The sequence below is a fragment of the Rana temporaria genome, unplaced genomic scaffold (genome assembly GCF_905171775.1).
Source record: "Rana temporaria unplaced genomic scaffold, aRanTem1.1, whole genome shotgun sequence".
Classification (NCBI taxonomy): domain Eukaryota; kingdom Metazoa; phylum Chordata; class Amphibia; order Anura; family Ranidae; genus Rana; species Rana temporaria.
Window position 1 is genome coordinate 1 of NW_024404616.1, and position 56,144 is coordinate 56,144.

The 56,144-nt window shown below is 51.3% G+C and overlaps 1 protein-coding gene across 1 annotated transcript; it reads right to left on the minus strand.

Annotated features, from left to right (window-relative positions):
• Positions 1–10,450: 10,450 nt before the first annotated feature.
• LOC120922737 (amiloride-sensitive sodium channel subunit alpha-like) lies at positions 10,451–32,447 on the minus strand (the record flags this gene model as incomplete). Its single annotated transcript, XM_040334778.1, has 5 exons — positions 32,095–32,447; positions 18,216–18,483; positions 14,308–14,498; positions 12,910–13,016; positions 10,451–10,713 (listed from the first exon to the last, which is right to left on the minus strand). Coding segments are annotated over exons 1-5 (1,137 nt in total), but the record flags the coding sequence as incomplete, so codon positions are not given.
• Positions 32,448–56,144: the final 23,697 nt, after the last annotated feature.

The following is a 56,144-nucleotide window of genomic DNA, read 5'->3' on the forward strand; positions in this document are numbered from 1 at the left end:
GAGAGAAAGAGAGAGAGAGAAAGAGAGAGAGAGAGAGAGAAAGAGAGAGATAGAGAGAGAGAGAGAGAGAAAGAGAGAGAAAGAGAGAGAAAGAGAAAGAGAGAGAAGAGAGGGAGAGAGACAGCGAGAGAGACAAGGAGAGAGAGAGAGAGACAGAGAGAGAGAGAGAGAGACAGAGAGAGACAGAGAGAGAGACAGAGAGAGAGAGAGAGAGAGAGACAGAGAGAGGGAGAGAGAGAGAGAGAGAGACAGAGAGAGAGAGAGAGAGGGAGAAGAGAAGAGGGAGAAGAGAAGAGAGAGAGGGAGGGGGAGAGAGACAGAGAGAGAGACAGAGAGAGAGAGACAGAGAGAGAGAGAGAGAGACAGAGAGAGAGAGACAGAGAGAGAGAGACAGAGAGAGAGAGCCGCATTCTCACCGGCGCCCTTTATTGGTAAAAAGATAAAAATCTGAGAATTTCCTCATCTCTCAGGGATGTGGTTTCTGTGGGGAGTCTTCTATCTATTGAAGAGAATCTCCTTCTGTATGTCTCATCATATGAAACCACATCGCCGATCACACAGCGCCAATCACACAGCGCCAATCACACAGCGCCAGTCACACATTACCGATCACACATTACCAATCACACATTACCAATCACACATTACCAATCACACATTACCAATCACACAGCGCCGATCACACAGCGCCAATCACACAGCGCCAATCACACAGCGCCAATCACACAGCGCCAATCACACAGCGCCAATCACACATTACCGATCACACATTACCAATCACACATTACCAATCACACATTACCAATCACACATTACCGATCACACATTACCGATCACACAGCGCCGATCACACAGCGCCGATCACACAGCGCCGATCACACAGCGCCAATCACACAGCGCCAATCACACATTACCGATCACACATTACCAATCACACATTACCAATCACACATTACCAATCACACAGCGCCGATCACACAGCGCCGATCACACAGCGCCAATCACACAGCGCCAATCACACAGCGCCGATCACACAGCGCCGATCACACAGCGCCGATCACACAGCGCCGATCACACAGCGCCAATCACACAGCGCCGATCACACAGCGCCAATCACACAGCGCCGATCACACATTACCGATCACACATTGCCGATCACACAGCGCCGATCACACTGCGCCGATCACACAGCGCCAATCACACAGCGCCAATCACACAGCGCCAATCACACAGCGCCAATCACACATTACCGATCACACATCGCCAATCACACATCGCCAATCACACATCGCCAATCACACATCACCGATCACACATCACCGATCACACATCACACAATCTGACTTCAGAGATCGTCTCATCACTTCCAATCACAAATATAACAAACAAGGATTAGAATATATAAAAATAGTGGGTGGAGCTATGCAAATCTTCCCATAGATACCATAAAATACGTATTGTAATATAAGAATGTGATCTCTTCCATTGAAGGGAAGATGGGCCATGGTGGGGGGAGGGGAGCGGGGGAGGGGGGGGGGTAAGAGAAGAGACCCGCTGTCTTGTTTGGTGCACTTCAGTGGTGGATCCTTTTCACTTTCCACGAATGCCCTTCAGGCCGACCTCCTGAACATACGTAACCCCCACCAGGGGACCCCCAGCGGGTAAGGAGGGACCCCTCCCCACATTCAGGGATGCCAGGAAAGCCGCACTGCTATTTGGTTGTAGTTTATGGTTCTCTAATAAGGAATGAGAATTCTGGCGCAGACTGTGAAGCCTGAGTGTTAGAGGGCCGCTCTGTGACGAGTGTTAGAGGGCCGCTCTGTGATGAGTGTTAGAGGGCCGCTCTGTGATGAGTGTTAGAGGGACGCTCTGTGAGGAGTGTTAGAGGGACGCTCTGTGAGGAGTGTTTGAGGGACGCTCTGTGATGAGTGTTAGAGGGACGCTCTGTGATGAGTGTTAGAGGGACGCTCTGTGATGAGTGTTAGAGGGACGCTCTGTGATGAGTGTTAGAGGGCCGCTCTGTGATGAGTGTTAGAGGGACGCTCTGTGATGAGTGTTAGAGGGCCGCTCTGTGATGAGTGTTAGAGGGACGCTCTGTGATGAGTGTTAGAGGGACGCTCTGTGATGAGTGTTAGAGGGACGCTCTGTGATGAGTGTTAGAGGGCCGCTCTGTGATGAGTGTTAGAGGGCCGCTCTGTGATGAGTGTTAGAGGGCCGCTCTGTGATGAGTGTTAGAGGGCCGCTCTGTGATGAGTGTTAGAGGGCCGCTCTGTGATGAGTGTTAGAGGGCCGCTCTGTGATGAGTGTTAGAGGGACGCTCTGTGATGAGTGTTAGAGGGACGCTCTGTGATGAGTGTTAGAGGGCCGCTCTGTGATGAGTGTTAGAGGGCCGCTCTGTGATGAGTGTTAGAGGGACGCTCTGTGATGAGTGTTAGAGGGACGCTCTGTGAGGAGTGTTAGAGGGCCGCTCTGTGATGAGAGTTAGAGGGCCGCTCTGTGATGAGTGTTAGAGGGCCGCTCTGTGATGAGTGTTAGAGGGCCGCTCTGTGATGAGTGTTAGAGGGCCGCTCTGTGATGAGTGTTAGAGGGCCGCTCTGTGATGAGTGTTAGAGGGACGCTCTGTGATGAGTGTTAGAGGGATGCTCTGTGATGAGTGTTAGAGGGACGCTCTGTGATGAGTGTTAGAGGGACGCTCTGTGATGAGTGTTAGAGGGCCGCTCTGTGATGAGTGTTAGAGGGACGCTCTGTGATGAGTGTTAGAGGGATGCTCTGTGATGAGTGTTAGAGGGACGCTCTGTGATGAGTGTTAGAGGGACGCTCTGTGATGAGTGTTAGAGGGACGCTCTGTGATGAGTGTTAGAGGGACGCTCTGTGACGAGTGTTAGAGGGCCGCTCTGTGAGGAGTGTTAGAGGGCCGCTCTGTGAGGAGTGTTAGAGGGCCGCTCTGTGATGAGTGTTAGAGGGACGCTCTGTGATGAGGGTTAGAGGGACGCTCTGTGATGAGTGTTAGAGGGACGCTCTGTGATGAGTGTTAGAGGGACGCTCTGTGATGAGTGTTAGAGGGCCGCTCTGTGATGAGTGTTAGAGGGACGCTCTGTGATGAGGGTTAGAGGGACGCTCTGTGATGAGTGTTAGAGGGACGCTCTGTGATGAGTGTTAGAGGGACGCTCTGTGATGAGTGTTAGAGGGACGCTCTGTGATGAGTGTTAGAGGGCCGCTCTGTGATGAGTGTTAGAGGGCCGCTCTGTGATGAGTGTTAGAGGGACGCTCTGTGATGAGTGTTAGAGGGCCGCTCTGTGATGAGTGTTAGAGGGACGCTCTGTGATGAGTGTTAGAGGGACGCTCTGTGATGAGTGTTAGAGGGCCGCTCTGTGATGAGTGTTAGAGGGACGCTCTGTGATGAGTGTTAGAGGGACGCTCTGTGATGAGTGTTAGAGGGACGCTCTGTGATGAGTGTTAGAGGGACGCTCTGTGATGAGTGTTAGAGGGCCGCTCTGTGATGAGTGTTAGAGGGACGCTCTGTGATGAGTGTTAGAGGGACGCTCTGTGAGGAGTGTTAGAGGGCCGCTCTGTGATGAGTGTTAGAGGGCCGCTCTGTGATGAGTGTTAGAGGGACGCTCTGTGATGAGTGTTAGAGGGACGCTCTGTGATGAGTGTTAGAGGGCCGCTCTGTGATGAGTGTTAGAGGGCCGCTCTGTGATGAGTGTTAGAGGGATGCTCTGTGATGAGTGTTAGAGGGCCGCTCTGTGATGAGTGTTAGAGGGCCGCTCTGTGATGAGTGTTAGAGGGACGCTCTGTGATGAGTGTTAGAGGGCTGCTCTGTGATGAGTGTTAGAGGGACGCTCTGTGATGAGTGTTAGAGAGTCGCTCTGTGAGGAGTGTTAGAGGGTCGCTCTGTGAGGAGTGTTAGAGGGACGCTCTGTGATGAGTGTTAGAGGGACGCTCTGTGATGAGTGTTAGAGGGCCGCTCTGTGATGAGTGTTAGAGGGCCGCTCTGGGATGAGTGTTAGAGGGACGCTCTGTGATGAGTGTTAGAGGGCCGCTCTGTGATGAGTGTTAGAGGGCCGCTCTGTGATGAGTGTTAGAGGGACGCTCTGTGATGAGGGTTAGAGGGACGCTCTGTGATGAGTGTTAGAGGGACGCTCTGTGATGAGGGTTAGAGGGACACTCTGTGATGAGTGTTAGAGGGCCGCTCTGTGATGAGTGTTAGAGGGACGCTCTGTGATGAGTGTTAGAGGGACGCTCTGTGACGAGTGTTAGAGGGCCGCTCTGTGATGAGTGTTAGAGGGCCGCTCTGTGATGAGTGTTAGAGGGACGCTCTGTGATGAGTGTTAGAGGGCCGCTCTGTGATGAGTGTTAGAGGGACGCTCTGTGATGAGTGTTAGAGGGCCGCTCTGTGATGAGTGTTAGAGGGTCGCTCTGTGAGGAGTGTTAGAGGGACGCTCTGTGATGAGTGTTAGAGGGACGCTCTGTGATGAGTGTTAGAGGGACGCTCTGTGATGAGTGTTAGAGGGACGCTCTGTGATGAGTGTTAGAGGGCCGCTCTGTGATGAGTGTTAGAGGGACGCTCTGTGAGGAGTGTTAGAGGGCCGCTCTGTGATGAGTGTTAGAGGGACGCTCTGTGATGAGTGTTAGAGGGACGCTCTGTGATGAGTGTTAGAGGGCCGCTCTGTGACGAGTGTTAGAGGGCCGCTCTGTGATGAGTGTTAGAGGGACGCTCTGTGATGAGTGTTAGAGGGACGCTCTGTGATGAGGGTTAGAGGGACGCTCTGTGATGAGTGTTAGAGGGCCGCTCTGTGATGAGTGTTAGAGGGCCGCTCTGTGATGAGTGTTAGAGGGCCGCTCTGTGATGAGTGTTAGAGGGACGCTCTGTGATGAGTGTTAGAGGGCCGCTCTGTGATGAGTGTTAGAGGGCCGCTCTGTGACGAGTGTTAGAGGGCCGCTCTGTGAGGAGTGTTAGAGGGACGCTCTGTGATGAGTGTTAGAGGGACGCTCTGTGATGAGTGTTAGAGGGCCGCTCTGTGATGAGTGTTAGAGGGACGCTCTGTGATGAGGGTTAGAGGGACGCTCTGTGATGAGTGTTAGAGGGACGCTCTGTGATGAGTGTTAGAGGGACGCTCTGTGATGAGTGTTAGAGGGCCGCTCTGTGATGAGTGTTAGAGGGACGCTCTGTGATGAGTGTTAGAGGGCCGCTCTGTGATGAGTGTTAGAGGGCCGCTCTGTGATGAGTGTTAGAGGGACGCTCTGTGATGAGTGTTAGAGGGCCGCTCTGTGATGAGTGTTAGAGGGACGCTCTGTGATGAGTGTTAGAGGGCCGCTCTGTGATGAGTGTTAGAGGGCCGCTCTGTGATGAGTGTTAGAGGGACGCTCTGTGATGAGTGTTAGAGGGACGCTCTGTGATGAGTGTTAGAGGGCCGCTCTGTGATGAGTGTTAGAGGGACGCTCTGTGATGAGTGTTAGAGGGACGCTCTGTGATGAGTGTTAGAGGGCCGCTCTGTGACGAGTGTTAGAGGGCCGCTCTGTGATGAGTGTTAGAGGGACGCTCTGTGAGGAGTGTTAGAGGGCCGCTCTGTGACGAGTGTTAGAGGGCCGCTCTGTGAGGAGTGTTAGAGGGCCGCTCTGTGAGGAGTGTTAGAGGGCCGCTCTGTGATGAGTGTTAGAGGGCCGCTCTGTGACGAGTGTTAGAGGGACGCTCTGTGATGAGTGTTAGAGGGCCGCTCTGTGATGAGCGTTAGAGGGCCGCTCTGTGATGAGTGTTAGAGGGCCGCTCTGTGATGAGTGTTAGAGGGCCGCTCTGTGATGAGTGTTAGAGGGACGCTCTGTGAGGAGTGTTAGAGGGCCGCTCTGTGATGAGTGTTAGAGGGCCGCTCTGTGATGAGTGTTAGAGGGCCGCTCTGTGATGAGTGTTAGAGGGCCGCTCTGTGATGAGTGTTAGAGGGACGCTCTGTGAGGAGTGTTAGAGGGCCGCTCTGTGATGAGTGTTAGAGGGCCGCTCTGTGATGAGTGTTAGAGGGCCGCTCTGTGATGAGTGTTAGAGGGACGCTCTGTGATGAGTGTTAGAGGGACGCTCTGTGATGAGTGTTAGAGGGCCGCTCTGTGATGAGTGTTAGAGGGACGCTCTGTGATGAGTGTTAGAGGGACGCTCTGTGATGAGTGTTAGAGGGACGCTCTGTGATGAGTGTTAGAGGGACGCTCTGTGATGAGTGTTAGAGGGACACTCTGTGATGAGTGTTAGAGGGACGCTCTGTGATGAGTGTTAGAGGGACGCTCTGTGATGAGTGTTAGAGGGACGCTCTGTGATGAGTGTTAGAGGGCCGCTCTGTGATGAGTGTTAGAGGGACGCTCTGTGATGAGTGTTAGAGGGACGCTCTGTGATGAGTGTTAGAGGGCCGCTCTGTGATGAGTGTTAGAGGGACGCTCTGTGATGAGTGTTAGAGGGCCGCTCTGTGATGAGTGTTAGAGGGACGCTCTGTGATGAGTGTTAGAGGGCCGCTCTGTGATGAGTGTTAGAGGGCCGCTCTGTGACGAGTGTTAGAGGGCCGCTCTGTGATGAGTGTTAGAGGGCCGCTCTGTGATGAGTGTTAGAGGGACGCTCTGTGAGGAGTGTTAGAGGGTCGCTCTGTGATGAGTGTTAGAGGGCCGCTCTGTGATGAGTGTTAGAGGGACGCTCTGTGATGAGTGTTAGAGGGCCGCTCTGTGATGAGTGTTAGAGGGCCGCTCTGTGATGAGTGTTAGAGGGCCGCTCTGTGAGGAGTGTTAGAGGGTCGCTCTGTGATGAGTGTTAGAGGGACGCTCTGTGAGGAGTGTTAGAGGGCCGCTCTGTGACGAGTGTTAGAGGGCCGCTCTGTGAGGAGTGTTAGAGGGCCGCTCTGTGAGGAGTGTTAGAGGGCCGCTCTGTGATGAGTGTTAGAGGGCCGCTCTGTGACGAGTGTTAGAGGGACGCTCTGTGATGAGTGTTAGAGGGCCGCTCTGTGATGAGTGTTAGAGGGCCGCTCTGTGATGAGTGTTAGAGGGCCGCTCTGTGATGAGTGTTAGAGGGCCGCTCTGTGATGAGTGTTAGAGGGTCGCTCTGTGATGAGTGTTAGAGGGCCGCTCTGTGATGAGTGTTAGAGGGCCGCTCTGTGATGAGTGTTAGAGGGACGCTCTGTGATGAGTGTTAGAGGGACGCTCTGTGATGAGTGTTAGAGGGCCGCTCTGTGATGAGTGTTAGAGGGCCGCTCTGTGATGAGTGTTAGAGGGCCGCTCTGTGATGAGTGTTAGAGGGCCGCTCTGTGATGAGTGTTAGAGGGACGCTCTGTGATGAGTGTTAGAGGGTCGCTCTGTGATGAGTGTTAGAGGGCCGCTCTGTGATGAGTGTTAGAGGGACGCTCTGTGATGAGTGTTAGAGGGACGCTCTGTGATGAGTGTTAGAGGGACGCTCTGTGATGAGTGTTAGAGGGCCGCTCTGTGATGAGTGTTAGAGGGCCGCTCTGTGATGAGTGTTAGAGGGACGCTCTGTGATGAGTGTTAGAGGGCCGCTCTGTGATGAGTGTTAGAGGGCCGCTCTGTGATGAGTGTTAGAGGGACGCTCTGTGATGAGTGTTAGAGGGACGCTCTGTGATGAGTGTTAGAGAGCCGCTCTGTGATGAGTGTTAGAGGGCCGCTCTGTGATGAGTGTTAGAGAGCCGCTCTGTGATGAGTGTTAGAGGGACGCTCTGTGATGAGTGTTAGAGGGCCGCTCTGTGATGAGTGTTAGAGGGCCGCTCTGTGATGAGTGTTAGAGAGTCGCTCTGTGATGAGTGTTAGAGGGCCGCTCTGTGATGAGTGTTAGAGGGCCGCTCTGTGAGGAGTGTTAGAGGGACGCTCTGTGATGAGTGTTAGAGAGCCGCTCTGTGATGAGTGTTAGAGAGCCGCTCTGTGATGAGTGTTAGAGGGACGCTCTGTGATGAGAGTTAGAGGGCCGCTCTGTGATGAGTGTTAGAGGGCCGCTCTGTGATGAGTGTTAGAGGGACGCTCTGTGATGAGTGTTAGAGGGCCGCTCTGTGATGAGTGTTAGAGGGACGCTCTGTGATGAGTGTTAGAGGGACGCTCTGTGATGAGTGTTAGAGGGACGCTCTGTGATGAGTGTTAGAGGGACGCTCTGTGATGAGTGTTAGAGGGACGCTCTGTGATGAGTGTTAGAGGGACGCTCTGTGATGAGTGTTAGAGGGACGCTCTGTGATGAGTGTTAGAGGGACGCTCTGTGATGAGTGTTAGAGGGACGCTCTGTGATGAGTGTTAGAGGGACGCTCTGTGATGAGTGTTAGAGGGCCGCTCTGTGATGAGTGTTAGAGGGACGCTCTGTGATGAGTGTTAGAGGGACGCTCTGTGATGAGTGTTAGAGGGCCGCTCTGTGATGAGTGTTAGAGGGCCGCTCTGTGATGAGTGTTAGAGGGCCGCTCTGTGATGAGTGTTAGAGGGCCGCTCTGTGATGAGTGTTAGAGAGCCGCTCTGTGATGAGTGTTAGAGGGACGCTCTGTGATGAGTGTTAGAGGGACGCTCTGTGATGAGTGTTAGAGGGACGCTCTGTGATGAGTGTTAGAGGGACGCTCTGTGATGAGTGTTAGAGGGCCGCTCTGTGATGAGTGTTAGAGGGCCGCTCTGTGATGAGTGTTAGAGGGACGCTCTGTGATGAGTGTTAGAGGGCCGCTCTGTGATGAGTGTTAGAGGGCCGCTCTGTGATGAGAGTTAGAGGGACGCTCTGTGATGAGTGTTAGAGGGCCGCTCTGTGATGAGTGTTAGAGAGCCGCTCTGTGATGAGTGTTAGAGGGTCGCTCTGTGATGAGTGTTAGAGGGACGCTCTGTGATGAGTGTTAGAGGGACGCTCTGTGATGAGTGTTAGAGGGCCGCTCTGTGATGAGTGTTAGAGAGCCGCTCTGTGATGAGTGTTAGAGGGCCGCTCTGTGATGAGTGTTAGAGGGACGCTCTGTGAGGAGTGTTAGAGGGACGCTCTGTGATGAGGGTTAGAGGGACACTCTGTGACGAGTGTTAGAGGGACGCTCTGTGATGAGTGTTAGAGGGCCGCTCTGTGATGAGTGTTAGAGGGACGCTCTGTGATGAGTGTTAGAGGGACGCTCTGTGATGAGAGTTAGAGGGACGCTCTGTGATGAGTGTTAGAGGGTCGCTCTGTGATGAGTGTTAGAGGGACGCTCTGTGATGAGTGTTAGAGGGACGCTCTGTGATGAGTGTTAGAGGGACGCTCTGTGATGAGTGTTAGAGGGACGCTCTGTGATGAGTGTTAGAGGGACGCTCTGTGATGAGTGTTAGAGGGACGCTCTGTGATGAGTGTTAGAGGGACGCTCTGTGATGAGTGTTAGAGGGCCGCTCTGTGATGAGTGTTAGAGGGACGCTCTGTGATGAGTGTTAGAGGGACGCTCTGTGATGAGTGTTAGAGGGACGCTCTGTGATGAGTGTTAGAGGGACGCTCTGTGATGAGTGTTAGAGGGACGCTCTGTGATGAGTGTTAGAGAGCCGCTCTGTGATGAGTGTTAGAGGGACGCTCTGTGATGAGTGTTAGAGGGACGCTCTGTGATGAGTGTTAGAGGGACGCTCTGTGATGAGTGTTAGAGGGACGCTCTGTGATGAGTGTTAGAGGGACGCTCTGTGATGAGTGTTAGAGGGACGCTCTGTGATGAGTGTTAGAGGGACGCTCTGTGAGGAGTGTTAGAGGGACGCTCTGTGAGGAGTGTTAGAGGGACGCTCTGTGATGAGTGTTAGAGGGACGCTCTGTGATGAGTGTTAGAGGGCCGCTCTGTGATGAGTGTTAGAGGGACGCTCTGTGATGAGTGTTAGAGGGCCGCTCTGTGATGGGTGTTAGAGGGACGCTCTGTGATGAGTGTTAGAGGGACGCTCTGTGATGAGTGTTAGAGGGCCGCTCTGTGAGGAGTGTTAGAGGGACGCTCTGTGATGAGTGTTAGAGGGCCGCTCTGTGATGAGTGTTAGAGGGCCGCTCTGTGATGAGTGTTAGAGGGCCGCTCTGTGATGAGTGTTAGAGGGACGCTCTGTGATGAGTGTTAGAGGGCCGCTCTGTGATGAGTGTTAGAGGGCCGCTCTGTGATGAGTGTTAGAGGGCCGCTCTGTGATTGGACGTTGTGGGGACTCCAGATGACGGACAATCCTGAGACCTCCCTGTAACAGGACAAGTCTGATGACTCTGGTGGGCCGGGAAGGAGAAGGGAGGCCAATGGGGGACACTTCCTGGATTGGATGAAGAGGTTGTCAGCGACACCCTTGTAGCTCTCTGAGCCAATAGCATTGTATGTGGATGTGGACCGGCCCATTATTAGATGGGGGAGGGGCCATCGGCAAACCTCTGATTTCTCTTACAGACCCAACTTCACAAATCAGAACCATGGAATCCATACCCAGAATGCTGACCAGGGGTCTCCAAACTACGGCCCTCCAGCTGCTGCAGAACTACACATCCCATGAGGTTCACAGGGATGATGGGAATTGTAGTTCCTGAACAACTGGAGGGCCGGAGACCATCAAAGCTTGACAATCGCACATTGCATTCTGATTGGTTCTCTACCTTTCTCATGCCAATGGAGGTCTCCACCCCGGGCTGGATGTTAAAGCCACTATCGTCCATGAAGGGCGGCTCGTTGTGCCCATGAACCAGGACCCGCGCCCCGGCAACGGAGGACAGGAGCGGGATGTAGTCGTGCTGCTCGGTGCGCAGGACGAGCGTCAAACCTACAAAGATAAAAGATTTATTGTGCGACCAATCAGAACGTCATAAACACAAAGTCTGCAAAATACATTGTTCATGAAAGGACAACATTGTTATACGGCCTTTCCGGACCCCCCGAGGATTTGGGGGCTGCCCTTCCCCCCTGGGGGCCCGGCACACACTTCTTATTGTTCGTTACGCATCGAAATTCGGATGAACTTTTCATAAGACCCCTTTCACACTGGAGCGGTTTCCAGGCGTCATTACGCCTGCAAAGCGACCCTAAACAGCCGTCTCTCCGATGTGGGGCCCCCCGAGGATCTCACACTGGAGCGTGCGCTAGCAGGACGGGAAAAAAAGTCCTGCCAGCCGCATCTTTGGAGCGGCGTGTTTACCCCTCCTCCACATTGAAATCAATGGGACACCGCGGCTATACCGTCAGCAAAGCGCCTCTGCAGGGGCCCCAGTGTGAAAGGGGCCTCAAGTATCCGAATTTACAAATCACAATAGTAACGAATCTCAACAAAAACAAAATAAAATTCAACAAACCAAATGATTCAAATTAAAAGGGAATTTAAAATTTGAACTGGAAACAAATAAATACAATAAGGAGAAAATGTGAAATGAGATGATAAAGGCTCAAGATAGAAAAAACCTTGCAGGGGTTCTAACACTACTCTGTCTATTCGGAGGGGACGCCATCCAGGGGTAGAAATATTCTGGTGATGTGTGGAGTTGGGCTTTACAATGGATGGCACAGGTAACCAATCAGAGAGGACGGCTCCACCTGTAATGCTGCCGTCTAAAAAAACAAGCTACCTTTTTTGTGAATGCTCCCCCTCCCCCAATGCTCTATACAGTACAGCCAGTGGAGGATGGTCCCATACAGGACTGTGTGGGAGGAGCACCCCCCCCCTCCCCCATCCAAACCATACCAGGCCATATGCCCTTAACATGGAGGGGTGCTTTGGGGCAGGGGGGCTCTATTACCACCCCAAAGCACCTCGTCTCCATGTTGATGGGGAAAAGGGCCTCTTCCCCACAACCCTGGCCAGTGGTTGTGGGGGTCTGTGAACCAAAAAAATAAAATTCTACTCGTGCTGAAGGCTCCTGCCATCTGACAGCTCCGTTGTCTGACAGTTTATAAATAACTTAACAGCGGGGTCACTCGGGCATGTCCCCAGGTGACCCCACCCCCTTGTGACCTCACTAGCCCAGCATGTCCCTTAGTTTTGTAAGATGGCGGGAGCCTTCAAGCACAAGCGGGTCTTTCTTTTTTTCGTGCCAGTGGTGTGGTGGGCGTGGTGATTGACAATGGATCTACATCGGGGACTTGTCAAAAACTTTTTTATGGTCAATGAGTACTAGGTACCCCATACTCATTTATATAGGGGGTGGGATCTGGGGGCCCCCTTGTTGAAGGGGGCTTCCAGTTCCGATAAGTCCCCCACCGGCCAGGGTTGTGGAGAAGAGGCCCCTGTCCCCATCAACATAGGGCAAAAGGTGCTTTGGGGCGGGGGCATGTGGCCTGGTATGGTTCAGGAGGGGGGCACTCGCTCGTCCTCTCCCTTTCCTGACCTGCCGGGTTGCTTGCATGGATAAGGGTCTGGTGTGGATTTTGGGGGCACCCACGCCATTTTGATTTAAATTAAATCCATACCAGACTGGAAGGGCCCGATATGTATTGGGGGGGGGGACCCCACAACGTTTTATTTCTAAATATTTTATTGCCGGAATTTTTTTATTTTTCGCTCAGCGGGGAGCGGAGGACTCGTCTGTGAAGGACGCGGGCGGCCGCTCACTTTTTTGTGCCCATTTATTATTGTTAATAAATACGCTGACTAGCGCCAGGCGTTAAATGTTTTCTGTACTAAAATACCGCAAGACTTCGTAAAATACTCACGCGGTATTTTAGTAGCTTTTTTTTTTTTGCTATAAAACATTTTGAAAAACTCATGGGCGGTATTTTATAGCTTTGTGAACGGAGCCCCCATCTCCACATGGACCGGTCACCCCGGGGGGGGGGGGGGGGGGGATGCAATTCCAGCATTGATAGTCCTCTGCAGGAAATCGCATTTATTGGAGAAGCTGCGCGGATCACCAGGAAGGAGATCAATGAGATTTATTGATTTTCCTGGAGATCCTCATTATCATCAGGAGATTGTCTTCAGGAGAAGTCGCTCACAATGTTACTTTGTTGCTCTAGAAAGGGAACTGACCGTTCTTTATCCCCGGCATGGAGGAGATCCACGTGCTGCTCTCGGAATGGTTGTGGTTGAAGGTGTAGCAGTTTCCGTAGATGGGATGGTGGAAATGTGTGTAGTTTCTGCATTCAGAGAAAGAAAAAGATTAATTTCCGGGTAGAAAAGCTCATAGAATACAAAACGTTCCCCGATTCCCGGAGGGGGCTAAAGCTGAGACGTACGGATCTCACAGGTGGAGGAGGGGAACATCCAGAGTGGGGAATTCTTTATGGAAAATCTATGCCGCACCTGCAAGGTTATCCCATTGGCCGCACCTGCAAGGTTATCCCATTGGCTGCACCTGCAAGGTTATCCCATTGGCCGCACCTGCAAGGTTATCCCATTGGCCGCACCTGCAAGGTTATCCCATTGGCCGCCCCTGGAAGGTTATCCCATTGGCCGCACCTGCAAGGTTTTCCTATTGGCCGGACCTGCAAGGTTATCCCATTGGCCGGACCTGCAAGGTTATCCCATTGGCCGCACCTGGAAGGTTATCCCATTGGCCGGACCTGGAAGGTTTTCCTATTGGCCAGACCTGGAAGGTTTTCCTATTGGCCAGACCTGGAAGGTTTTTCCATTGGCCAGACCTGGAAGGTTTTCCCATTGGCCAGACCTGGAAGGTTTTCCCATTGGCCAGACCTGGAAGGTTTTCCTATTGGCCGCACCTGCAAGGTTATCCCATTGGCCGGACCTGGAAGGTTGTCCTATTGGCCGGACCTGGAAGGTTTTTTCCTATTGGCCTTGCAATCTTATCTTCCGGTATTGATGTGGATGGAGGTGATCGGGTTCCGGAGGCCAAACCAGCCGTGGACAAGACTTGTGCTTCTATCGCACCCATGGAAAGTCCAGTTCACCTCCAACCCATTCACATTGTCAGTCTCATGCCCTGATGAAGTGGGAAGTTCTCTAGAAACATGTTGGCTGCTCCTTCGATTGTCCCCCTGACCTTTACCCTTTGTTATGTAGAGACGCAGGCACGGAATGCCATTACCCTTCTCTGTGTTACCGGTTGGCTTGCCCATCTGCAAAGATACCAGACCCAATACGGACATTTTCTCCTCACACTAAAGCTGAAGTATTTCTATTACTATCAGTCCCATATTAGAATGTGTAATGTTATCCGTTTCAGTGTGCTGCCATTAGCCCCACCCCTTACTCCGCATGGGCGGGGCTCAGTTTGGCATGGTTGCCCTGGGCACTGGATGCCCCGCCTCTTGCTCTGTATATCAGTATATTATGGATGTTGGCGGCTCATATCGGGCTGCGGTCGCGCGGCTCTTTAGTGGAATGCTGGGAGGCGAAGCTGCGACATTTTTACGTGATCTGAAATCGCAGTTTTCTAATAATTAATAATAATAATTCCGTCATACGCACCCGGTCTGCATGCAATGCTCCTCATTGAACCGACAAGCGAGGATAAAGTTTTCCAGCTGCTCAGTGGTGACATCGGCATCCTTGGGAACGCGGGCGAGGATATTTATATACTGGAAGCGATACCATTCCTGGACGGCGTCCACCCCCGAGCTGTACGTCTGGTAGAAGCAATCCCCTCCGGTCTTATTACACTGCGGGGAGGAGAAACAGAGAATCAGAATGTGCGATAATGGGGCCCCCGGGGGCCCCCAGGGACTCCCTCTCACCTTGCCACCCCTCTGAAATGTAATCCATAGTGAAAGGCTTTTCAGAGGGTGTTTGTCAGGTGGTGAGAAGGTGAAGCAAGTAGCGACCCGCCGCCCCCATCGCACGCATTTCCAAGGTGACTGCGGCACCATTCACTGAAATGGTCGTGTTTGGCAGGGGGGCGCCCCCTGAGACGCGGATTTCATTTTTGCCTCGGATGTGAAGCAAATGATTAAAGTAGAATTAATGGCAAAACCTTTTAGCATTGGATGGAGGGGGGGGGGGGGGATGAGGTGTAAAGGGGAACTCTGATGTAAGGGGGACACTGATGTAAGGGGTGCTCTGAGAACCCCGATTTACCTTAGTGTACTCACTCAGAGGCAGAAAAAGGGGGAGACTTAGTCCAGTCTGAATAATATGTCCGGGTCTCAGACAGTCTGAAATCCGGACGCATAAATCCAAACCTGAACTGTCCGGGTGAATGCCGAATAGGTGGCAACCCTCCCCCTAACCCCTAAAATTACCCCCTAACTCCTAACCTAACAAAAGAAAAAAAAAAGAAAAATAATAATAATAATAATAATAATAATAATAATAATAATAATAATACAAATAATAATAAAACAAGGATTGCCGCTCCAGCCTTTCATATCTGTTCCGGGAGCCCCGCCCTAATGGAGCCCCCAGGCGCCGCCCCCTGCACAAGCCTGAGGAAAGGAAAAGATCGGACGGCCGCACTCCATAGAAGGCGTCTTTATCGATATGAAGAAATAAAATCCAAATGCAGTCACTTCATGTAAAAGGAGGAACAGGGAGAACACCCAACGCGTTTCGCGCCCTGTTGTGTCGCTTAGTCACGGCTGAATAACTCAAGTTTGATCGTGGGTATTTACAGCAAAACTTCAACGTTTTAGTAACCAATCAGAAGTGGTCTCAGAGAGACCCGCCCACACAATCAAACTTGAGGGAAAACCCCAAAGATCGGAGACACCGGGGATAGGAAGTTGGAATTACAATGATAAATATGAAGGTCACCAAACCAAAGAGGATTATCGAATAAATATATATTAGACATGTTTATTTTTATTGTTTATCTCCTCCCACCGTGTACATCCATAATAAATAATGAAATATTAAAGTGGATGTCACAATGTAGAGAATACGATTTCCTATCATCTGTGCCCAGTCTTGCCATAAAGGGTTAATCCAGCTCTGAGCAATCCTCTTTATTGTTCAGTGAAATAAAACAGACTTCCAGATAAAGACCAAAGTCCTTGCTTGAGTGACAGGTTATTTACATATCTCGTGCACTAGCTTGCAGACATGCACCGCTTCCTTTCTATGTATATTCTGATGGCTGTTTACACTGAACTGTGGATCACCCCATATTTTGAAAACATTTAATCAAAACACAGGAAAGACAGCCAATCCTGCGAGAGCTGGAGAGGAGGAGGGGGGAGGGGGATGTGAATTGTGCACTTTACAGAAGCTGTGCATGTCTCCAAGCTAGTGCACGAGATATGTAAATAACCCGTCACTCAAGCAAGGACTTTGTTCTTTATCGGGAAGTCGGTTTTATTTCACTGAACAATAAAAAGAGGTTTACGTCCACTTTAAATCAAAATAAAGAGATCTTCTAATTGGACTTTAAAGGCCCAGAATTCTTTTTACCAAGTTTTGAAAAAAATATATATGAAATTTATTATAAATACGATATTTTATTATGCGCTTGTCTTGTATATTTATAATAAATTTCAGATATATATTTTCTCAAAACTTGGTAAAAAATTCTGTGCCTTAAAGTCCAATCAGAAGAGATCTCTTTCTTTTGACTCGAAATGTATGGATGCGGCACAGAGAACGAGACGTTTCCTTGTCTAGAATGAAATATTAACAACAATAATTTTCCAATTCCAAGGAATAGAGAATGAATAGTGGAAGATCGAATGTAAGGTGTAGAAAATGGTGACATAAAAGTTTTATTATTTCCTTACATTCGATCTTTCATGTACATTTCCCAATATCAATAAAGATTCTTCTATGGAGTGCGGCCGTCCAGGAGATTTTTCTTTCCATAAATAATGATAAGTAAATAAATAATAAATACATAAAATAAATGAATTGGCCCCAAAACAAAAATAAATAAAAGTGAATGAAAAAGCTGAAGAACAGCAACACATGAGATTTCTCTCTATTGGCTGATAAATAAAAAAAAGCTGCCAAAGCTCAAAAATGCTTTAGGCCCCTTTCAGACGTCCGCTCCGTTTACGGACTTGTAATGGTTCCCTATGGGATTGCGTCCGTTAGCGGATGGAGCATCCGCTTACGTCCGCAACCATCCGCGTCCGTCGGGATCCGCTTTTGCGAACGATTCCCCATAGGGGAGAGCGGAGGAGAGACAGGGCGGTCTCTGAACAGTGTGCGGGGACTGCCCTATCCGCCGACAGATCAGCGGGGGATGACGGATGATCCCGCTGAGCTTTGGCGGACACACGGAGCGGACACAAAAAACGGTCCGCTCCGTGTGAAAGGACCCTTAAAGAGGAAATAAAAAAAAAAACTCTGCAAGACAAAGGCATAATGAGCTAGTATGCAAATATGTACATTCTGTCCGGAGTTCCTCCTGAAGATGAGCAGTGCAGCTTCTGGAATGTGGGGGGGCCGGGTACCCCATGAGATCCAATGCATTGCTTCCTCTGCTGGTCTTAAAGGTTCATCTTTTATTTTTTAAATCGTTTCCTTTAATCTCGTGCATTGTGGGTTCACTTACTTTTTCCTTCCATTTCCCTTCTAAATGTTTTTTTTTCTTTGTCTGAATCTCTCACTTCACGTTTCTCCTCAGTAAGCTTCCCCCCCATCATCCGAACGGTGGAAAGTCATTTAGAACAGCTTACTGAGGAGGAAGGGGAAGTCAGAAATTCAGACAAGGAAAAAAAACCTTTAGAAGGGAAATGGAAGGAAAAAGTAAGTGAACCCACAATGCACAAGCTTAAAGGAAACGATTCAGAAAATAAAAAAATGAACCTTTACAGCCTCTTTATGAGGTTTGGTGATGTCACTTCTGTGCTGCTCACTCTTCTCATAGTTAGAGTTAGGTTAAAAAAAAAGACACAAGTCCATCAAGTTCAACCACAAAAACACAGTACAATCCCATATACACAATTCTATAGTCACAGCTGATCCAGAGGAAGGCAAAAAACCCCAGCAGAGCATGAGATCCAAATTTGCTACAGCAGGGAAAAATTCCTTCCTGATCCCCCGAGAGGCGATCGGATTTTCCCCGGGTCCCCCAGTTCTATTCTCTACATTCAGGAAAGACTCCGGACCTTTCTTATAGAAATCTTCTGATCTGATCCACCTTTGGAGGGAGTCTGTTCCACATTCACACCTCTTACTGTGAAGAATCCGTTCCGTATTTGGAGATGAAATCTCTTTTCCTCTAGACGTAAAGAGTGCCCCCTTGCTGGAGGCACCGACATAAGAAAACCAAAGCTCTGCCTCTACCAAGATGGCCGCCCCACACAGAGAACATGGTAAGTCAGTAATGGGGATAGACCGCGGACAATCCTGGTGACCGGTCCCCTTTTATCTCAGCTTTCCTCCTTACATTTCATTATTTTATCAGTGACTATTATTGATTATTGATGTACAAAGTCACTTACCAGTTTGAAGCCGATGTTCCAGTTCTGACGGTTGACTGGCATGGTGTCCCCCTCGGGCCCGGAATCTACACTTCGTGGCGCCCTGTGGGAACGTTCCTCAGCTGGGATCTTCTCCAGAGGGAATGGAAGCGGATCCTTGGCTTCCCGCCTCCTCCGGTTTGTGGGAACGCGGCCTTGGACCCCGGTCACATTGTACTGATAGAGGCTGAAGAGGAGCTGCTGGGTGTCTCTGTCCAGCTGGTCCAAGTCACTCAGGATAGAATGGTACCTGGGGGGAGGGGGGGCGAGAGATCGAAGTCAGGAAGATCGTATATTATAAGAAGAAAGCAACAAATTCAATCATAAAAATCAAATACTAAAGTCATTTGAATATTTTATAAAACCGTTTCCAATAGTGGGACTCCAGACACAAAGTCACATGACAAGACACATGACAAGACACGTGACAAGACACATGACATGACAAGACACAAGACAAGACACAAGACACATGACAAGACACGTGACAAGACACATGACACAAGACAAGACACAAGACACATGACAAGACACAAGACAAGACACAAGACACATGACAAGACACATGACATGACAAGACACAAGACAAGACACAAGACACATGACAAGACACAAGACAAGACACAAGACACATGACAAGACACATGACAAGACACAAGACACAAGACAAGACACATGACAAGACACAAGACAAGACACAAGACAAGACACATGACAAGACACATGACAAGACACATGACAAGACACAAGACACATGACAAGACACAAGACACATGACAAGACACATGACAAGACACATGACATGACAAGACACAAGACAAGACACATGACAAGACACATGACAAGACACATGACAAGACACAAGACACATGACAAGACACAAGACAAGACACAAGACAAGACACAAGACACAAGACAAGACACATGACAAGACAAGACACAAGACAAGACACATGACAAGACACATGACATGACAAGACACAAGACACAAGACACATGACACATGACAAGACAAGACACAAGACACATGACACATGACAAGACAAGACACAAGACAAGACACAAGACATGACACGACACAAGACAAGACACAAGACAAGACACAAGACAAGACACATGACAAGACACAAGACAAGACACATGACAAGACACAAGACACATGACACATGACATGACAAGACACAAGACAAGACACATGACATGACACGACACAAGACAAGACACAAGACAAGACACAAGACAAGACACATGACAAGACACATGACAAGACACAAGACAAGACACATGACACAAGACAAGACACATGACAAGACACATGACAAGACACATGACAAGACACATGACAAGACACATGACAAGACACATGACAAGAGACAAGACACAAGACAAGACACAAGACACAAGACAAGACACAAGACAAGACACAAGACAAGACACATGACAAGACACATGACAAGACACATGACAAGAGACAAGACACAAGACAAGACACAAGACACAAGACAAGACACATGACAAGACACAAGACAAGACACATGACAAGACACATGACAAGACACATGACAAGACACATGACAAGACACATGACAAGAGACAAGACACAAGACAAGACACAAGACACAAGACAAGACACAAGACAAGACACAAGACAAGACACAAGACACAAGACAAGACACATGACAAGACACATGACAAGACACATGACAAGACACATGACAAGACACAAGACAAGACACAAGACACAAGACAAGACACAAGACAAGTCACAAGACACAAGACAAGACACACGACAAGACACAAGACACATGACAAGACACAAGACAAGACACAAGACAAGTCACAAGACACATGACAAGACACACGACACGACACAAGACACATGACAAGTCACATGACAAGTCACATCCTTTGGATTTCAGTGGCCCCCGTTCCCTCTATGCGGAGAGGTGGCGGCACCACTGTCAGTCGCAGGACTTTGGGGGTCGCATTGGTGGAAAGGAACCTGTGTGGAATGTTTGCCCCTCAGTGTTGTAAGAACAGAGAATTCCGGTGAAGTTTTGGAAAATCGAAGGCATTGCGGTTATCACCAGAATGGAGGATGAAAGGAAATCTTCCCATGGTCACATGTTCTTATGACAACCAATGAGGGAAACTTTCCTACTTTGGGGAGATTTCCTCTCATTTCTTTTTATGTCTTCATGATAGGAAATTTGCCTCAATGGAACCCAAACAACAAACATCCCCAATCCCTGAATCCCCAATCCCTAAATCTCCGAATCTCCGAATCCCTAAATCTCCGAATCACAACACAAAAAAGGTTTGGACTTTACATACATTTTAAGGCTTTAAATATATCTTCATATAAATCACTGGGCAAAAGTTAACTTCTAGGTAGACTTGCACACAGGTGGTGAAAAAAAAGAAGCATGAAGGTGGTTCTATGGCAGGTAGGTGGTTCTATGGCGGGTAGGTGGTTCTATGGCACACACCTCCCTGATGGTATAGCATAATGAGGTATCTGCCTGGATTTCTCACTATTGAGGACACCATTCATCCTGACCAAATCTCCATTTGCAGAAATACAGCCCCAAACCTGCAAGGATCATCCACCATGCTTCACAGTTGGCTGCAGACACTCATTATTGTACCACTTTCCATCCTTTCCTCAACAAACTGCCTCCTGCTACAAATATTTCACATTGTGACTCCTCAGTCCAGATCACCTGCTGCCATTTTCTGCCCCCCAATTCCTGTATAGTTGAGTGGCCAAGTCTCTTTCCACGTAGGAGGCTTTTTGGCCGCAATTCTTCCATAAAGACCACTTCTGGCCACACTTCTCCAGACAGTAGATGGGGTACCTGGATCCCAATGGTTTCCTCCAGACAGTAGATGGGGGTACCTGGGTCCCACTGGTTTCCTCCAGACAGTAGATGGGGTACCTGGATCCCACTGGTTTCCTCCAGACAGTAGATGGGGGTACCTGGGTCTCACTGGTTTCCTCCAGGCAGTAGATGGGGTACCTGGATCCCACTGGTTTCCTCCAGACTTCTCTGGACAGTAGATGGGGGTACCTGGATCCCACTGGTTTCCTCCAGACAGTAGATGGGGGTACCTGGGTCTCACTGGTTTCCTCCAGACAGTAGATGGGTGTACCTGGGTCCCACTGGTTTCCTCCAGACTTCTCTGGACAGTAGATGGGGGTACCTAGGTCCCACTGGTTTCCTCCAGACTTCTCTGGACAGTAGATGGGGGTACCTGGGTCCCACTGGTTTCCTCCAGACAGTAGATGGGGGTACCTGGGTCCCACTGGTTTCCTCCAGACTTCTCCAGACAGTAGATGGGTGTACCTGGGTCCCACTGGTTTCCTCCAGACTTCTCTGGACAGTAGATGGGTGTACCTGGGTCCCACTGGTTTCCTCCAGACTTCTCTGGACAGTAGATGGGGGTACCTATGTCCCACTGGTTTCCTCCAGACTTCTCTGGACAGTAGATGGGGGTACCTGGATCCCACTGGTTTCCTCCAGACAGTAGATGGGGGTACCTGGGTCTCACTGGTTTCCTCCAGACAGTAGATGGGGTACCTGGGTCCCACTGGTTTCCTCCAGACAGTAGATGGGGTACCTGGGTCCCACTGGTTTCCTTCAGACAGTAGATGGGGTACCTGGGTCCCACTGGTTTCCTCCAGACAGTAGATGGGGTACCTGGGTCCCACTGGTTTCCTCCAGACAGTAGATGGGGTACCTGGGTCCCACTGGTTTCCTCCAGACAGTAGATGGGGGTACCTGGGTCCCACTGGTTTCCTCCAGACAGTAGATGGGGGTACCTGGGTCCCACTGGTTTCCTCCAGACAGTAGATGGGGGTACCTGGGTCCCACTGGTTTCCTCCAGACAGTAGATGGGGGTACCTGGGTCCCACTGGTTTCCTCCAGACAGTAGATGGGGGTACCTGGGTCCCACTGGTTTCCTCCAGACAGTAGATGGGGGTACCTGGGTCCCACTGGTTTCCTCCAGACAGTAGATGGGGGTACCTGGGTCCCACTGGTTTCCTCCAGACAGTAGATGGGGGTACCTGGGTCCCACTGGTTTCCTCCAGACAGTAGATGGGGGTACCTGGGTCTCACTGGTTTCCTCCAGACAGTAGATGGGGTACCTGGGTCCCACTGGTTTCCTCCAGACAGTAGATGGGGGTACCTGGGTCCCACTGGTTTCCTCCAGACAGTAGATGGGGGTACCTGGGTCCCACTGGTTTCCTCCAGACAGTAGATGGGGGTACCTGGGTCCCACTGGTTTCCTCCAGACAGTAGATGGGGTACCTGGATCCCACTGGTTTCCTCCAGGCAGTAGATGGGGGTACCTGGGTCTCACTGGTTTCCTCCAGGCAGTAGATGGGGTACCTGGATCCCACTGGTTTCCTCCAGACTTCTCTGGACAGTAGATGGGGTACCTGGGTCCCACTGGTTTCCTCCAGACTTCTCCAGACAGTAGATGGGGGTACCTGGGTCCCACTGGTTTCCTCCAGACTTCTCTGGACAGTAGATGGGGGTACTTGGATCCCACTGGTTTCCTCCAGACAGTAGATGGGGGTACCTGGGTCTCACTGGTTTCCTCCAGACAGTAGATGGGGTACCTGGGTCCCACTGGTTTCCTCCAGACAGTAGATGGGGGTACCTGGGTCCCACTGGTTTCCTCCAGACAGTAGATGGGGGTACCTGGGTCCCACTGGTTTCCTCCAGACAGTAGATGGGGGTACCTGGGTCCCACTGGTTTCCTCCAGACAGTAGATGGGGTACCTGGGTCCCACTGGTTTCCTCCAGACAGTAGATGGGGGTACCTGGGTCTCACTGGTTTCCTCCAGGCAGTAGATGGGGTACCTGGATCCCACTGGTTTCCTCCAGACTTCTCTGGACAGTAGATGGGGGTACCTGGATCCCACTGGTTTCCTCCAGACAGTAGATGGGGGTACCTGGGTCTCACTGGTTTCCTCCAGACAGTAGATGGGTGTACCTGAGTCTCACTGGTTTCCTCCAGACAGTAGATGGGTGTACCTGGGTCCCACTGGTTTCCTCCAGACTTCTCTGGACAGTAGATGGGGTACCTGGGTCCCACTGGTTTCCTCCAGACTTCTCCAGACAGTAGATGGGGGTACCTGGGTCCAACTGGTTTCCTCCAGACTTCTCTGGACAGTAGATGGGGGTACCTGGGTCCCACTGGTTTCCTCCAGACTTCTCTGGACAGTAGATGGGGGTACCTGGGTCCCACTGGTTTCCTCCAGACTTCTCTGGACAGTAGATGGGGGTACCTGGATCCCACTGGTTTCCTCCAGACAGTAGATGGGGGTACCTGGGTCCCACTGGTTTCCTCCAGACAGTAGATGGGGGTACCTGGGTCCCACTGGTTTCCTCCAGACAGTAGATGGGGGTACCTGGGTCCCACTGGTTTCCTCCAGACAGTAGATGGGGGTACCTGGGTCCCACTGGTTTCCTCCAGACAGTAGATGGGGGTACCTGGGTCCCACTGGTTTCCTCCAGACAGTAGATGGGGGTACCTGGGTCCCACTGGTTTCCTCCAGACAGTAGATGGGGGTACCTGGGTCCCACTGGTTTCCTCCAGACAGTAGATGGGGTACCTGGGTCCCATCAGACTTCTCCAGGCAGTAGATGGGGGTACCTGGGTCCCACTGGTTTACTCCAGGCAGTAGATGGGGTACCTGGGTCCCATCAGACTTCTCCAGGCAGTAGATGGGGGTACCTGGGTCCCATCAGACTTCTCCAGGCAGTAGATGGGGTACCTGGGTCCCACTGGTTTCCTCCAGACAGTAGATGGGGGTACCTGGGTCCCACTGGTTTCCTCCAGACAGTAGATGGGGGTACCTGGGTCCCACTGGTTTCCTCCAGACAGTAGATGGGGGTACCTGGGTCCCACTGGTTTCCTCCAGACAGTAGATGGGGTACCTGGATCCCACTGGTTTCCTCCAGGCAGTAGATGGGGGTACCTGGGTCTCACTGGTTTCCTCCAGGCAGTAGATGGGGTACCTGGATCCCACTGGTTTCCTCCAGACTTCTCTGGACAGTAGATGGGGGTACCTGGATCCCACTGGTTTCCTCCAGACAGTAGATGGGGGTACCTGGGTCTCACTGGTTTCCTCCAGACAGTAGATGGGTGTACCTGGGTCCCACTGGTTTCCTCCAGACTTCTCTGGACAGTAGATGGGGTACCTGGGTCCCACTGGTTTCCTCCAGACTTCTCCAGACAGTAGATGGGGGTACCTGGGTCCCACTGGTTTCCTCCAGACTTCTCTGGACAGTAGATGGGGGTACTTGGATCCCACTGGTTTCCTCCAGACAGTAGATGGGGGTACCTGGGTCTCACTGGTTTCCTCCAGACTTCTCTGGACAGTAGATGGGGGTACCTGGATCCCACTGGTTTCCTCCAGACAGTAGATGGGGGTACCTGGGTCCCACTGGTTTCCTCCAGACAGTAGATGGGGGTACCTGGGTCCCACTGATTTCCTCCAGAGAGTAGATGGGGGTACCTGGGTCCCACTGATTTCCTCCAGACAGTAGATGGGGGTACCTGGGTCCCACTGGTTTCCTCCAGACAGTAGATGGGGGTACCTGGGTCCCACTGGTTTCCTCCAGACAGTAGATGGGGGTACCTGGGTCCCACTGGTTTCCTCCAGACAGTAGATGGGGGTACCTGGGTCCCACTGGTTTCCTCCAGACAGTAGATGGGGTACCTGGGTCCCACTGGTTTCCTCCAGACAGTAGATGGGGGTACCTGGGTCTCACTGGTTTCCTCCAGGCAGTAGATGGGGTACCTGGATCCCACTGGTTTCCTCCAGACTTCTCTGGACAGTAGATGGGGGTACCTGGGTCTCACTGGTTTCCTCCAGACAGTAGATGGGTGTACCTGGGTCTCACTGGTTTCCTCCAGACAGTAGATGGGTGTACCTGGGTCCCACTGGTTTCCTCCAGACTTCTCTGCACAGTAGATGGGGGTACCTGGGTCCAACTGGTTTCCTCCAGACTTCTCTGGACAGTAGATGGGGGTACCTGGGTCCCACTGGTTTCCTCCAGACTTCTCTGGACAGTAGATGGGGGTACCTGGGTCCCACTGGTTTCCTCCAGACTTCTCTGGACAGTAGATGGGGGTACCTGGATCCCACTGGTTTCCTCCAGACAGTAGATGGGGGTACCTGGGTCCCACTGGTTTCCTCCAGACAGTAGATGGGGGTACCTGGGTCCCACTGGTTTCCTCCAGACAGTAGATGGGGGTACCTGGGTCCCACTGGTTTCCTCCAGACAGTAGATGGGGGTACCTGGGTCCCACTGGTTTCCTCCAGACAGTAGATGGGGTACCTGGGTCCCACTGGTTTCCTCCAGACAGTAGATGGGGGTACCTGGGTCCCATCAGACAGTAGATGGGGGTACCTGGGTCCCATCAGACTTCTCCAGGCAGTAGATGGGGGTACCTGGGTCCCACTGGTTTACTCCAGGCAGTAGATGGGGTACCTGGGTCCCATCAGACTTCTCCAGGCAGTAGATGGGGGTACCTGGGTCCCATCAGACTTCTCCAGGCAGTAGATGGGGTACCTGGGTCCCACTGGTTTCCTCCAGACAGTAGATGGGGGTACCTGGGTCCCACTGGTTTCCTCCAGACAGTAGATGGGGTACCTGGGTCCCACTGGTTTCCTCCAGACAGTAGATGGGGGTACCTGGGTCCCACTGGTTTCCTCCAGACAGTAGATGGGGTACCTTGGTCCCACCAGACTTCTCCAGGCAGTAGATGGGGGTACCTGGGTCCCATCAGACTTCTCCAGGCAGTAGATGGGGTACCTGGGTCCCACTGGTTTCCTCCAGGCAGTAGATGGGGGTACCTGGGTCCCACTGGTTTCCTCCAGACAGTAGATGGGGGTACCTGGGTCCCACTGGTTTCCTCCAGACTTCTCTGGACAGTAGATGGGGGTACCTAGGTCCCACTGGTTTCCTCCAGACTTCTCTGGACAGTAGATGGGGTACCTGGGTCCCACTGGTTTCCTCCAGACTTCTCCAGACAGTAGATGGGGGTACCTGGGTCCAACTGGTTTCCTCCAGACTTCTCTGGACAGTAGATGGGGGTACCTGGGTCCCACTGGTTTCCTCCAGACAGTAGATGGGGGTACCTGGGTCCCACTGGTTTTCTCCAGACAGTAGATGGGGGTACCTGGGTCCCACTGGTTTCCTCCAGACAGTAGATGGGGGTACCTGGGTCCCACTGGTTTCCTCCAGACAGTAGATGGGGGTACCTGGGTCCCACTGGTTTTTCTCCAGACAGTAGATGGGGTACCTGGATCCCACTGGTTTCCTCCAGACAGTAGATGGGGGTACCTGGGTCCCACTGGTTTCCTCCAGACAGTAGATGGGGTACCAGGATCCCACTGGTTTCCTCCAGACAGTAGATGGGGTACCTGGGTCCCACCAGACATCTCCAGGCAGTAGATGGGGGTACCTGGGTCCCATCAGATTTCTCCAGACAGTAGATGGGGTACCTGGGTCCCATCAGACTTCTCCAGGCAGTAGATGGGGTACCTGGGTCCCATCAGACTTCTCCAGGCAGTAGATGGGGTACCTGGGTCCCATCAGACTTCTCCAGGCAGTAGATGGGGTACCTGGGTCCCACTGGTTTCCTCCAGGCAGTAGATGGGGGTACCTGGGTCCCACTGGTTTTTCTCCAGACAGTAGATGGGGTACCTGGATCCCACTGGTTTCCTCCAGACAGTAGATGGGGGTACCTGGGTCCCACTGGTTTCCTCCAGACAGTAGATGGGGTACCAGGATCCCACTGGTTTCCTCCAGACAGTAGATGGGGTACCTTGGTCCCACCAGACTTCTCCAGACAGTAGATGGGGTACCTGGATCCCACTGGTTTCCTCCAGACAGTAGATGGGGGTACCTGGGTCCCACCAGACATCTCCAGGCAGTAGATGGGGGTACCTGGGTCCCATCAGACTTCTCCAGGCAGTAGATGGGGTACCTGGGTCCCATCAGACTTCTCCAGGCAGTAGATGGGGGTACCTGGGTCCCATCAGACTTCTCCAGGCAGTAGATGGGGTACCTGGGTCCCACTGGTTTCCTCCAGGCAGTAGATGGGGGTACCTGGGTCCCACTGGTTTCCTCCAGACAGTAGATGGGGGTACCTGGGTCCCACTGGTTTCCTCCAGACAGTAGATGGGGGTACCTGGGTCCCACTGGTTTCCTCCAGGCAGTAGATGGGGGTACCTGGGTCCCACTGGTTTCCTCCAGACAGTAGATGGGGTACCTGGGTCCCACTGGTTTCCTCCAGACAATAGATGGGGTACCTGGGTCCCACTGGTTTCCTCCAGACAGTAGATGGGGGTACCTGGGTCCCACTGGTTTCCTCCAGACAGTAGATGGGGTACCTTGGTCCCACCAGACTTCTCCAGGCAGTAGATGGGGGTACCTGGGTCCCATCAGACTTCTCCAGGCAGTAGATGGGGTACCTGGGTCCCACTGGTTTCCTCCAGGCAGTAGATGGGGGTACCTGGGTCCCACTGGTTTCCTCCAGACAGTAGATGGGGTACCTGGGTCCCACTGGTTTCCTCCAGACAGTAGATGGGGGTACCTGGGTCCCACTGGTTTCCTCCACAGTAGATGGGGTACCTGGGTCCCACTGGTTTCCTCCAGACAGTAGATGGGGTACCTGGGTCCCACTGGTTTCCTCCAGACAGTAGATGGGGGTACCTGGGTCCCACTGGTTTCCTCCAGACAGTAGATGGGGTACCTTGGTCCCACCAGACTTCTCCAGGCAGTAGATGGGGGTACCTGGGTCCCATCAGACTTCTCCAGGCAGTAGATGGGGTACCTGGGTCCCACTGGTTTCCTCCAGACAGTAGATGGGGGTACCTGGGTCCCACTGGTTTTCTCCAGGCAGTAGATGGGGTACCTGGGTCCCACTGGTTTCCTCCAGGCAGTAGATGGGGTACCTGGGTCCCACTGGTTTCCTCCAGACAGTAGATGGGGGTACCTGGGTCCCACTGGTTTTCTCCAGGCAGTAGATGGGGTACCTGGGTCCCACTGGTTTCCTCCAGGCAGTAGATGGGGGTACCTGGGTCCCACTGGTTTCCTCCAGACAGTAGATGGGGGTACCTGGGTCCCACTGGTTTTCTCCAGGCAGTAGATGGGGTACCTGGGTCCCACTGGTTTCCTCCAGACAGTAGATGGGGGTACCTGGGTCCCACTGGTTTCCTCCAGACAGTAGATGGGGTACCTTGGTCCCACTGGTTTCCTCCAGACAGTAGATGGGGGTACCTGGGTCCCACTGGTTTCCTCCAGACAGTAGATGGGGGTACCTGGGTCCCACTGGTTTCCTCCAGACAGTAGATGGGGGTACCTGGGTCCCACTGGTTTCCTCCAGACAGTAGATGGGGGTACCTGGGTCCCACTGGTTTCCTCCAGGCAGTAGATGGGGGTACCTGGGTCCCACTGGTTTCCTCCAGACAGTAGATGGGGTACCTGGGTCCCACTGGTTTCCTCCAGACAATAGATGGGGTACCTGGGTCCCACTGGTTTCCTCCAGACAGTAGATGGGGGTACCTGGGTCCCACTGGTTTCCTCCAGACAGTAGATGGGGTACCTTGGTCCCACCTGGCTTCTCCAGGCAGTAGATGGGGGTACCTGGGTCCCATCAGACTTCTCCAGGCAGTAGATGGGGTACCTGGGTCCCACTGGTTTCCTCCAGGCAGTAGATGGGGGTACCTGGGTCCCACTGGTTTCCTCCAGACAGTAGATGGGGTACCTGGGTCCCACTGGTTTCCTCCAGACAGTAGATGGGGGTACCTGGGTCCCACTGGTTTCCTCCACAGTAGATGGGGTACCTGGGTCCCACTGGTTTCCTCCAGACAGTAGATGGGGTACCTGGGTCCCACTGGTTTCCTCCAGACAGTAGATGGGGGTACCTGGGTCCCACTGGTTTCCTCCAGACAGTAGATGGGGTACCTTGGTCCCACCAGACTTCTCCAGGCAGTAGATGGGGGTACCTGGGTCCCATCAGACTTCTCCAGGCAGTAGATGGGGTACCTGGGTCCCACTGGTTTCCTCCAGACAGTAGATGGGGGTACCTGGGTCCCACTGGTTTCCTCCAGGCAGTAGATGGGGTACCTGGGTCCCACTGGTTTCCTCCAGGCAGTAGATGGGGTACCTGGGTCCCACTGGTTTCCTCCAGACAGTAGATGGGGGTACCTGGGTCCCACTGGTTTCCTCCAGGCAGTAGATGGGGTACCTGGGTCCCACTGGTTTCCTCCAGGCAGTAGATGGGGGTACCTGGGTCCCACTGGTTTCCTCCAGACAGTAGATGGGGGTACCTGGGTCCCACTGGTTTTCTCCAGGCAGTAGATGGGGTACCTGGGTCCCACTGGTTTCCTCCAGACAGTAGATGGGGGTACCTGGGTCCCACTGGTTTCCTCCAGACAGTAGATGGGGTACCTTGGTCCCACTGGTTTCCTCCAGACAGTAGATGGGGGTACCTGGGTCCCACTGGTTTCCTCCAGACAGTAGATGGGGGTACCTGGGTCCCACTGGTTTCCTCCAGACAGTAGATGGGGTACCTTGGTCCCACCAGACTTCTCCAGACAGTAGATGGGGTACCTGGATCCCACTGGTTTCCTCCAGTTCTGTGCTGGACATCTTCCGATGTGGAAGGGAAGAAAGCCTGATGTGTCTCATTTGCTACCCCCAAACATCCAGCCAATGTCATTAGGAACTATCTTCAGTATAAAGGAGGAGTCCTGGAAGTGATCATTTGGCCCCCACAGAGCCCTGATCTCTCCATCATGGAGTCTGTCTGGGATGAAGGATTGGAGGCGGTCGACATCCACAGAAGATCTGTGCTGAGTTCTCCAAGATCTACAAAGAACTACCTACCCGCCAGAGAACAACCTACCCGCCGAAGAACAACCTACCCGCCAGAGAACAACCTACCCGCCGAAGAACAACCTACCCGCCAGAGAACAACCTACCCGCCAGAGAACAACCTACCCGCCGAAGAACAACCTACCCGCCAGAGAACAACCTACCCGCCAGAGAACAACCTACCCGCCAGAGAACAACCTACCCGCCGAAGAACAACCTACCCGCCAGAGAACAACCTACCCGCCAGAGAACAACCTACCCGCCAGAGAACAACCTACCCGCCGAAGAACAACCTACCCGCCAGAGAACAACCTACCCGCCGAAGAACAACCTACCCGCCAGAGAACAACCTACCCGCCGAAGAACAACCTACCTGCCAGAGAACAACCTACCCGCCAGAGAACAACCTACCTGTTGAGTTCCTTAGAAGAGAAGTATGGGGTTTACTTTTTTTTTGGATTCCTACTTCCCTCGGTGGATGGATCATCTGTCCCCCGGCGTCTCTGCACCGATAACTGAGCAACTGAACATCTCTGATCGCTCAGTTCTCACAGATCCCAGAGAGGAAAGCTGCTGACTGTGAGTCGGCGTCTTTCCTCTGCTTCCGATCGGTGGAGGGGCGGGGGGAGCGGCTCGCTGAGACGGCCATCAATCAAGGCAGCTGGTGGATCCCAACTTGGAAGTCGGGATCCACCAGGATGACACTCAGCCCCGACGGATGACAGCGGACTTCAGATCTCCACTAAAAACGGGTCACAGGAGGGAAAAACAAATTGCACTCCAGAGGAGAAGCCCGGCCTAAAAAGCTCAGGCTGGACTTCTCCTTTAACCACTTAAGGACCGCCTCCTGCACATATACATCAGCAGAATGGCACGGCTGGGCACAATCACGTACAGGTAAGTCCCCTTTAAGTGCCCAGCCATGGGTCGCGTGCGCACTTCCGACCCGGTAAAAAGCTCCGTGGCCGCGGGACCCGCGGACCTGATCGCCACCGGTGTCCCGCGATCGGTCCCCGGAGCTGAAGAACGGGGAGAGGTGAGTGTAAACACTGTGGCAGCCTCACTGATCGTCTGTATAAGGAACGACGATCACTGACGTCACACGTCCAGCCCCGCCCCCCTACAGTTAGAAACACATATGAGGTCACACTTAACCCCTTCAGCGCCCCCTGTGGTTAACTCCTGAACTGCAATTGTCATTTTCACAGTAATCAGTGCATTTTTATAGCACTTTTTGCTGTATGAATGACAATGGTCCCTAAAATGTGTCAAAATTGTCTGATGTGTCCGCCGCAATGTCGCAGTCACGAAAAAAAAAAAAAAAAAGCTGATCGCCGCCATTCGTTGGAAAAAAATAATTATTAATAAAAATGCAATAAAACTATCCCCTATTTTGCAAACGCTATAACTTTTGCGCAAACCAATCGTTAAATGCTTTTTGCGATTTTTTTTACCAAAAACAGGTAGAAGAATACGTATCGGCCTAAACTGAGGAAAAAATAGTTTTTTTTTTATATATTTTGGGGGATATTTATTATAGAAAAAAAAAGTAAAAAATGTTGAATTTTTTTTTCAAAATTGTCGCTCTATTTTTATTTATAGCGCAAAAAATAAAAACCGCAGAGGTGATCAAATACCACCAAAAGAAAGCTCTATTTGTGGGGAAAAAAGGACACCAATTTTGTTTGGGAGCCACGTCGCACGACCGCGCAATTGTCAGTTAAAGCGACGCAGCGCCGAATCGCAAAAAAGGGGAAAGGTCGTTTAGCTGCATACAACCTATGGGGGACAACCTACGGGGGACAACCTACGGGGGACAACCTACGGGGACAACCTACGGGGGACAACCTGTGGGCGACAACCTGTGGGCGACAACCTACGGGCGACAACCTATGGGCGACAACCTATGGGGTCATTGGCTCATCTATGGACCAAGAAATAAAATGGAGCCTCACCTGTACGGGTTCAAGGTGCACACGGTCACAGCCGGGAACAGGAGGCGGTCGGAGTTGACGTTGACATTAATGCTCACCGGGTAACTGAAATATTGTCCGAAGAGAAGTCCGAACTGCCAGTACATGAGGCCGAAGGTGACCAGGAAGAGGACCAACCAGAAGGCGGTTTTCATGCGGTTGTTTCGGGAACACACCAGCCGGATGGCGCCATGAATGGTGGTATTATTACAGAAGAACTCGAAGAGTTCCCGATATGATGAATAGAACTCGATGAGACCTTCCTTCTCCCTCTTCACCTCCTCCGCCATCCTGGAGACACAAAACACAAATTACTAAGAAGCGCCGGCCTGTAGAACATCTCTATTATCTTCTAACAACCCCTCCCCCTCCCAAGACTCGCATGCGATTTCTCACTCTCCGGTACCGAAGATCCGGAATCTTTCAGCGACTCGGATCCGAGAAGACGAATCTCGGAGGAAAGATGCGATTCGGGTCTCGTAGTGGAACGGCGCAGAGCCCCGAATCTCGCTGCAAACTCCGCCCATTTATATTCTTTGTTACCATTGAGAAATCCAATCCATAGAAAGGAAGGCGATTTGTGAATCATCTCCGCAATGATTGTGATTGGAGGATATTTATAGAGATAATGAGGGATCCGCCGTGCCGGAGATTCCAGGTCACATCTGGGAGTGTCCCACAGAATGGAGGAATTCCACCAATAGGAGATCATTACAGCAACTCTGTGTATCCCGGACCTGCGAGATCCTCTACCAGCTGGAAATCACTGGACAGGCGCCGCTACTACACTGCTACTACATCCCTACTACATCCCTACTACACCGCTACTACACCGCTACTACACCCCTACTACAACGCTACTACACCGCTACTACACCGCTACTACACCGCTACTACAACGCTACCACACCGCTACTACACCCCTACTACTACACCGCTACTACACCCCTACTACACCCCTACTACACCCCTACTACACCGCTACTACACCCCTACTACACCCCTACTACACCGCTACTACACCGCTACTACACCGCTACCACACGGCTACTACACCCCTACTACACCGCTACTACACCGCTACTACACCGCTACCACACCGCTACCACACTGCTACTACACCCCTACTACACCCCTACTACACCGCTACTACACCGCTACTACACCCCTACTACACCCCTACTACACCCCTACTACACCGCTACTACACCGCTACTACACCGCTACCACACCGCTACCACACTGCTACTACACCCCTACTACACCCCTACTACACCCCTACTACACCGCTACTACACCCCTACTACACCCCTACTACACCGCTACTACACCGCTACTACACCGCTACCACACCCCTACTACACCTGGGCGTGTCCCACAGAATGGAGGAATTCCACCAATAGGAGATCATTACAGCAACTCTGTGTATCCCGGACCTGCGAGATCCTCTACCAGCTGGAAATCACTGGACAGGCGCCGCTACTACACTGCTACTACAACGCTACTACACCGCTACTACACCGCTACTACACCGCTACTACACCCCTACTACAACGCTACTACACCGCTACTACACCGCTACTACACCGCTACTACACCGCTACTACACCCCTACTACACCCCTACTACACCCCTACTACACCGCTACTACACCCCTACTACACCCCTACTACACCGCTACTACACCGCTACTACACCCCTACTACTACACCGCTACTACACCCCTACTACACCCCTACTACACCCCTACTACACCGCTACTACACCCCTACTACACCCCTACTACACCGCTACTACACCGCTACTACACCGCTACCACACCGCTACCACACTGCTACTACACCCCTACTACACCCCTACTACACCCCTACTACACCGCTACTACACCCCTACTACACCCCTACTACACCGCTACTACACCGCTACTACAACGCTACTACACCGCTACTACACCCCTACTACACCGCTACTACACCCCTACTACACCGCTACTACAACGATACTACAACGCTACTACACCCCTACTACAATGTTACCATCCAGCTACTACACCAAGCATACAAATCTTTCTCTGATTGGATGAGGAGGGGCCAGCCAGTGTTGTCACACTCTCCATCTTGTCCAATCAGAGGGTGCTGAGAAAATGCAAAGTGTTCTCTGAACGTCACCCGAACCCAACGACCAACTTCCTGTATTCACAACGCTGGAGGAGAACAGACACTCAGCATTGGACCCGGAAGCTAATGGAGATCAGTGTAGTAGGGATGGAGTAGCACCAATGATGGGACACTATTCCTCCCACTGACACCAATGATGGGACACTATTCCTCCCACTGACACCAATGATGGGACACTATTCCTCCCACTGACACCAATGATGGGACACTATTCCTCACACCGACACCAATGATGGGACACTATTCCTCCCACTGACACCAATGATGGGACACTATTCCCCCCACTGACACCAATGATGGGACACTATTCCCCCCACTGACACCAATGATGGGACACTATTCCTCCCACTGACACCAATGATGGGGCACTATTCCCCCCACTGACACCAATGATGGGACACTATTCCCCCCACTGACACCAATGATGGGACACTATTCCTCCCACTGACACCAATGATGGGACACTATTCCTCCCACTGACACCAATGATGGGACACTATTCTTCCCACTGACACCAATGATGGGACTCGATTCCTCCCACTGACACCAATGATGGGACACTATTCTTCCCACTGACACCAATGATGGGACACGATTCCTCCCACTGACACCAATGATGGGACACGATTCCTCCCACTGACACCAATGATGGGACACTATTCCTCCCACTGACACCAATGATGGGACACTATTCTTCCCACTGACACCAATGATGGGACTCGATTCCTCCCACTGACACCAATGATGGGACACTATTCTTCCCACTGACACCAATGATGGGACACGATTCCTCCCACTGACACCAATGATGGGACACGATTCCTCCCACTGACACCAATGATGGGACACTATTCCTCCCACTGATACCAATGATGGGACACTATTCCTCCCACTGACACCAATGATGGGACACTATTCCTCCCACTGACACCAATGATGGGACACTATTCCTCCCACTGACACCAATGATGGGACACTATTCCTCCCACTGACACCAATGATGGGACACTATTCCTCCCACTGACACCAATGATAGGGCACCATTCCTCCCACTGACACCAATGATGGGACACTATTGATCTTTTATTGAAAAGAATCAAGCAACCAATTTTATACAAAAGTAAAAAACAAAACTATAGTACAAAACTTCAAACATAAATCCAAAGAAAACACATCCAGGTTCAGAATATATACAATATATACAATATATACACCACCACCAAAACATTACTACAAAACTATTTACACAAAGCAGCAGAGAGGGCCTAAGAGGCACAACCCGTCACCTATGTACGCAGCCATTTATCAAAAATGTATCAAAAATAATAATCTAGGGTGATAAGAGACAGACAGCCACACCCGGGAAAGAGACTCCTGGCAGTCAGGGAGGCTTGAAACCCCTCCACGCCTTCAGCCAAGCCCCCTGACCCCGCTTGTCTCTCTCAAGCCCCCGAATCTTCCCCACCTCATGCACAATGTCATACACCACCACCTCAACAGGAAGGATTTTTTGCCGAATGCTGACCTGACACCGTGCGTTCCAAGTGAAATAACGGACCACTAGGCTAACTAAAAAAAGTGTATCCAAACAAAAACCTCCACCGGTACTGAATGCTCCGTACACCCACTCGGCATAACCCAGCCTGGAGAGGAAAGGAACACCGAGCGCCCGCCCCACCTGTTTGTACACTTCTATGTTAAAAGGGCAACGAAGCAGAAAATGGTCCATAGTCTCCTCCTCACCTGCACACTCCTCCCGAGGACAGCTACGATCCACCCCACTGCGGAATTTCAAATTGCCCCGAACATAGAGCCTCCCATGGAAGCACAACCAGGCCAGATCCCTAAATTTAGGAGGTATTCTATCCAAATTAATTAGTCTCAACCCCGCCCTCAAAACTGGGCCTGGGCAATCCCTTAAGGCCAGTGGGTCATGAAAGACTTCGCTCAAGACTCGACTCATAAGGTCTTTCCTCGGAACCGATCCGAGATCTTCAGCCGACAATCGCCACTGCCGCAGTAACTTCAGGCACGGAGCTACATAGGCTGGTAGCTGACCACGATGACCCCTGCGATTCTTCACTTGGCCACCTTCTTCCCAAAGTCGCAGAAAAGGACTAAACCAAGATCTAAATATGCCTGCCCATCCAGGAGGTTCCACTGCAAGCATACTACCAATGTTAAACTTGAGAAAAAGCAGTGAAAAGAAAAGAACTGGGTTGACCATACCTAAGCCACCCTCCCTCCTGGATAGGTAGGTGACATTCCTCTTGATGGGGTTCAGTCTGTTCCCCCACAGCATCTGGAAGAACACACTACTGACCCTAGCATAGAGAGACACTGGCAAGATGCAGACAAAGCTGACATACAAGAAGATCGGAATCAGGTAAGTCTTAATCAGATCAACCCTTTCCCTCATAGATAACTTCCATCTCTTCCAGTTGACCACCTTAGCATTGGCAATTTCCAGTCTGCCTTCCCAGTTTTTGAGGCCATAATCGCCGGGTCCAAATTCAATGCCTAGAATCTTAATTCTTTCCCGGGGCACTGGAAAGGTGTCCGGGAGATCAAACCCCTCACCTTCCTTTCCCATCCAGAAAACTTCGCTCTTTTCCTGATTGATCTTGGAGCCTGATGCTTCAGAATACCGTGATGTCAGAGAGACCACCTCCTCCGCCTCATCCGTCCCAGTGACAATCACCGATACATCGTCCGCATAAGCAACAACCCTCAATGGCGGCTCACCCGGGAGCCCCACTGGTACCCCACACAACATGCCGCTCTCTAGCCTCCTGATGAAGGGGTCGATTGCAAACACATAGAGCAGGGGACTCAGGGGACAGCCCTGGCGCACCCCGGAGCCAACCTCAAAGGACTGCCCAACCCAACCATTAACAAGAGGGAAGCTTTCTGCCCCCTTATACAAGACTTTCAGCCAATCAACAAAACCACCCGGCAGACCGTACTTACTAAGGAGCAACCACAGGTACTCATGGTTAACACGATCAAAAGCCTTTGCCTGATCCAATGTCAGCAAATACTTTCCCCAGCCTGCAGCCCTGCACCGCTCCAAGGCCTCCCGGACAGCTAACACCGCTGTGAAGGTGCTCCTACCCTGGACCGAACAGTGCTGATGGCGAGAAAGCAAAGACTCTGCTACTGACGACAGGCGCCAGAAAAATATCTTCGCCAGTATCTTTCTATCGACATTAAGAAGGCTGATGGGGCGCCAATTCTCAATCATCGAAGGATCTTTACCCTTTGACAGAAGAATCACAGCCGAGTGCCTCATGGAAGGGGATAGCACCCCCTCAGCAAGACAACTGTTAAAAACCTCTACCAAATGTGGGGCCAGAATAGACTTAAAGGCTTTGTAAAACTCAGCCGTCAAGCCATCCGGTCCGGGTGACTTTTTGATGGCAAGCTGTTCAATTGCCCTCATCACCTCTTCAACTGTGATCTCCTCTGTCAAATTCATCAATGGAACATCTCCACCATTTAGACCTGGAGTAGAGTCCAAAAAGCTTTCCATCTTGTCACGGTCAAGCTCTTTCCTTCCAAGAAGGTTGGCATAAAAGGACCTCACGACCTCCAGAATCCCTGACCTGGACTTTGTCACGGAACCTGTACTGTCCTTAAGGCCAACGACCGCTTTAACAGCTACACCTTGTTTGCAGTTCTGGTAAGGGTCAGGCGAGTGGTACTTCCCATAGTCCCTCTCCAGAACCAAAGAGGCATGCCGGTCATATTGACACTTCCTGAGAAGGAGTTTCACTTCGGAGATTGCCCCAGGATCTCCTCCTCTCGAGACAAGAATATCCAGCTTCCTCCGCAAACGTTGGTAGGTCATGTATTTATTAAACTGTGTTCTATTGGCTAGGCCCCTGAAGAATCCAGCGATCCTCTTTTTGGTCAGCTCCCACCACTCAGCCTTGCTGCTACAAAAATCCAGGAGGGTCACCTGTGCCTGAAAGAATTCCTCAAAGGATTGTCTAACATGTTCTTCCTTGAGTAGAGTCGAATTCAATCTCCAGATGCCCTTTCCCCTCTGAGGGGCGTCTGAAGCATTCAGGGCCACAGATAGCATACAGTGATCAGAGAACTCTACTGCCAGCACCACTGGGGGTGAGAAAGCAGAGGCCTCCTTCAAAAAAAACCTGTCTATCCTACTCTGACTATTACCACGATGAAAGGTGAACCCGGTGTCATCCGGGAGGTGCGCAATGTGCACATCCACAAGACCAGCATCCCTAACCATACTATTTAAAAAAACGCTATCATATCCCAGCCTGTCCTTGAAGGCCTTCCTGTCCTTGGGCCTAGTTACTGTATTAAAGTCACCTCCAAAGACCACTTGCCGGGATGTAAAAAGAAATGGCTTGATCCTTGTAAAAAGGCATTTCCTGTCCCACTTTGTGTGCGGCCCATAGATATTAATTAGGCGCAGGTCCTGCCCTCCCACAAGGACGTCTAAGACCATACATCTCCCAATCTCCACCTCAATAACCCGCCGGACAGTTACCATGCCGGTTTTAAACAACACCGCCACACCGCCGTAAGGCTCGGCCGCAAGAGACCAGTAAGATGGACCATACCTCCACTCTCTCTTGGCCATATGAATATCTGCCAAGGAGGTGAGCCTAGTCTCTTGCAAAAATAAAATTTCAGCATCTAATTGGCTGAACAAAAAGAAGGCCATAGAACGAGCTCTCACTGACTTAATGCTGGCAACATTTATTGTCGCCACTTTTAACGGAGGGGGAACCGCCATTTGGGTTATTGGGTGGATTGCTTCTTAGCTCCCCTCTGCTGCTCATCACCAGAAGCCTCCCTCTTTCTTGAGGCCGCCTCCAACTCCATCTCTGAATCAGAGCTCAGCTCTGAAGAAGCTCCAGATGAGGAAATATCCCACCTAGAGGACCTACGACGGGTGGAGACAGGCACCGGAGCTTCCCGTCCCCGTTCCGTCCTCACCGCCTGCTTCTTCCGCCGCCCAACCTTCCTTCTCTCCTCCAGGTACTTGAGGTCAGCCTCAGAGATGCCCTCATCCCTTGTTTTTTTCTTTGAAGCAACCTTTTTAGTACCCGCAACCACTCCTGATGGGGGGGGTAAATCCGACTTAGGAGGGATAGACTTCTGGGGGGTAACTGACTCAGGGGGCACAGACTTGGAAGGTTCTGACACAAGAGGAGCGGGTACAGTAGGCTGGGGGGACACAGATACAGATACAGAAGGAGTACTTACAGACACAGAAGGGGTGGTCACAGGAACTGGGGAGGGAACTGGGGAGGGATCCTGAGCAGGACCAGGGGGGTCGGTCACCGCAGCGGAGGATGGTACACCAGGGGCCTCCCCCTCCATCCTGTCCAGCCTTGACATCTCATCCACAACCTCCTTCTCCATATTGTGCCAGGCCTCAGGGCATCTGCTATAAGGATGGCCAAGTCGCAGGCACAGGTTGCACCTGATCTTCTGGGTGCAGTCCTTGGCCATATGACCCTGACCCCGACACACTGAGCATATCAAGGCCGAACAGGAGGAGCTAAGGTGCCCCTTCTCTCCACAGCGGTGGCACAGCTTCGGCTGACCAGGGTAGAACACGGTCATCCTATCCCTCCCTATGAAAGCCGAGGAGGGCAGGTGACGGACAACATTTCCATCCCTGGCCAGCCTGACTGTTACCGACCATCCCCCAGTCCAGATGTTACGCTCATCTAATATTTTATTTGGTTTGGTCAAAACTTCCCCGTAGTTCCTCAACCAGACCTCCAGATCCCTGGCAGGGACGCTCTCATTGGTGAGGATAATAGTGATCTTCTTTACAGTTGACCGCTGCGAAATCGCAACTGGGGCCAGACTTTCCCATTCGGGTCTCGACCTGCACCGGGCCTCATATCGCTCCCAGAACAGGTCAAGACCCTCTGGCTTGGTGAAACTGACTGTATACTCCCGCGTCCCTGACACATGAATAAAAGCATACAAATCATTTACCCCAAAACCCATTTCCAGGATTAAATCCACCACTGCACGCCTTGCAGGGGGGACTGCACCACCTTCCCATTTGAGGATGACTACATTGCGTCTTGGACCCCCAGCAGAAGCCAGAGACCCAAGACCAGATCCTGGGGGGCTCGAGGTGGTAGCTCGCAGGGGAAAACCCTGCTTGGGGGCAGAGCTACCAGGGGCAGAGCGCAACACCTGAGCAAAAGTGGGTTTATCCGGGCCAAGACCCCACACCGAAGTCACTTTATGCTGTACATTGTCTACATGAACAGAGTTAGAATTATTGTCCATCATATCTGAACTGGGATGATTTTTATCAGTCACACACACATTCCCATCAGGAACAGTCACTGTTGCTGTTGCAGTACCAGCTGTGTCCTGATGCTGTGCTGTGGAGTCCTGAGCAGTAGTGGGGCAATCAGCTCTGGTCTCAGCATCAGGAGGGTTAATGGGTTCTGCTGGGACTTGCAGTTCCTTCACAGAAATGTCATTTTTTAAATGGCTCTCTTGCTGCATTGCAGCCTCAGCAGGCACATTATTACTGCATACAGTCTTATTATAAGTCACATTATCAGGCATGGTGCTAGATGGTACAAACACAGTTCTGTCCACAACATGAGGCTTAGCTGGCTTTACCTTATCAGGCACATCATCTGTTATGTCTTCCTCATTGAAAACCATCTGATCCCCCCGCACAGGAGACTCCATTACCTGGATCACCCTCAGCATGCCTCCTGAGTCCTGGGAAGGCATTGGGGTGCTTACCTCTCCCTGGGGGGGCAGGGGGTCAGAACTGGGGGTCTCCTCCTCCTCCACCTCCATCTTTGTCACTTTTGCAAACCTCCTTTCGTTGGAGAACTTTTCCTTGAAAGGACCATCCCTTCCTTCCATTATGGCCACGATGGTCTCTTGATGGTCCACACGTACCTTGGCCAATTGGATCTCTGGATCCATGGATCCGCGTTTCTGGCTATGTAAGCCTTCACGTTGCCTTCGCAGGCGCTTCAGCTCCGCACGTAGCTTGTACAGCTTGTCCCTCTCCCGGTTTAGGACTTTTATCCCGGCCACCACTCGCTCCCGAATGGCCTCCGAGCCTTCATCCACACCAGGGGCAGAGAGATCACCAGCTGAGGCTTGTAGAGGGGCAGACATGCCAGCAGATGGCCCAGGAGATGGCTGAGAGCCTCCAGCAGGGGAGGCCCCGCTGCCCTCCATGGCTTCCCCAGAAAAGGGGCCAGGAGAGCTGGGAGAGATTTCCAGGCAACTCCCTTCTCACACAGCAGCTTCTCACACACCTTCCTCCTCACACACCTGTGCTCCAATGGTGGGTGGGGCACTATTCCTCCCACTGACACCAACAATAGGATACTATTCCACCCACTGACACCAGCAATGGGATACTATTCCTCCCACTGACACCAATGATGGGACACTATTCCTCCCACTGACACCAATGATGGGACACTATTCCTCCCACTGACACCAATGATGGGACACTATTCCTCCCACTGACACCAATGATGGGACTCGATTCCTCCCACTGACACCAATGATGGGACTCAATTCCTCCCACTGACACCAATGATGGGACACTATTCTTCCCACTGACACCAATGATGGGACACGATTCCTCCCACTGACACCAATGATGGGACACGATTCCTCCCACTGACACCAATGATGGGACACTATTCCTCCCACTGACACCAATGATGGGACACTATTGATCCCACTGACACCAATGATGGGACACTATTCCTCCCACTGACACCAATGATGGGACACTATTCCTCCCACTGACACCAATGATGGGACACTATTCCTCCCACTGACACCAATAACGGGACACTATTCCTCCCACTGACACCAATAACGGGATACTATTCCTCCCACTGATACCAATGATGGGACACTATTCCTCCCACTGATACCAATGATGGGACACTATTCCTTCCACTGACACCAATGATGGGACACTATTCCTCCCACTGACACCAATAACGGGACACTATTCCTCCCACTGACACCAATAACGGGATACTATTCCTCCCACTGATACCAATGATGGGACACTATTCCTCCCACTGATACCAATGATGGGACACTATTCCTCCCACTGACACCAATGATGGGACACTATTCCTCCCACTGACACCAATAACGGGACACTATTCCTCCCACTGACACCAATAACGGGATACTATTCCTCCCACTGATACCAATGATGGGACACTATTCCTCCCACTGATACCAATGATGGGACACTATTCCTTCCACTGACACCAATGATGGGACACTATTCCTCCCACTGACACCAATGATGGGACACTATTCCTCCCACTGACACCAATGATGGGACACTATTCCTCCCACTGACACCAATAACGGGACACTATTCCTCCCACTGACACCAATAACGGGATACTATTCCTCCCACTGATACCAATGATGGGACACTATTCCTCCCACTGATACCAATGATGGGACACTATTCCTCCCACTGACACCAATGATGGGACACTATTCTTCCCACTGATACCAATGATGGGACACTATTGCATTGTTTACTTCCACTGGCCACAGTATTAAGAACAGTAAACTTTCCCTTTGTTTAGAAAGTGTGGGGGGGGGGGTGTTCTGTAGTGCGGCGGTCTGGACGTTCTTTTACCCAGACTCTCTGGAGACATCCCATAATATACATATAGGAATGTTTGCTATAAAACCACATTGGGAAGGTCAGATGGGTGATTTTATTACTATGATACACATAGCCGCCCCTGATCTGGGGGCTTCTGTACAAAACTATAGCCCCCTCCCCCGAACCCCCATAGAGGCCATTAGTGACCTGCAGAGGTCAGGAGGGATGGCATTTCCTCTTCTGGACCACAGGCTTCGTAGAAGGAAGAGTGCATAGCAACCACCACAGGCTTCACAGAAGGAAGAGTGCATAGCAACCACCACAGGCTTCACAGAAGGAAGAGTGCATAGCAACCACCACAGGCTTCACAGAAGGAAGAGTGCATAGCAACCACCACAGGCTTCATAGAAGGAAGAGTGCATAGCAACCACCACGGGCTTCGTAGAAGGAAGAGTGCATAGCAACCACCACAGGCTTCATAGAAGGAAGAGTGCATAGCAACCACCACGGGCTTCACAGAAGGAAGAGTGCATAGCAACCACCACAGGCTTCATAGAAGGAAGAGTGCATAGCAACCACCACGGGCTTCGTAGAAGGAAGAGTGCATAGCAACCACCACAGGCTTCATAGAAGGAAGAGTGCATAGCAACCACCACGGGCTTCGTAGAAGGAAGAGTGCATAGCAACCACCACAGGCTGCATAGAAGGAAGAGTGCATAGCAACCACCACAGGCTTCATAGAAGGAAGAGTGCATAGCAACCACCACAGGCTGCATAGAAGGAAGAGTGCATAGCAACCACCACAGGCTTCATAGAAGGAAGAGTGCATAGCAACCACCACAGGCTGCATAGAAGGAAGAGTGCATAGCAACCACCACAGGCTGCATAGAAGGAAGAGTGCATAGCAACCACCACAGGCTGCATAGAAGGAAGAGTACATAGCAACCACCACAGGCTGCATAGAAGGAAGAGTGCATAGCAACCACCACAGGCTGCATAGAAGGAAGAGTACATAGCAACCACCACGGGCTGCATAGAAGGAAGAGTACATAGCAACCACCACAGGCTGCATAGAAGGAAGAGTGCATAGCAACCACCACAGGCTGCATAGAAGGAAGAGTACATAGCAACCACCACAGGCTGCATAGAAGGAAGAGTGCATAGCAACCACCACAGGCTTCACAGAAGGAAGAGTGCATAGCAACCACCACAGGCTTCATAGAAGGAAGAGTGCATAGCAACCACCACGGGCTTCGTAGAAGGAAGAGTGCATAGCAACCACCACAGGCTTCATAGAAGGAAGAGTGCATAGCAACCACCACGGGCTTCACAGAAGGAAGAGTGCATAGCAACCACCACAGGCTTCATAGAAGGAAGAGTGCATAGCAACCACCACGGGCTTCGTAGAAGGAAGAGTGCATAGCAACCACCACAGGCTTCATAGAAGGAAGAGTGCATAGCAACCACCACGGGCTTCGTAGAAGGAAGAGTGCATAGCAACCACCACAGGCTGCATAGAAGGAAGAGTGCATAGCAACCACCACAGGCTTCATAGAAGGAAGAGTGCATAGCAACCACCACAGGCTGCATAGAAGGAAGAGTGCATAGCAACCACCACAGGCTTCATAGAAGGAAGAGTGCATAGCAACCACCACAGGCTGCATAGAAGGAAGAGTGCATAGCAACCACCACAGGCTGCATAGAAGGAAGAGTGCATAGCAACCACCACAGGCTGCATAGAAGGAAGAGTACATAGCAACCACCACAGGCTGCATAGAAGGAAGAGTGCATAGCAACCACCACAGGCTGCATAGAAGGAAGAGTACATAGCAACCACCACGGGCTGCATAGAAGGAAGAGTACATAGCAACCACCACAGGCTGCATAGAAGGAAGAGTGCATAGCAACCACCACAGGCTGCATAGAAGGAAGAGTACATAGCAACCACCACAGGCTTCATAGAAGGAAGAGTGCATAGCAACCACCACAGGCTGCATAGAAGGAAGAGTACATAGCAACCACCACAGGCTGCATAGAAGGAAGAGTACATAGCAACCACCACAGGCTGCATAGAAGGAAGAGTACATAGCAACCACCACAGTTTGGTTACTGCCTTGATGGAGCCCAACTTGTCAATGAACTTTGATTGTGTCGGCTGAGGTTGGATTGAAAGTGGATGAATGCCGGCCGGCCCGTGTTGACTGTTCCCACAGTGAAGCAATAAGAATATTGACACTCGGATTACGTGTGCCGATCACTTGTATCACCTTCCACTCATTCATGTCACATGGAAACCTATTCATTGGGCACCACATCTGTATATTGGGCAATCGTATCTCTGAGCAAAAACACTTTCATTTTGAACAGAGTAAGGAAGGGTGAGACCCTATAGAGGGGAATATATAGAGGGTGAGACCCTATAGAGGGTCATATATAGAGGGTGAGACCCTATAGAGGGTCATATATAGAGGGCGAGACCCTATAGAGGGTCATATATAGAGGGCGAGACCCTATAGAGGGTCATATATAGAGGGCGAGACCCTATAGAGGGGAATATATAGAGGGCGAGACCCTATAGAGGGTCATATATAGAGGGCGAGACCCTATAGAGGGTCATATATAGAGGGCGAGACCCTATAGAGGGTCATATATAGAGGGTGAGACCCTATAGAGGGTTATATATAGAGGGCGAGACCCTATAGAGGGTCATATATAGAGGGTGAGACCCTATAGAGGGTCATATATAGAGGGCGAGACCCTATAGAGGGTCATATATAGAGGGTGAGACCCTATAGAGGGTCATATATAGAGGGTGAGACCCTATAGAGGGGAATATATAGAGGGTGAGACCCTATAGAGGGTCATATATAGAGGGTGAGACCCTATAGAGCATGGGTCTTCAAACTACGGCCCTCCAGGTGTTCAGGAACTACAATTCCCATCATGCCTAGTCATGTCTGTGAATGTCAGAGCTTTACAATGCCTCATGGGAAGTGTAGTTCCGCAACAGCTGGAGGGCCGTAGTTTGAGGATCCCTGCTATAGAGGGTCATATATAGAGGGCGAGACCCTATAGAGGTGAGACCCTATAAATATGGCAAATGGATTGGTGTTATTCTGGTGGGAACCCTCATCGTTTTCTTCACCACATTTCATCCAGTCCTGAGTCTCTCAGCCGGGGTTCCTCCAGAGGTTGTAGGGGGGTTCCTCCAGAGGGTGTAGGCGGTTCCTCCAGAGGTTGTAGGTGGTTCCTCCAGAGGTTGTCATCACTATGACATTCCGCAAAATTCCTGGTTGATCCTGCTGCTCTCTGTCTCCCCCTTCTGTCCATGTCCCCAGTGTATTTGGATATTTTGCAGCTGTGGTGGCCGCTCTGCACATGCTCAGTTCTCAGTGAGTTTCTATGCCGAGCATTTCCTCCCTATCACACCTGAGCAGCCCATGTGACTATAGAGTCACACATGTGGGCGTATACTCAATGACAGGCCACTCCCTTCTTCTCCTCTGTACACTAACCAGATAAACACAATGGGGGCGGGATTTTACATGTAGATTAAGAGGGAGGTGAAGCCTCCATTATTCTAAGAGGGGCGTGACACAGAATGTGACTGGCAGAACTCCGCCCACACCATGTTATTGCCAAAAAATAATAAAGACTTGATGTCAAATATACATTTGTATGACAATTTATAACAGTTTATTGATATTTATTTTTACTCCGTATTCCAAATGGATGTGTTTTTTTGATCATGTGACCGGCAGCAGAGGACTAGAAGCTCCTCCTACTTATGTTTCCATGCAGACAGGCTGGGAGAGAGCCGGGTCATGTGACAGCCAGATATCCAATAGGAAAATAGGACTTTATTATAATAATTACAGATCCGTCACCCCCCACAGATAGGAGAAGGGACATTATACAGGGGGGGGGGGGGTTTATATCACTTTATAGAATTAGGAGTCACATGATGCCGAATTCTGAGATCTTTATCACATGAATCCCGAGGTGGGACACCGATCAAGGGAAAGAATTCTATTATTCTCAATGGAGCGATTGTAAAGGCAGATGGTGAATTCTATGCATTCAGATAAAAAAAACCTTCTGTGTGCCCCTCCCCCCTAATACTTACCCGAGGTCCCTCTAGATTCAGCCATGTTGCCCGAGACACTCGGCTGGGTGGGATTCTCCCTCCTCATTCGTTCATCTATCGATATCTCATGTAATGTGTGCCAATTGGGCAAAATCTTCCCCAGATATTTGCAGATCGAATATAAAAACGGGGAACACACCACATTATCGCCACCTAGTGACCACAATGGTGTATTTTCCACATTCACATGAAGCCGGAGAACTTTCAGCTTTGCATTCATTAATGATGGATGACCAATCCCCTATGTTATGGAGATGAATGGGGGGAGGTGTTCTGTAATCCTGTCCTCGGGTGACAACGCTGCTTCTCCTAGGGGGGAGTACAGTGAGTGTTGTCACTCTAAACCAGGAAGTGTGTTACTGGCAGGATCACCAAGTAAATATAACAGGAAAAAGAAGAATGAATGCAGCCTCCACATCTAAACACTAATAAGATATGTAATACGATATATTATTATTATTTTTCTGGGCTTGAGATAAACTTCTAACCTTCGTACTAGAAGGCTAAAAACACCGTCATTGTTCGCAGCCGCCGCCAATCAGCCGCAGAGAGTGGAGGAGAAACTCGCAGGATCACCGAAGCAAATCAACACATGAAAAGGTTTCTACATTTATCTCTCCGAGAATCAAAAACTCCATTGTGGTCGCATTTCCCAGCCGGCTCCGGCTCCGAGGTCGTATCATTGGGAGGTTCCTGGAGCCGGAGGACCAGAAAGGCAATCAGAATAATTATACGGTGCAGGTCATTCCTCCAGACTGGAGGTTTATGGAACAATCCTACCATAGAGTGAGAGGAAGGGAGAGAGACCCACCATCCCTGTACATTCCTACCATAGAGTGAGAGGAAGGAGAGAGAGACCCACCATCCCTGTACATTCCTACCATAGAGTGAGAGGAAGGAGAGACCCACCATCCCTGTACATTCCTATCATAGAGTGAGAGGAGGGAGAGACCCACCATCCCTGTACATTCCTACCATAGAGTGAGAGGAAGGGAGAGAGAGACCCACCATCCCTGTACATTCCTACCATAGAGTGAGAGGAAGGAGAGAGACCCACCATCCCTGTACATTCCTACCATAGAGTGAGAGGAAGGAGAGAGAGACCCACCATCCCTGTACATTCCTACCATAGAGTGAGAGGAAGGAGAGAGACCCACCATCCCTGTACATTCCTACCATAGAGTGAGAGGAGGGAGAGAGAGACCCACCATCCCTGTACATTCCTACCATAGAGTGAGAGGAAGGAGAGAGACCCACCATCCCTGTACATTCCTACCATAGAGTGAGAGGAAGGAGAGAGAGACCCACCATCCCTGTACATTCCTACCATAGAGTGAGAGGAGGGAGAGAGAGACCCACCATCCCTATACATTCCTACCATAGAGTGAGAGGAAGGGAGAGAGAGACCCACCATCCCTGTACATTCCTACCATAGAGTGAGAGGAGGGAGAGAGACCCACCATCCCTGTACATTCCTACCATAGAGTGAGAGGAAGGAGAGAGAGACCCACCATCCCTGTACATTCCTACCATAGAGTGAGAGGAAGGGAGAGAGACCCACCATCCCTGTACATTCCTACCATAGAGTGAGAAGAAGGAGAGAGAGACCCACCATCCCTGTACATTCCCACCATAGAGTGAGAGGAGGGAGAGAGAGACCCACCATCCCTGTACATTCATTCCATAGAGTGAGAGGAAGGGAGAGAGAGACCCACCATCCCTGTACATTCCTACCATAGAGTGAGGGGAAGGGAGAGAGACCCACCATCCCTGTACATTCCTACCATAGAGTGAGAGGAAGGAGAGAGAGACCCACCATCCCTGTACATTCATTCCATAGAGTGAGAGGAAGGGAGAGAGAGACCCACCATCCCTGTACATTCCTACCATAGAGTGAGAGGAGGGAGAGAGAGAGACCCACCATCCCTGTACATTCCTACCATAGAGTGAGAGGAAGGGAGAGAGAGAGAGACCCACCATCCCTGTACATTCCTACCATAGAGTGAGAGGAGGGAGAGAGAGACCCACCATCCCTGTACATTCCCACCATAGAGTGAGAGGAGAGAGAGACCCACCATCCCTGTACATTCCTACCATAGAGTGAGAGGAAGGAGAGAGACCCACCATCCCTGTACATTCCTACCATAGAGTGAGAGGAGAGAGAGACCCACCATCCCTGTACATTCCTACCATAGAGTGAGAGGAAGGGAGAGACCCACCATCCCTGTACATTCCTACCATAGAGTGAGAGGAAGGAGAGACCCACCATCCCTGTACATTCCTACCATAGAGTGAGAGGAAGGGAGAGAGAGACCCACCATCCCTGTACATTCCTACCATAGAGTGAGAGGAGAGAGAGAGACCCACCATCCCTGTACATTCCTACCATAGAGAGAGAGGAAGGGAGAGAGAGACCCACCATCCCTGTACATTCCTACCATAGAGTGAGAGGAAGGGAGAGAGAGACCCACCATCCCTGTACATTCATACCATAGAGTGAGAGGAAGGAGAGAGAGACCCACCATCCCTGTACATTCCTACCATAGAGTGAGAGGAAGGAGAGAGAGACCCACCATCCCTGTCTATTCCTACCATAGAGTGAGAGGAAGGAGAGAGAGAGACCCACCATCCCTGTACATTCCCACCATAGAGTGAGAGGAAGGGAGAGAGAGAGACCCACCATCCCTGTACATTCCTACCATAGAGTGAGAGGAGAGAGAGAGAGACCCACCATCCCTGTACATTCCCACCATAGAGTGAGAGGAAGAGAGAGACCCACCATCCCTGTACATTCCTACCATAGAGTGAGAGGAAGGAGAGACCCACCATCCCTTACATTCCTACCATAGAGTGAGAGGAAGGAGAGAGAGAGACCCACCATCCCTGTACATTCCTACCATAGAGTGAGAGGAAGGGAGAGAGACCCACCATCCCTGTACATTCCTACCATAGAGTGAGAGGAGGGAGAGAGAGACCCACCATCCCTGTACATTCCTACCATAGAGTGAGAGGAAGGAGAGAGAGAGACCCACCATCCCTGTACATTCCTACCATAGAGAGAGGAGAGAGAGACCCACCATCCCTGTACATTCCTACCATAGAGTGAGAGGAAGGAGAGAGAGACCCACCATCCCTGTACATTCCTACCATAGAGTGAGAGGAGGGAGAGAGACCCACCATCCCTGTACATTCCTACCATAGAGTGAGAGGAAGGAGAGAGAGACCCACCATCCCTGTACATTCCTACCATAGAGTGAGAGGAAGGGAGAGAGAGACCCACCATCCCTGTACATTCCTACCATAGAGTGAGAGGAAGGGAGAGAGAGACCCACCATCCCTGTACATTCCTACCATAGAGTGAGAGGAAGGAGAGACCCACCATCCCTGTACATTCCTACCATAGAGTGAGAGGAGAGAGAGAGACCCACCATCCCTGTACATTCCTACCATAGAGTGAGAGGAAGGGAGAGAGAGACCCACCATCCCTGTACATTCCTACCATAGAGTGAGAGGAAGGAGAGACCCACCATCCCTGTACATTCCTACCATAGAGTGAGAGGAAGGAGAGAGAGACCCACCATCCCTGTACATTCCTACCATAGAGTGAGAGGAAGGGAGAGAGACCCACCATCCCTGTACATTCCTACCATAGAGTGAGAGGAGGAGAGAGAGACCCACCATCCCTGTACATTCCTACCATAGAGTGAGAGGAAGGAGAGAGAGACCCACCATCCCTGTACATTCCTACCATAGAGTGAGAGGAAGGAGAGACCCACCATCCCTATACATTCCTACCATAGAGTGAGAGGAAGGAGAGACCCACCATCCCTGTACATTCCTACCATAGAGTGAGAGGAGGGAGAGAGAGACCCACCATCCCTGTACATTCCTACCATAGAGAGAGAGGAAGGAGAGAGACCCACCATCCCTGTACATTCCTACCATAGAGTGAGAGGAAGGGAGAGAGAGACCCACCATCCCTGTACATTCCTACCATAGAGTGAGAGGAAGGAGAGAGGGACCCACCATCCCTGTACATTCCTACCATAGAGTGAGAGGAAGGAGAGACCCACCATCCCTGTACATTCCTACCATAGAGTGAGAGGAAGGGAGAGAGACCCACCATCCCTGTACATTCCTACCATAGAGTGAGAGGAAGGAGAGAGAGACCCACCATCCCAATACATTCCTACCATAGAGTGAGAGGAAGGAGAGAGAGAGACCCACCATCCCTGTACATTCATACCATAGAGTGAGAGGAGGGAGAGACCCACCATCCCTGTACATTCCTACCATAGAGTGAGAGGAAGGAGAGAGAGACCCACCATCCCTGTACATTCCTACCATAGAGTGAGAGGAAGGGAGAGACCCACCATCCCTGTACATTCCTACCATAGAGAGAGGAGAGAGAGACCCACCATCCCTGTACATTCCTACCATAGAGTGAGAGGAGGGAGAGAGAGACCCACCATCCCTGTACATTCCTACCATAGAGTGAGAGGAGGGAGAGAGAGACCCACCATCCCTGTACATTCCTACCATAGAGTGAGAGGAAGGGAGAGAGACCCACCATCCCTGTACATTCCTACCATAGAGTGAGAGGAGAGAGAGAGAGAGACCCACCATCCCTGTACATTCCTACCATAGAGTGAGGAAGGGAGAGAGAGAGACCCACCATCCCTGTACATTCCTACCATAGAGTGAAAGGAGGGAGAGAGAGAGACCCACCATCCCTGTACATTCCTACCATAGAGTGAGAGGAAGGGAGAGAGAGACCCACCATCCCTGTACATTCCTACCATAGAGTGAGAGGAAGGAGAGAGAGAGACCCACCATCCCTGTACATTCCTACCATATAGTGAGAGGAGGGAGAGAGAGACCCACCATCCCTGTACATTCCTACCATAGAGTGAGAGGAGAGAGAGAGAGACCCACCATCCCTGTACATTCCTACCATAGAGTGAGAGGAAGGAGAGAGAGACCCACCATCCCTGTACATTCCTACCATAGAGTGAGAGGAAGGGAGAGAGACCCACCATCCCTGTACATTCCCACCATAGAGTGAGAGGAAGGGAGAGAGAGAGAGACCCACCATCCCTGTACATTCCTACCATAGAGTGAGAGGAAGGAGAGAGAGACCCACCATCCCTGTACATTCCTACCATAGAGTGAGAGGAAGGGAGAGAGACCGACCATCCCTGTACATTCCTACCATATAGAGTGAGAGGAGGGAGAGAGAGACCCACCATCCCTGTACATTCCCACCATAGAGTGAGAGGAGGGAGAGAGACCCACCATCCCTGTACATTCCTACCATAGAGTGAGAGGAAGGAGAGAGAGACCCACCATCCCTGTACATTCCTACCATAGAGTGAGAGGAAGGAGAGAGAGACCCACCATCCCTGTACATTCCTACCATAGAGTGAGAGGAAGGAGAGAGAGAGACCCACCATCCCTGTACATTCCCACCATAGAGTGAGAGGAAGGGAGAGAGAGAGAGACCCACCATCCCTGTACATTCCTACCATAGAGTGAGAGGAGGGAGAGAGAGACCCACCATCCCTGTACATTCCTACCATAGAGTGAGAGGAAGGGAGAGAGACCCACCATCCCTGTACATTCCCACCATAGAGTGAGAGGAAGGAGAGAGAGACCCACCATCCCTGTACATTCCTACCATAGAGTGAGAGGAGGGAGAGAGAGAGACCCACCATCCCTGTACATTCCTACCATAGAGTGAGAGGAAGGAGAGAGAGAGAGACCCACCATCCCTGTACATTCCTACCATAGAGTGAGAGGAGGGAGAGAGAGACCCACCATCCCTGTACATTCCTACCATAGAGTGTGGAAGGGAGAGAAACCCACCATCCCTGTACATTCCTACCATAGAGTGAGAGGAGAGAGAGACCCACCATCCCTGTACATTCCTACCATAGAGTGAGAGGAGAGAGAGATCCACCATCCCTGTACATTCCTACCATAGAGTGAGGGGAAGGAGAGAGAGACCCACCATCCTGTACAATTCCTACCATAGAGTGAGAGGAAGGAGGAGAGAGACCCACCATCCCTGTACATTCCTACCATAGAGTGAGAGGAAGGAGAGAGAGACCCACCATCCCTGTACATTCCTACCATAGAGTGAGAGGAAGGGAGAGAGAACCACCATCCCTGTACATTCCTACCATAGAGTGAGAGGAGGAGAGAGAGACCCACCATCCCTGTACATTCCTACCATAGAGTGAGAGGAGAGGAGAGACCCACCATCCCTGTACATTCCTACCATAGAGTGAGAGGGAGGAGAGAGAGACCCACCATCCCTGTACATTCCTACCAGAGAGTGAGAGGAGGAGGAGAGACCACCATCCCTGTACATTCCTACCATAGAGTGAGAGGAAGGAGAGACCCACCATCCCTGTACATTCCTACCATAGAGTGAGAGGAAGGAGAGAGAGAGACCCACCATCCCTGTACATTCCTACCATAGAGTGAGAGGAGAGAGAGAGAGAGACCCACCATCCCTGTACATTCCTACCATAGAGTGAGAGGAGAGAGAGACCCACCATCCCTGTACATTCCTACCATAGAGTGAGAGGAGGAGAGAGAGGACCCACCATCCCTGTACATTCCTACCATAGAGTGAGAGGAGGAGGAGAGACCCACCATCCCTGTACATTCCTACCATAGAGTGAGAGGAAGGAGAGAGACCCACCATCCCTGTACATTCCTACCATAGAGTGAGAGGAAGGAGAGAGAGACCCACCATCCCTGTACATTCCTACCATAGAGTGAGAGGAAGGAAGAGAGAGAGACCACCATCCCTGTACATTCCTACCATAGAGTGAGAGGAGGAGAGAGAGAGAACCCACCATCCCTGTACATTCCTACCATAGAGTGAGAGGAAGGGAGAGAGAGACCCACCATCCCTGTACATTCCTACCATAGAGTGAGAGGAAGGAGAGAGAGACCCACCATCCCTGTACATTCCTACCATAGAGTGAGAGGAGGGAGAGACCCACCATCCCTGTACATTCCTACCATAGAGTGAGAGGAAGGACACGGAGGCCCACCATCCCTGTACATTCCTACCATAGAGTGAGAGGAAGGGAGAGAGGAGACCCACCATCCCTGTACATTCCTACCATAGAGAGAGAGGAAGGAGAGAGACCCACCATCCCTGTACATTCTACCATAGAGTGAGAGGAAGGGAGATAGAGACCCACCATCCTGTACATTCTACCATAGAGTGAGAGGAGGAGAGAGAGACCCACCATCCCTGTACATTCCTACCATAGAGTGAGAGGAAGGAGAGAGACCCACCATCCCTGTACATTCCTACCATAGAGTGAGAGGAAGGGAGAGAGAGACCCACCATCCCTGTACATTCCTACCATAGAGTGAGAGGAAGGGAGAGAGAACCCCCCTCCTGTACATTCCTACCATAGAGTGAGAGGAAGGAGAGAGAGACCCACCATCCCTGTACATTCCTACCATAGAGTGAGAGGAAGGGAGAGAGAGACCCACCATCCCTGTACATTCCTACCATAGAGTGAGAGGAGGGAGAGAGAGACCCACCATCCCTGTACATTCCTACCATAGAGTGAGAGGAGGGAGAGAAGACCACCATCCCTGTACATTCCTACCATAGAGAGAGAGGAAGGAGAGAGAGACCCCACCATCCCTGTACATTCCTACCATAGAGTGAGAGGGAGGGAGAGAGAGACCCACCATCCCTGTACATTCCTACCATAGAGTGAGAGGAGGGAGAGAGACCCACCATCCTGTACATTCCTACCATAGAGTGAGAGGAAGGGAGAGAGAGAGACCCACCATCCCTGTACATTCCTACCATAGAGTGAGAGGAAGGAGAGAGACCCACCATCCCTGTACATTCCTACCATAGAGTGAGAGGAGGGAGAGAGAGACCCACCATCCCTGTACATTCCTACCATAGAGTGAGAGGAAGGGAGAGAGAGACCCACCATCCCTGTACATTCCTACCATAGAGTGAGAGGAAGGAGAGAGAGAGACCCACCATCCCTGTACATTCCTACCATAGAGTGAGAGGAAGGGAGAGAGAGACCCACCATCCCTGTACATTCCTACCATAGAGTGAGAGGAAGGAGAGAGAGACCCACCATCCCTGTACATTCCTACCATAGAGAGAGAGGAAGGGAGAGAGAGACCCACCATCCCTGTACATTCCTACCATAGAGTGAGAGGAAGGAGAGAGACCCACCATCCCTGTACATTCCTACCATAGAGTGAGAGGAGGGAGAGAGAGACCCACCATCCCTGTACATTCCTACCATAGAGAGAGGAGAGAGAGACCCACCATCCCTGTACATTCCTACCATAGAGTGAGAGGAAGGAGAGAGAGAGACCCACCATCCCTGTACATTCCTACCATAGAGTGAGAGGAGGGAGAGAGAGAGACCCACCATCCCTGTACATTCCTACCATAGAGTGAGAGGAAGGGAGAGAGAGACCCACCATCCCTGTACATTCTACCATAGAGTGAGAGGAAGGAGAGAGAGACCCACATCCCTGTACATTCCTACCATAGAGTGAGAGGAAGGGAGAGAGAGACCCACCATCCCTGTACATTCCTACCATAGAGTGAGAGGAGGGAGAGAGACCCACCATCCCTGTACATTCCTACCATAGAGTGAGAGGAAGGAGAGAGAGACCCACCATCCCTGTACATTCCTACCATAGAGTGAGAGGAAGGAGAGAGAGACCCACCATCCCTGTACATTCCTACCATAGAGTGAGAGGAAGGGAGAGAGACCCACCATCCCTGTACATTCCTACCATAGAGTGAGAGGAAGGGGGAGAGACCCACCATCCCTGTACATTCCTACATAGAGTGAGAGGAGGGAGGAGAGACCCACCATCCCTGTACATTCCTACCATAGAGTGAGAGGAAGGAGAGAGAGACCCACCATCCCTGTACATTCCTACCATAGAGTGAGAGGAAGGAGAGAGACCCACCATCCCTGTACATTCCTACCATAGAGTGAGAGGAGGGAGAGAGAGACCCACCATCCCTGTACATTCCTACCATAGA